Here is a 58,055-nt window from a genome sequence, read left to right as displayed (position 1 = left end):
AACCGATGTGGGATTTGCCTAAGGTGTGCTGGCCTTGCCACATACACCCCCCCTTGGGGACTCAGCGTCCTCGCTGAGGTTTGCCCCACCACCGGCCAGAGGGCACAGGGCCGGCTCTGATACCAATGCAGAAAAATTCTCATGTTCAAAACCGATCACATGACTCTTAATACTGGGCTTCAATCCCTGTTCAAATCTCTTGCACCTGTCCCTACCTGTAACTAACATCCTCCCAGCATAATAACTCAACCGAGTAAACTCCCTCTCATACTCAGCTACAGTCCTATGATCCTGTCTGAGCTGCAGAAACTCCTCTATTCTTGCATCCACATAGCTAGATGGAACATACTTTTTCTTAAACTCCCTCAGGAAGTCTGTCCAAGTCAGAACTGGTGGCTGCACTCTGCTCCTAGGAATTGTCTTCCACCACTCATATGCATCTTCCTGAAGTAAAGAGACTGCATAATCGTACTTCTGAGCATCATCACACTGGAGCTTTACGAAAACCCTATCAATCCTCTCTAGCCACTGCTCAGCTACCATCGGGTCAGTGGTGCCTGAAAACTCTGTGGCCCCATACTTAACCAACTTATCATACTGTCTAACTGGCTGCTGCTGTAAGTTACCCGCCATTTGTCTCAATAACGCAGCCATCTGCTGGGCTATAGGGTCAGCAGCTGGCGCAACAGGGACATCAGCATGCTCGGGAGCATTACCACGCTCTTCCTGTCTCGCTTCAGACTGCTCCTCAAGAGGATTAAAATTATCTCCTCGCTAACACCCTCCATACTATCGATCAAAAACAACACGCTCTTTGTATATTATCACAGAAAACCATGCATCGTATTAGAATATTGTATGATGTAGATATCCAACAATTAACAGGCATGTCATATTTGAGCAGATTACATTTCACACATTTATATTTAGTAAAAATATAATCCAATATGCAATTAAAACTGCTCTGATACCAAAATAAACATGTCACACCTTACCCTACTGTAAGACATGGCATGTCGCCCGTAATATAATTAATAAGCACTTAATTCTTATAAATGCTTACTAAGTATACTACAAGGGACTTAAACCTTTTTATTTCCTTCATTTTTTTTATATCTTGTAGCAATAATTTAGTTATTAAATGTATAACTTATTTTGGTTCGTTCACCTGTTAGAAAGAAATGTCTATAATTTACTAACTAGTAATCTCAATATAATTTCTTAAACATATTATTAAAAACATAAAATGGTTCCATAACCCATAAGTCCATGGATGATTTAATTACATATTGGAGTCCTGTTCAAATCTTAGATACATAATAGAAATTAATTACTTTAATAGACTATAAATTTTCAAATTCATACAATCATAATTTACATGAATCTGCTCAAATATACATAGATGATCTGTTAATGTTTAATACATCATACATATTCCAAAAGAAGTCAAATATACAATAGCTACATCAGTAGCATACTATCTACATCAAATAAAAATGATCCTCTCTTGGTTCTTTTTCCTTTTCTTTACCTGCGATAGTACAAAAGCAACTATCGCTAAGCATATGGCTTAGTGGTGTACTAATAAAAATAATAAGGAATGACAATTCATAAATCCACCATGGTAAAGAAAATAAGAACAAAATAAATCAATACCATTTAAATCATCAATTCATAATATGGTCTTTACAGCTTTTATAGAGTCAATTCTGAGGGCCATCAGTGTCTAATGTGCACATCTAGACCTGCTATCTACAACCTCAATCTGTGATATGATTTCAACAGAAGAGGGAGCAATCTACAACCTCAACATGGAGGGAGAATTTCATATCAATCATATATCATCTAGTGATGATATCCATCTTCAATCGATCGTAATATCAACTTCAACAAATGAAATGATATTCGGGGTAATAACCATATCTATATCAGCTGTAAGACTTTTAAACCATTCCATTTATGTACTAATATCAAAATCACAATGGACAACATTTCATTTCACAACCACTGCTAAAAACATTCAATCACGGCCACCCCTCATACTACAGATATCAATTGGCCAACATCCTCCTCTTTCACAGTATAAGAATCATAAAATTCATTTACAAATATCATTCAGTCGTATGCTTTCAAAATAATCTTTTTCCTCTTTAAAAACTTATGAATATAATTATAATTCATAAAGCAAATCCATTGAAAATATTTTGCAAAATCAATTTCATTTTGTTTAAATAAAAGTAGGAAAGGAATAATATACACTAACCGGAACTAGATGGCTCCCCTAGCCCTTTTCCTCTAGTAATCACCCTCTCCTCAACTCCCTTTCTCTCAGCAGCTGTAGCATGATATTAATACTCACATTAAGATCATACTACACAATGTACACACATGCACTTCTATAAGAATGTAAATTAAGCATTAGAATGTAGTCTCAAGCTTTTTCTTTCATTTTCACTATACTTGTCCAAGTGTTATATGATCTGAGTTTAAGCATGAAACACTTCATATCCAACACTTAACCACATCCTAGACACAGAATACTAACAATGAAAACAATAGAAGTGAATAGCATGCTAAATTCGTTCAAGGTTTATGACATGCAGAATTTCAGCATTTGAGTAGCTGGTATTGCGTTGACTATATCTTGAATTCCCCATATTCAATTGCCCTGAAATTTTGACAGCATGTTCCCAACATCTTAGGGTACTGTTCTGGAAAATTTCATAATTTTTAAAGCTCATTTTTATTTTTAAATGACATAATTATAAAATCTGAAGTTCAGTTTTTCTCATGCTGAGCAGCCTGCATTGATTTACTTATAACTCCATTTCCTTTTATCCACGACCTACCCAACGTCTCAGTCTATCTCCATATCAAATTTCATAAATTTTGGAGTTCATTTGCTTAGTCAAATAGGTCAATTACAGAAGCTGAATTTCAGGCAGCCCAACTGTAACATGTCCAACAATAATTTATATATGTTTAAGCGTTCTCACCTCACTTCCAGCACAAATTCATGCAATCCAACTCTTTTATTACTTACATAACATCATAATATAAGAATATCAGAATCCCTAGTTCATGGCATATCAAGAACAAACTCAAAATCATCCATCTTGGTGACTTATGCAACTTAGACTTTGAATTCATGCATAACTACTTTCAATCATCTTAAATCACCTTAAAATCACTTCTCATCACTTCATCTTCACCAAATCAGATTACATAAACAAGCACCTCACTTCAAAGTTCATGGAATTCAAAAAGTAATCCATAGAAATGAAGGAGGAAGTGAAAATAACTAACCTTTTCTTAAGAAATACTTGAAAATTCTTTGATTTTCACCTTCTTTTTGCTTGGTTTTGACTCAAAATCCTCCTCCTCTCTTCTTGAACGGTTTGGCCTGCAACAATGAGTGAAGTGTCGTGGTTCTTTCCTCTTCTTCAATAAAATTATATAATAAACTTTATTAAAAATTCCTTCCATGTCCTTTAAATGCAAATTGCACTATAATCCTCCCTTTTGTTTTCCCTTCATCCTTTGGCACTCTAATCTTTTTAATCATTTTACTTTAGTCCTATTAGGTATAAACCAAGTGTATTTAATATTCTAAACTCCACTTGGTAAAAATCGTACGGAAATTACCGTTTTTCAGGCTTTTCGGGTAAAATCGTGCTTTACCGAGAAGTCATTCATCTTTTAACTCATTTTTGATTTCCTTTAAGCTTTCACATTGATTTGCAAAGATCAATTAATGTTTAATTTAATTAATATTAATATCCTCAATATATAGTGTTTCCCATTATTCTAAGTTTTCCTTTTTTTTTTTTTTCGGATAACCGAATTCATCGAAAAAGCTAGAATAGAAAGAACTACAAAATTGAGGATATTACAACTCTTCCCTCCTTAAAGAAATTTCGTCTCGAAATTTTTACCTGTTATAGATCGCTGAATAATTGTGGATGTTGTCTTCTCATATCTTCTTCACGTTCCCAAGTAGCCTCTTCTCTGGAGTGGCTTCGCCATAACACCTTAACTAGGGGAATCTGTTTATTCCGAAGTTGCTTAATTTCCTTAGCTAGGATAGCCACTGGTTCTTCATCATATGTGACGTCTCGATTAACTTCAATTGATTCTAAAGGCAATATATGTGAAGGGTCCGATCTATATCGCCGAAGCATAGAAACATGGAAAACATTATGAATCTTATCGAGGTCTGGTGGTAAGGCTAACCTATATGCCAATGGACCAATCCTCTCAAGTATTTCATAAGGTCCTATGAAATGAGGACTTAATTTTCCCTTTCTACCAAATCTCATAACACGCTTCCAAGGGGAAACCTTAAGGAATACTTTATCACCCACATTATACTCTATATCTCTTCTCTTTAGATCCACATATGACTTTTGTCGATCTGTTGCTGCCTTCAATTTTTCTTTAATTACTTTGATCTTTTCTTCTGTTTGTTGAATAATTTCAGGACCTAGTAATTGCCTTTCACCAACTTCATCCCAACATAGAGGTGTCCTACATTTTCTACCATATAAAGCTTCATATGGAGGCATTCCGATACTGGTCTGGTAACTGTTATTATAAGCAAATTCTATCAAAGGCAAATAGTTATCCCAACAACCTTCAAACTCAAGAACACAAGCTCGAAGCATATCCTCCAATATTTGAATAATCCTCTCAGATTGACCATCTGTCTGAGGATGGAATGCAGTACTAAAATTCAATCTAGTGCCCAGGGCTTTCTGTAAGCTAGCCCAAAATCTAGATGTGAATCTTGGATCTCTATCAGAAACAATGGATACTGGCACTCCATGTAGTCTAACTATTTCACCAATATACATTTCTGCCAACTTCTCTAAACTATAGTCTGATCTTACATGTAGGAAATGAGCACTCTTCGTCAATCTATCCACAATAACCCAAACTGCATCATGTTTCTTCTGGGTAAGTGGAAGTCCCATTAGAAAATCCATAGTCACTCTTTCCCATTTCCATTCTGGAATCTGAAGTGGATGATGTAATCCTGCTGGCACTTGATGTTCTGCCTTGACTTGTTGACACGTTAGGCATTTAGCTACAAATTCAGCAATATCTTTCTTCATACCAGTCCACCAATAGTTCCTCTTCAAATCCCTATACATCTTGGTCCCGCCTGGATGCATAGCAAATGGAGAATCATGTGCTTCCTTCAAAATGAGATGTCTCAAATCTAAATCTGAAGGAACATATAACCGGTCCCGAAATAGTAATAACCTATCTCTACTGACAGAAAAATCTGGTCTTTTACCCTCTTGTGTCTCTGAAAGAATCTTTTGATATTCATCATCAGTCACTATTGCTGTTCGAATCTGATCAATCAATAAAGGCTTCACCTGAAGATTAGCTAACACCCAATTGTCAGAAATCTTCTCAATCTTAGCATTGATAGACCGTAGATCATGGACTAGAGATAACGTTGTAGTCCTCAGGCTAGCAATAGTCTTACGACTCAGTGCATTTGCTACCACATTAGCTTTCCCTGGCTGATAATCGATAATACAGTCATAATCTTTTATCAACTCAAGCCATCTTCTCTGTCGCAAATTCAACTCCCTTTGAGTACCCAGATACTTCAAACTTTTATGATCTGTGAAGATATAGCATTTCTCACCATAAAGATAATGTCTCCATATCTTCAATGCAAATACAATGGCTGCAAGTTCCAAATCATGTGTAGGATAATTCCTCTCATGTGGTTTAAGTTGGCGTGATGCGTAAGCAATAACATATCTATCCTGCATCAACACACAACCTAAGCCATTATGAGAAGCATCACTATAAACAGTAAACTCTTTACCTGGATTAGGTAAAGTCAAAACTGGCGCTTCAGTCAAGCACTTCTTTAGCTTATCAAAGCTCTCCTGACATTTATCTGTCCATTCAAATCTAACGTTCTTCCATAATAGTTTAGTTAAGGGCAGAGCAATGATAGAAAATCCCTTAACAAACTTGCGATAATAGCCAGCCAAACCCAAGAAACTACGAATCTCGGAAACATTCTTAGGTGGCTTCCAACTGGAAATAGCCTCAATCTTACCAGGATCCACTGCAATACCCTCTGCAGATACAATATGACCAAGAAAAGCAACTTGTGCTAACCAGAATTCACATTTAGAAAACTTAGCATAAAGTTGTTTTTCTCGAAGAGTTTGAAAAATAATTCTTAGGTGCTTATCATGCTCTTCTCTATCTTTGGAATATACCAGAATGTCATCAATAAAAACCACAACAAATTGGTCAAGGTAAGGTTTGAAAATCGTGTTCATCAAAGCCATGAATGCTGCTGGAGCATTAGTTAATCCGAATGGCATAACTAGAAACTCATAATGGCCATAGTTAGTCCTGAATGCCGTCTTAGGAATACTCTGCTCTTTAACTCTGAGTTGATAATACCCCGATCTCAAATCTATCTTAGAGAATACAGAAGCACCTTGAAGCTGATCAAAGAGATCATCAATCCTTGGCAAAGGATACTTATTCTTGACTGTGACCTTATTCAACTGACGGTAATCGATGCACAACCGTAAACCGCCGTCTTTCTTCTTTACAAATAGCACTGGAGCTCCCCATGGTGACACACTAGGACGAATAAACCCCTTATCAAGCAATTCCTGTAATTGTGCTTTCAATTCTTTTAATTCAGCAGGAGCCATCCTGTAAGGAGTAATGGAGATCGGTTGAGTCCCTGTCATAACCTCAATCTCAAATTCAACTTCCCTTTCTGGCGGCAATCTTGGTAACTCTTCTGGAAAAACATCTGGAAAGTCACACACAGTAGGAATGTCCTTAAGACTAGGAGTACCTACCCTTGTGTCCACAATGTGAGCTAGGTATGCCTCACACCCATGACGGATCAATTTCTGAGCTAAAGCTGCAGTTATCACAGATGAAGGAAGTATCTGTCTCTCACCCTGTATCACCACATCTATATATTCTAGCAGTTTAAATAGTATCTTCTTAAGGTCACAATCAACCACTGCTTGATATTTTTTTAACCAATCCATGCCCAAAATAACATCAAAATCTCCGAAAGGCATCTCAACTAAATCAGAAGGGAATACATGATCTTGGATTATGAGTGGGCAATCAGGATATAATTTGTTAACAATAACTTCATGTCCTAATGGACTCGATACAAGCACTTCATACCCCAATCTCAAACAAGGAACAGATGCATAGCAAGAAATCTCAGCACTAATATAAGAGTGAGATGATCCAGGATCAAACAATACATAAACATCATGATTAAATAAAGGAAATATACCAGTCACTACATCAGCTGAATCTGCATCCTGCCTCTGCCTCATAGCATAAACTCTAGCTGGTACACCTTAGGCAAATCCCACATCGGTTAAGGACGGGGTAAACGATCTATACATAAGAAGGGTAGTCTCTAACTTGGTTAGCGCGCTTTTGGGTGGGTTGTAAAGCCTGCCTGAGGGACAAATCCGTGAGGGTTGCAAAGCCTAAAGCGGACAATACTGACCAGGTCAGGGCTATGACAAGTATCTCTATACAGTTCCTACTATGTCTAATAAATCAGTACTTATTATTCATGAATGAATAATGTGAACGAAGAATCAAAGCATAGTCATCTCCATACAAAATAGCTTAGTAATTTCAAGTCAAATGATCACTTACACAATCATCACTTGAATATTTCATAGACACATGTAACTCTCCATATGGAATTCTCATGCATGTCAATTCAGTGAACTTGTTTAAATAACAAGCACCTACATATTAATTCTAGATATCACACATATCTCAGCTTATAAGAACAGCTGATTCCCTAAGGAAAGAACATAATATGTACCAGTCTTAACAGCTTTAATCATCATCCAATAATGAGAAGAACATTGACCAGAAATATTTAGAGACATTGATTTAGTGCAATATAAAACTCATAATTATAACCACATTATAATTTATTTTGCAAAGTAGTATTGTCTCATAGACTTTATCTTTTACTAAGATTCAATCAATATAATATAAAAGATAAATAAATGCCTCTTATTAATGATTATTTATTACATGAAATATCATATCCTAAATATAACCAGTCAAATTGGCTATAGCGCATATAACTAACAATCTCCCACTTGCACTAAAGCCAATTACCCATGTGTTTTATCCTATGACATCAATGTATCCATGAACTCTTAGTTCATTAGTTTCTCTATGACTGAAAACTATCCTTACTTAAGGATAGTTTTAACAGCAATCTAGTGACTTTCATTCGGATTAGATTGATATATAAGTAGGTATCCTCTTTTGGATTCCTCCATGCTAAACTGTTTTAGCATGTTATCAACATATATGGATTCAGATAATCCTAGCAACCTATCGAATCCATCCTTATAGATTTGAATACCAAGTATATAAGCCACTTCTCAAATGGAGAAGTTCTTGGATGACCAAATTTTTAGAGTGTAAAATGTAATTTCCTATTATTAATATGTTATTAACATACAAAATAAGAATTATCATTCTGCTTCCACTAATCTTCTTATACACACAAAGGTCATCCACTTTTTTTAATGTAATCAAACTATTTTATTATTGCATTAAAACGGGTGTTCCCATTCTGTAAAGGCTTGCTAAAGTTTACCAATGGACTTTTGCAGTCTGCATACTATATTAGGAAATTCTTTTGATTCAAGAATCATAATATGACAAATTTTATAATCATAATATGTGCAATTGCAAGTAAATGTCAAACATTTCTCCCTTATATTTGTTAGGTTTGAGTCTCCAACAAGAAGGTCCAACCTTTGTAGGAGTATGGCTCATCCTAACAGATTTATGTAGTGGTTCTTTAACTAATGTATTTTGACTGTTAATCTAATGTAATAATCTTTTGTTCTAGTTCCATATTTAATGTTTATTTGAGGTTCTTGAACTTTTCAAGTTCTACCAGGCTCTTATTGCTTCCTTTAAGGATAAATACCTTTTCTAAAAAGGTAGTATGTTCTCTCAACATGATGGTTGAAATAATATCCAATAATTTCTTTTGGATATCCCATAAACTTACATTTATCTGATTTAGCTCACAGCTTATCAGATCCCAAACGCTTCACATAAGCCTGTTGGCCCACATCTTATATGGAATCTTATCAATAGATTTGGATGGAACTCTATTTAGAAGGTATATCGCATTACCTCAAAAGGATAAAGATAATTCTACAAGACTCAGCATGGATCGTACCATATCTAATAAGGTACGATTCATATTTTCTAATAGATAATCTTGAAACGCTAAACTTAAGTATTTTCTGCCTCGATCAGATCGAAGTGTTTTAATACTTTAGTTTGTTTCTCAACTTCATTTCTAAATTCCTTGAACTTTTCAAATTCAGATTTGTGTTTTATTATATATACATACAACCATATCTAGTATAGTCATCACTAAATATAATGAAGCATTCACATCTGCCTATGGCCTGGGCAGTAATTGGTCCACATACATCTAAAAGTATTAAGTCCAATAATTCTTTTGACCTTTCACCTTTTCACGTACAGGGTGTTTTATTTGTTTTACCCATTAAATAGGATTCTCAAGTTTCATATTATTCATAATTAAAAAGGTTCAAAATAACTTTCTTTATGTAACTTAGTGATTCTTGTTTCTCTAATGTGAACAAGTCTATAATGCCAAAGATAAGATAAGTTTTATTATCTATTTTAGACTTCTTACTGTTTATGTTGATGAGGAGTCTAGCAATAGAAACATTATATAAATCATCTATATTGATTACAGTTCCATAAAAAATATCTTTATTATTAAAAAGAACGACTATTGTTCTCAATAATAAAATTTGAATCCATTATTCAAAACTTAACACGAAACTGAAATAATGTTTCTATTAAGTACTGAAATAAAATAACAACTATTTAATTCTAATACTAAGCCAAAATATATTCCTTCAGCTAATGCAGCAACCTTTGCTCCACAGGCTACACGTAGGTCCATCTTTCCTCAATTTTCTATTTTTCTTTAGTTCCTGCACGTTATTAATATGATAATCATATTAGGTATCTCATACCCAAGAACTAAAAATAGAAGGATTAATTTTAATCATAAACATACCTGAAGCTGAAGCTTCTGCAAGCTTCTTTGCATTCACAATTGCATGATATCCCCTACAGTTCCTCCTCCAGTGGCCATCTTTGCCACAACGGTGGCAGGTACACTTTTCTTTTGTCACACCTCCATTAGGCTCCAGTGCCTTCTTCTTATTCTACTTTTTCTTGGGCTTTTTAGTCTTAGAAGACTGAACTAGAAGTATATGAGTTATATCCTTCTAATGGGCTCCTTCAGCAGTGGTAAGCATACCAAGCAACTCAGGTAAGGAAGCATCCAGCTTATTCATGTTAAACTTCAAAATAAAATCTGAATATTTGGGTGGTAAGGACTATAAAACTAAATCAATACTCAGCTCATGGTCCATGGCAATGCCCAATTGGCCTAATTTTTCAATATAGCCAATCATCTTCAGAACTTGAACACGAACTAAAGAGCCTTCTGCCATCTTACAGCGGAACAATTCCTTAGAGGTCTCATACCTTTCAGACCTACCTTGGGAGTCAAACAGCTCCTTGAGATGCAAGATAATGGTGTGAGAATCTATATTCTCATGCTACTTTTGAAGTTCAGAACTCATGTTGGCTAACATCACAAATGTTGCCTGCTTATCGTCATAAGTATGACGAATTAAGTTATTCATTTCTTCTTCAGTAGTATCATCAGCGGGAATATCGGATTTGTTCTTGTTAAGGACATATAACCTCTTTTCTTGCTCGAGAACAATTCTTAGATTGCGATACCAGTTAATAAACTTTGGTCCGGTCAGTTTATTAACATCAAGTATGCTTCGTAGGCATAGGTTATTATAATTGATCTACAAATATAGAGATATCAATTATTAATTTCATACAATACTAAATTAGATAAGGTCTTTAATTTTAATTTAGGTCTTCCACTATTTTGTTCAAATTAATAGCCCTTTCTATTAATTTGGGAAATCCAACGTTTAGATCTCCTAGTAGGCAAAGATCCCAATTAACCCATTAACCTTGAGTTTGCTCAACAAGTTATATTGAATCAATTTAGGTAGATAACATTGCTTATCAATCACATCCTTATGTGACTCTTAGATCAGTTAGGTGACAACTCTTTGTTTAAGCATATAAAATAGGTTTCACTTAACCTTTGCCTTAATCTTATCTGATTATGAGTTTGCTCATCCAAATCAAATAAATTAGTTAAGTAAAACCATTGTTCAAGATATTTGATAGCATTAAACATGTTCAGTTACAACCAATCTTGAGTTTGCCCAACAAGTCAAATTGTAAGGAAGCTCTGGTTTTCATGCTATAACAATGGGTAGCAATCAATCGTATTCTTAATATGTACTTACAATTTTAATAAGGGATTTATTTTAAATTTTAATTGTAGGTTTCATGCTTTGGCATGATGGTCATATCATAAATCATATATACATAACATACACCCTTAGCATGCTATTCTAATTGGATGATTATGGACGTTTCTAAAACTAATTCCCTTTTTAGATGGTAAAAAAATCCTAGGTAGCAGCTCCTTAAATCTTCATAAGGTCCAGTAACAGCTCCTTGGCTCGGATTCTTTAATGCTCTATGTAATTTCTTTAATTCTCATTTTCTTCTTGGGTTACAAAATAATATCCTAGTTACATATTCTAACTATCTAACTAGTACACAATTAAATGAAATAAATAAGAAATTTTATAACCTAAAATAAAAGAGAATCAAGACACGTAGACCTATTTAAAATTACATAATAGCATTTAACCAAATATAATAAAGCCAGTCACATACGTATTTCTAATGTCCATAATCACCCATCATGCATAAGAATCATATTAAATGCATTTAAATATTATCCAATATTAATATATATTAATTATTGGCCTCAAGCGCTGAAAACAAAATTTTAACAATTAAAATTTCATTTTTTGATATTTTTCAAAATAAATTTATGAATAAAACAATTTTATTCATATATAAAATCTTATTAAAACTAATTTTAGAATCAAATTATTTTATAAATTAATTTTACTAATTCTAATCATATTAGAATTAATAAATAATTAAACCATATAATTTATTTCCTAATCTAATTAGGAATTAATTCATTAAATAGTTTTCTTACAAATTATACTCTTTTAATTTTCTTTTCTAACTAAATTAGAAAATATTATAGAATAGATTTTAATTTACTGAAAATTAATTTTAATGGCTCTTATAATTTAATTAATTCCAAATTAATTAAAAAAACAATTAAAATTAATTTCAGGACTTATTTGAAACAAAATAAAACAGTTTTTGGACCCAACGGAAAACATAAAAAACAATCGGGGACCAAAATGAAATTTCGCTTCATCTTCTCCTTTGGTCTCTACGGAAACCCTCGTCGCCATACATCAAGAACCGTTCGCAATGACGGTCCAGCGGTGGTCGAACAACCATGGACCGTCCATCTCTGGCCTTGAGCAGCGGTGTTCTCGCTGGAAACGGAGGTTTAAAATATATATTTTTTTATTTTGATCGGAAAACGCAGCACCGTTGCGGAATCACCGGGCTGTAGCCAGAGCGCTGGCAAGGAGGCGACGCGCGTCCAGGCGAGCCAGACGCAGAACTTACCCCCGCGGCTCACGGCGGTCGGCGATCAGTGGATTGCAATCTTAATGTTGTTCTTCGTTAGAATTTCCAAATCAAATTTTTTTATTTTATTAAAGAAAATTTAATTTGAAAAACAAATCTAGAAAATTTTAACTCAGATTTGATTTTGTCAAAATACCAATTTCAGCACTTCAATTGATTCGAAATTAATCCCAACAAACACCTTAAATACGATGACTATTATACTATTGTTGGGTTTCCACATCAATAATACGCAGCGGAATAAGATAATTATAGCAAAATAATTATATCAATAGATATCTATTTAAACGATCAAAACAATAAAATTGTTTAGAATAATACCTCTTTTGCATATTCTTCAAGACTTCGATCTACACGGCTAGGTTTTTACAAACCACAAGCCGTCCAAGAATCCAGCCTCTAGTAGTATTCACACGAATGGACAATCAAAAAAATACTAGAGCTATTTTAGGGGGTTTAGATATTAGAGTTTATGATGGTGCTAGCTATCGTATGCACTATGTTTAGTTATGTTGCTATGAACAACCACTACAAAGTTAGACTGTATCTTAAACCTTATATATGAAAATCCTAGTAATTGGATTATTTGTCTTAAACCTTAAATAATTATAATTATTTATTTAAACCTTTTAAATAAACAAATTATAACTTAAATATATATGTGCCTATTTTTTATTTAAAAAATTTAAATAAATAAATCATAATACATATAGTAATAGGATTTTTAATTTAATCAATTTTATTTATTTATTTAACTATTTAAATAAATAAATTATAATTATAATATTAGGTCTATTTAATCTAAAATTTATCTTAATAAATTTTAGACATAAATTAATTAAGTCAATACTTAATAATTTAAGTAAAATTGTAATTAAATATAAATTATAATTTGCCCTTAATGTTTCAAAACTAATTTGTAATCAAGTCATACTTGATTCGATTTTTTATTTTCACTTTCTCATATCAATTCTTATGTGTATGATCTTCTAGGTTTCAAATATATTGGCAACAAATATAAATTAAATTATTAATTAATATTTGAAGGTCAAGTACATTAAACTTCAGTCAATAAGTTTGCACATCTCTAGCAACTATCTTGCTAGAAAATCGCAGGTTTAAATATATATTTTTAATTCAAAATGAAAATAAAAAAGTATACTTAGCACTCTAAAATCCAACGAAATCTTTGGGTTGGAAAATGAATTTGTGAATAACTCTTCTATTTATACTTAGCCATCTAAAATTTAATGAAATCAATAATCTTATAAAATCCATCCAAATTAGAAATTTTTTAAATATCATTAAATTTGTATAAACTTTTAAAAAGTCATAAATGAATACCATAATGTTTTTATGGATTTTATAAGAGTCTGAATTGAATACTACAAAATTTTAATAGACTCTAACTCTGGATTGAATACCATTGAAATTTTAAAATCTTTTTAAAATCTAGTAGAGTCCTAATCTAATACATTGTGAGGCTTTGAAAAATGCAACAACAACTTCTGGTTTTGCCTCCTTTTAAAGAATTATGTCTTCGGTTTGTTTGAGTTAGTTGGATGGTTCGGGTTCTCAAATATTATGTGTCAGTTTATCGCGGTTTGCATTTTATCTAAAATTTGTTTGGATTTCAGCATGTGTATATTTGGTTTAGTTGTCGGTTGAGAGTTTTTATTGGTTCATTTCAGGTTATGTAGTTTGATTTAATCGGTTCAGCCAGCTAATCAATCCCAAAGTCAACCCAACTAAATGCTCAGCTCTAGTGGCTAATCTCATAATTATTTATTTTTGGTACTTTATGCTTTTTTTTTTTTTAAGATTTTGGAACATAAAATTGATTTGCATATTTAATTATTTATTAACTTGAGTGATTTCCTAAGGTTTGAAAAAGACTATTAATGAGTATTTTCATCTTTTCAATGGCATTTGAAGACAAGACTCACAGAAGGATCAAAGCAGTACATGGTTTTTAAAAAAAAAACTATTGTTAGAACCTGAGCGATGCGCGATCGAATTAATATTAAAAGATAAAATAATTTTTTATAACATCATTCAAAAATAGTAAAATTATATAATAAAATGATAAATTGTATCTCATTGAGATATACTGAAAAGTTCAATGCTAAAATATGCTTTCTTAAGTATCTTGCGAAGCCTTTCATAAAATATATAATAACAAAACCTATGCATAGTATGACCTATACAAAAAAAATGCTTGCACACTTAATGTATTCTTCAATAGAGATAATAATTTTGAGAATTTAACTAATTATATTGAAATAAGAAATTAAGTATATTTTTATTTTATGTTTATGATTTATTATAAATGATTGTTTATTTATTTGAAATATTAATGTATTACTTATTTAGTTTAGTGTGTCCTAAGTGTGTGAATGTTATACCTTTTTCAAAAATTATTGTTGTAACGTCCCATTTTTCTATTGAATCGAGTCGTTGCTTAGAGTCGATTCGGGCTGATCCAAAATCCGATTCGAGCCATTAGAGTCCAGAGTGAGGTAGAATGGGAGGTCATTGAAATAAGGAGAAGAAGTGGACTTACTTGAAGGAAACAAAAAGATCAAAGTATAAGGATTAGGACTTGCTTGCACTAAAGTATAAAGTTGAGGTATTGAGTTGTACCATTTTGACAATTGAGGTACCATTTGGTAATTTTCACATAAAAATCCTTGATATTTTAGAGATGTACCCGTGAGTTCCATTTATTTTCATTTCTTCATCCTTATCTTCATCTTCTTCCTCTACTTTCCTCTTCCACCTTCCTTTCTCCATCATTTTTAATGGTAGTGAAGATTTTAATGGGAGTTAAGCATTAATTCAACTTCTATTCTATCCAAGTAAGTAAACCTTCTTGAATTTCATAATTGAATCATTTGGTGATATTTTTAGATGATTCATAAGAATTCTTATGTATAGGAGAAGTGAGCTCAAAGGTAAAAGGAAGCTAAAGAGAAGAGTTCAAGCTTTTTGGAGTGAAGGTGTGCTATCTCTTTTAGTTTAATTAATTTCCTTGCATGAGAATTTGTGTGGTGTGTTGATAATGAGAAAATGTGTTGTTTCATGTTGAGTAAGATGACTGAAAATGGTGAAAAAGCATGAGATGAAATGAATAAATGAAGTAGATATTGAGTTCATGCTGAAACAAGTTTTGCTGGAAAAGTTACCAGTAACTTCACCTTGATTTTTACCCCATTTAATGATGGAATTAGGAAGTGTCATAGAAGAGTTATTTGTTTCTCTATGTGTTAGCTTTACATGGGTTTTTGAATCACCCAAATCGGAGTCGTAAATTGAGAGATATGACCAAAATAGTACAGACTGCGCAGGCTGGAAAACACGACGCGCGCTCGCGAATTTCATTTGCGGGCTCGCGAATTGTGCCTGTAAACTCTCTGACTCTCATGTGTGCTTTGCGCGCTCGCGACTTGTGTTTTTATGCTCTTTTGGACTTCATTTTCAATGCAATTGTCTTCCTTTGCTCAACTTGTATGCCTCCAATCATTTTAAAACAAAAAGACCACATGAGAACATGTATCAAAACAACATGCAAGCATGCAAATGATGTGAAATGAGGTAAACACAACTTGTAATTGTATTCTATGCAATTGTGAAATGATGTGAAATGGTGTATGAAGCTATGAATTCTATGCAATTGTATTCTTTTTCTCAACTTGTATGCCTTCAATCATTTTAAAGCAAAAAGACAATATGAACACATGTATAAACACAAAATGCAAGCATGCAAATGGTGTGAAACTAACATGACACAAGTTGCCCGCTTGGCGAGGCTATCAGCATACAGGTAAGCAGTAAATTTTATGAAATGATGAAGCAGTTAATTTTTATGACATAAGCATGTGAAAATAACATGACACAAGCATGCAAATTATGACACAGTTACTATGCATTTGTTTTATCTATTGACATACCATTAATATGCTCCATTGAGGTTAGGTAGAAACCGTGTAGATAAGGCTATGTCGCGACATAGGATAGCAGATCTGCACCCCATACAGTTTGGTACTCCGGCTACAGGCCGTTGAGTGGATATGATTATATATCGGCCATAGCAGCCAAGCATACAGTTTCATCCAGTTTCATACAGTTTTTCTTATCACTTCGGTTTCACTATAACCTTATGGAGCTATACAGTTATATTGACTACAAATTGCATAATCATACAGTATACTAAACAGCAAGAAAGATCATCAAGGTAAAATGAAAGTATCATGATATGTGTGCTTACATTCCATATGTGAGTACATGTTTATTTCTACATATGTATGTGCTTATATGTTTCTTTATTCGTTGCGATATTCACTGAGTTTTAAGCAAAGTTGCAGAATTCATACAGCATAAAGAACATCAGGTAAGATCATGAAAGTATAATGTTATATATGCTTACAAGTTTATTTATTTAATTCTTAAGGAGCCATACAATTATGAGATGTTATTAATCATAACTTATATGATGTGACTAAAAGTGCATAAGTCATACAGCATAATGAATAGCAAGTAAGACAATGAAAATATACTGTTATGTATTCTTACATGTTTATTGATTTCATTCATACAACATAATGAACAGCAGGTAAGATCATGATAGTATCATGATAGGTGTGATTAAAAGTTCATGTAAAGGAGTTATGAGATAATTTGAACTAAATTATTTATGTTGTGCATTAGAAGTTTATTCTTCACTATAAAGATACATTTATGTTGAAATTTAATGATTCTAAGATTATCAATGATTTTATGAAATGTGTGTTGGATTTAATTTTCTATTGTGGGCTTAATATGTAAAATTAAATATGTACAGCAGTCCAATTGTAAAGTCAATTTCAAATGTGGTCTTGATTGTGAATAATTGACTATTGAGGTATCAACTAATTATAGATATTAAGTGTAGAGACCATTATATAATTCCTATTTCGTTAAAGGACCGAAATAGGAATTGTACTAACCCTACAGGTATATAAAGGTCGTGGTCCCCAGAGGAGTTGAATACGATTCAGTTTTACGTTCCTTTCGTACTGCTTCCGCAAAATCGATTCTTCAATTCTCTGGAAGGCTGCAAACCTAATTCTATACATCAAGATCGACGAACAACGATGTCAGGTACGCAACCTTTTCTTATTCAATCTATTTTGTTGAATCTAGTGGTTTGCACGATCTAGGTTATTATTGAATTATTTGAGATTAATTCATAACAAGTGGTATCAGAGCCTTGTGCATAATTGCTAGATTTTAGATTGATTTTCGTATGTTTTTATTTGTTTACCCTACTATTTACGAATTGAGGGTTTTGTTTAATAAAAAAAAAAAAAATTTTGTTCTCACTGTTCTTCGGATTCTCCAAGAACAGGTAAGAGGTTTTGAACTAACGCCATTGACGATTAATTGTTCGTTTGGTATTTTTTTTTTTTTCTTTGCTGGCTGGATCTTGTTAAAAAAAAAAAAAAAAAAAAAAAAAAAAAAAAAAAAACCTCCATTGTTGGCGGCGGAAAGGGGCTGGAACCTGTTATTTTCCGTCCCTTATCGTTTTGTTTTTTAGGTTAGGGATGGAAAATAACAGTTAGGTCCCTGGAAAATTTCATATTAGATCCCTAATTTTATGTTTTTTTCGTATTAGTCCCTTAATTTTCTGTAATTTCATATTGGTCCCTTAATTTTCTGTAACTTCAGATTAGGTCCTTTAATTTTCTGTAACTTCAGATTAGGTCCCTAAATTTTCTATAACTTCAGATTAGGTCCCTAAATTTTCTGTAACTTCAGATTAGGCCCTAAATTTTCTGTAATTTCAGATTAGACCCTAAATTTTCTGTAACTCCAGATTAGGCTTTAATTTTCTGTTTTCTTTCGATTAGACCCTGAACTTTATTTATTCAAATATATTTAGTCCTATTTTATAATTTAGTCTCAAATTTAGTGACTTAAAGACTAGATTATAATTTTTTTTGGACTAAATAATTTTAGATTATTAAATATTTAGACAATCAATTCATTTAATTGCAATTGTTTTGTTTTAATTACAATTAAATGATTTAATTTGTCGACTTGAGATTAAATTTTGGAGTGATTAAGTCCCTATTGTGTTTGATATTTGTTAAAATAAATTGATTTGATCAATAAGTCACCAAAGTGACCTCTATTGCTTGAATTGATTTATTTTAGAATATTAGACAGGTGTATTAGAATTCGTTGCGGATAGTTAATCGGCCCAAAGGAAGGTTGCTATCTGGCTGAGTTTTGAATACATGTTTGGCAATAAATATGTGATAATTGTTTGATTATTTTCCATGACAATGATATATCGGCCCAAAGGAAGATTTATTATTTGTCAGGACTATGTTATCAATATTTGATTGTTGCATTGAGATACTAATTACAAGTTAATGTTTTACATCCAAAGATGAGAATATTAATGTTGTGTCTGTATCTTATTTCCATTTTTTTAATCTCTACTTATGTGAATTGTTTCATTTGTGGATTGTGAGCTTATACTTATCTATTTGTTTATTTTCTCTGATGTCAGCTAACATGTCATTTAATCCTGATTGTGTCCCTAAACTTGAGGGATCAAATTTTGAGTCTTGGAAATCAGACATTATGATCTTTCTGGGCTGTATGGATTTGGATCTTGCATTCAGGATGGACGAACCTGCTCCTCTTACTGATACGAGCACTGATGTTCAAAGGGTTCAGTATGAGAAGTGGGAGCGTTCTAATCGCTTAAGTCTGATGATCATGCAGAAAGGAGTCCCAGAACATGTTCGAGACTCTGTCTCAGCTGAAAAGAACAATGCTCAAAACTATCTTGCCGAGCTGGAGAGGGCTTATGTCAAGAATGACAAAGCCGAAGTGGGAACACTTTTAGGAAAATTAACCTCCATGAAGTTTGCTGGCAATGGTGGTGTTCGGGAGCATATTCTTAGCATGTCTCAGATTGCAAAGAGACTGAAGGCGCTGGGTATGGCTTTACCAGATGACCTTTTAGTCCATATGGTTATGAATTCTCTTCCTTCTCAGTATGGACAAATTAGGACTTCCTATAATTGTCAGCCGAATAAATGGACTCTTAACGAGCTCATTTCTCATTGTGTTGATGAGGAGGAAAAGATGAATTCTAACAAAAGAGAGAGTGCTCATTTTGTTTCTTCAGCTGGGAAGGGCAAGAACAAGAAAAGAAAGAGGCCTTTTGCAAAGACTGTTGAAAAGGCTATTGAGAAACCTGCTGCTGCTACTGCTGTAGATCCAGTACAAAAGAAGCCTTATGTGCCAAAATGCTTCTTTTGTGGAAAGACGGATCACTTGAGAAAGGACTGTCCTAAATTTGCTATTTGGCTTGCAAAGAGGGGGCTGCCTCAACTACAGAAAGCCAACTGACGGTGAAAGATACGTCTATGTAGGAAATGGCGATCTGGTTGAAGTAGAGGCAATTGGACATTTTAGATTATGTTTAAGTACTGGCTATTTTTTGGATCTTATAGATACTTTTGTTATTCCCTCTTTTAGAAGGAATTTGATTTCTGTTTCCTTTTTGGACAAATCTGGTTTTCATTGTTCTTTTGGAGACAGTATATTCACTTTATCTATGAATTCAAAAGTTTTGGGTACTGGTTGCTTGAATGAATGTGATAATCTATATATGTTAGACATTGATACTAGTTATCATGAATCCCTGCATGTTACTACAAGAGGTACCAAAAGAAAGTTGAATATTGATAACTCAGCTGTACTTTGGCATAGACGTTTGGGTCATTTATCCAAATCGAGAATTGAGCGTCTTGTTTCTGATGGTATCTTAGATACACTTGATTACACAGGTTTGGATTCTTGTATTGAGTGTATTAAAGGAAAACAGACTAAACAAAAGAGACTAGGTGCCATTCGGTCATCCAATGTTTTAGAACTGATTCATACAGATATTTGCGGTCCATTCCATATTGCAACTAGAAATGGCCAAAGATATTTTATATCATTCATTGATGACTATTCTCGTTATGGTTACTTATATCTCATTCATGAAAAATCTGAGTCTTTGGACGTGTTTAAATCTTATAAAGCCGAAGTTGAAAATCAACTAGGAAAGAAGATTAAATCTGTTCGATCTGACCGTGGTGGTGAATATTATGGTAAATATGACGGTTCAGGCGAACAACGTCCAGGACCTTTTGCGCTTTTCCTACAGGAATGTGGAATTGTCCCTCAATATACAATGCCTGGTACTCCCAGCATGAATGGTGTATCTGAGAGACGTAATAGGACTCTTATGGATATGGTAAGGAGTATGATTAGTCATTCTACTTTACCAGAGTCTCTGTGGGGTGAAGCGTTAAAGACAGCAGCTTATCTTCTCAATAGGATTCCATCTAAAGCAGTTGCTAAAACACCTTATGAACTTTGGACTGGACGTAAGCCTAGTCTAAAGCATCTTCATGTTTGGGGATGTCCAGCTGAAGCAAGGCCTTACAAGCCGAATGAAACAAAACTGGACTCCAAAACTATCAGCAGCTACTTTGTTGGATATTCTGAGCGGTCTAGGGGTTACAAGTTTTATAATCCTACTTCCAGAACTTTTTTTGAAACGAGAATTGCAACATTTTTTGAGGATGTTGATTTTGGAGGGAGAAATAAAGAAAGAAACATTGTCTTTGAAGAGGAACCAAGTAAGGATGATTCGGTTCTCATTCCTTTTGTTGTTTCTGATAGCGTACAGACTCCAGTTGCTCCTGTCACTATTCAAGATCCAATTCAAGACAATGCTATTCTTCCTCAAGAACAAATTCAACAACCTCAAGAATTAGAGTCTGTTCAAATGCCTTTGAGGAGATCTACTAGGGAGAGAAGAAGTGCTATTCCAGATGATTATATAGTGTTTCTTCAGGAACATGAGGATACTGTAGACATGATAGATGATGATCCAGTTAGTTTCTATCATGCCATGCAGAGTTCTGACTCTCATAAGTGGATTGAGGCAATGAACGAAGAGTATAAGTCTATGCAAGACAATCAAGTTTGGGATCTTGTTCAATTACCTGAAGGAAAGAAACCCATTGGTTGCAAATGGATATTTAAAACCAAAAGGGATTCTCAAGGTAATGTGGAGAGATATAAAGCACGTCTTGTAGCAAAAGGCTTTACTCAAAAGGAAGGGATTGACTATAAAGAAACCTTCTCTCCAGTTTCTTCGAAGGATTCTTTTAGGACAATCATGGCCTTAGTTGCAAATCTTGATCTTGAGCTTCATCAAATGGATGTTAAGACTGCGTTTCTCAATGGCGACATTGATGAAACAATATATATGGTGCAACCAGAAAGTTTTATAATTGGAGATCCAAAACATCTGGTATGCAAATTAAAGAAATCCATTTATGGACTCAAGCAAGCTTCTCGTCAATGGTACTTTAAATTCAACCAAGTAATTGTCTCGTTTGGCTTTGAGGCAAATACTGTTGAAAATTGTGTGTACCATAAGTTCAGTGGGAGTAGGTTTATCTTTTTGGTCTTATATGTGGATGACATACTTCTTGCTACTAATTGTAAAGTCTTGTTGCATGAAACCAAAGTTTTTCTTTCAAAGCATTTTGAGATGAAAGATTTAGGTGAAGCTTCTTTTGTTTTAGGGATTCAGATACATCGAGACCGTTCTCGAGGTATTCTTGGATTATCACAAAAGAGCTATATTGATAAAGTGCTCAAGAGATTTGGTATGCAGAATTCTAGACCATTGGATACCCCTATTGCAAAAGGTGATAAATTTAGTAATCAACAATGTCCAAAGAGTGAACTTGAAATTCAGGAAATGCAAAAGGTTCCTTATGCATCAGCTGTAGGAAGTCTTATGTATGTTCAAGTTTGTACTCGTCCAGACATTTCTTTTATAGTTGGCATGTTAGGTAGATATCTCAGCAATCCAGGAATGGATCATTGGAAAGCAGCCAAAAGAGTCATGAGATATCTTCAGAGGACTAAGGGACATATGCTCACATATAGGAGATCAGATCAGCTTGAGATCATTGGGTATACTGATTCTGATTTCGCTGGATGCCAAGATAGTAGAAAATCCACATCTGGCTACGTTTTTCTATTGGCTGGCGGTGCTATTTCTTGGAAGAGTGTGAAACAAACTCTAGTGGCAACCTCCACCATGGAAGCTGAATTTGTAGCATCTTATGAGGCATCCAATCAAGCTATTTGGCTGAGAAACCTTGTCACTGGGCTGCGTGTAGTAGGTGGAATAGAAAGACCACTGAAGTTGTATTGTGACAGCAAGTCAGCCGTTTTATTCTCCAACAACAACAGGAGCTCTTCTCGATCAAAACACATTGAGATTAAGTTCTTGGCTGTGAAGGAGAGGGTACAGAGTGGACAGATATCCTTAGAGCATATTGGAACAAACTCTATGATTGCGGATCCGCTTACAAAGGCAGTGATACCGAAAGTTTTCCATGAGCACACCGCTCATATGGGTATCGTTTTGTTTGAGACTGTTTAGTTTTAGTGGGAGTTTGCTCTTTATGCATACATTATGTTTTTGAATGCTCTATTTTATTTTGGATATGTTTTATTATGAAATTTTGTTGAGTACTCATTTTGGTTGATGGTTACACTCTGTATTATTATTATTGTTTTGCTTGATCTCACTTTTGTTGGTGACCAGTTGGAAACAGACATGATGATCACATTACATGTAGTTTTCATGCTACACTTCTATAATGAATCTGTGTCATTTAGGGGTATTGGTAATGTAGTTGATGATGAACTTAGTCATGAGATCTATGACGAATGTTTCTTCAGCTCTTTATCAATATAACTAATGGACGAGATTGTTTTTGGATACCTTGTATGACTGCGTTTGTTGAGCTCATTTTGGTGTATGTATTTTATTTAACATATGTTCGCCCAAGTGGGAGATTGTTGGATTTAATTTTCTATTGTGGGCTTAATATGTAAAATTAAATATGTACAGCAGTCCAATTGTAAAGTCAATTTCAAATGTGGTCTTGATTGTGAATAATTGACTATTGAGGTATCAACTAATTATAGATATTAAGTGTAGAGACCATTATATAATTCCTATTTCGTTAAAGGACCGAAATAGGAATTGTACTAACCCTACAGGTATATAAAGGTCGTGGTCCCCAGAGGAGTTGAATACGATTCAGTTTTACGTTCCTTTCGTACTGCTTCCGCAAAATCGATTCTTCAATTCTCTGGAAGGCTGCAAACCTAATTCTATACATCAAGATCGACGAACAACGATGTCAGGTACGCAACCTTTTCTTATTCAATCTATTTTGTTGAATCTAGTGGTTTGCACGATCTAGGTTATTATTGAATTATTTGAGATTAATTCATAACAATGTGTAGTTTAAGTTAGTTGTCATCACATTTTGTTAAGTATGTGAATTATGAGCACCACTGAGTTTTATACTCAGCGCGTCGATTTTTATCACGCGTAGGTTGAAGATCGTGATTGCTACTTGAAGACTTGAAGAGTACTATCAAAGCAGAAGTGATTAATTTGGTCATAGTAGATTGAGAGTTGTATAATTAAGAATTATGGCATGTATTAAGATTTATGGCATGTATAATTATTACATTTGTTAGAGCTTATGTGATTGGAAATATAATTGAAGCATGTAATTATTGGGGTGTAAGTATTTGGAGGAAATGATTGAATATGAAATATTTTACTATAGTTGGTATGATTAGGTCATGAAAACTTGATATAGATCATGAATGCAATTAATTGCTGGATATTAAATGCTATTGAGGATTTATACAATTATGAAAAGATATATAAAGTGTTATTGTGTTATGATGATTATTTGGAGATGTTGGAAATTTAGAGTTTAATTGGGAGTGTTTTTGTATTCATATTTAGCATACAGAATGATATCCGCATGACAGGACATAGGTTCAACCAGATTGTAGCGTCTCGGCTTGGTTCATTCGGGTTAACGGGTGGACCGGGAAGGGATGTTACAATTGTATTCTTATATTTTCGTATCTCATGTCCCGTATGTGTGCAACCTAGCTCCTGGTATATGAGACTATTTCATACACTAAGCTAATCAACCAGGGTTTTTTTCTTATTACCAATAAAAAAAAGTGTTTTTTTTATTTGTTTTTGTGTCAATGAAATAAGAAATTAAGTATTTTTTATATTTGTAATTTATTATACATGATTGTTTATTTATTTGAAATATTAATATATTACTTATTTAGTGTAATGTATCCTAAGTATATAGATATCCTACTTTTTAAAAACTATCATATTCGTACATTTCCGTTTCTCATATCCCGTGTTGGTACAACCTAGCTTCTATATATGAGACTACTCTATATAACAAGCTAATCAATTAAGATTTTTTTTATTAACAATAAAAGATGAAGTTTTTTTTTTTAATTTGTTGTTGTCTTGTTGAAATAATAAATTAAGTATTTTATATGTTTATGATTTATTATAAATAATTATTTATTTATTTGAAATATCAATGTATTATGAATAACAATTAGTCTTTTTGATTTTTTTTATTTATTTGAAATATTAATCTATTACTTATCTAATGTACAGTGTCTTAAGCATATAAATGTCCTACTTTTTAAAATTATCAGATTCGTACGTTCCCATATCTCGTGTCTCGTGTTCGCGCAACCTAGCTTTTGATATATGAGACTACTCCATACATCAAGCTAATCAATCAAGTTTTGTTTATTACCAATAAAAATGAATTGTTTGTTTTTAATTTATTTTTATGTCATTGAAATAAGAAATTAAGTTTTTTTTTTATATATTCATTATAAATGATTGTTTATTTATTTGAAATATTAATGTATTACTTATTTAGTGTAGTGTATCCTAAGTGTGTACATGTCCTACTTTTAAAAAGTTATCGTAGCCGTACATTCTCGTGTCTCGTGTCCCGTGTTCGTGCAACCTAGTTCCTGGTATACGAGACTACTCCATACACCAAGCTAATCAACATGATTTTATTATTACCAATAAAGATTAAGTGTTTTATTTTTAAAATTTATTTTTATGTCATTGACATGAGAAATTAAGTATATATAGTTGAGAGAGAGAAAACGTTAGAATATATTTGAGTGGAAAATGTTATGAAATAACTCGAAAATTCAATTTCAAAGATTTTCAATTTAAAAATTTAATTGTGAATTTTAACCAATGAAATTTAGCAAAGAAAATATTTTATAATTGTTAAATCGGATCCATAAACCAGTTTGAAATCCTTAAACTCAACAAAAATCTTTAAATCAAATGAAAACCAAATTAAATCATTAATTTGGATCAAATCAGCTCAAATCGAACCGGATCAGCCTAGAGAACCCTAGAAACATCTTTTTTCCTCTTTTTCTTTTCTTTCTCTTCTTTTTTTCATTCCAGTTCTACTCAACCCTTCTCTCTCTCTCTCTCTCTCTCTCTCTCTCTCTCTCTCTCTCTCTCTTTATTTTCCAATCACCCGAGACAAGTTCGGCGAACTTCCTTCATGCCGCCACCACTTCTCGACTTCTTCCTCATCTCTATTTTTGTTTTCGATGAATGCAGTAAGTAGAGAAGATGTGATCTTGTCTCCAATCGGACAGCTCTGCCTTCAATGCTCTCCTTCATCTCTTCGGCGATTTCACATCGTTTTTGGCAGTTCGAGTCTTGAGGATTAGTACCAATCGATTTCTTTCCTCCCTGCGAGCATTTATCCTCTGAAAATTGTGAGGTTCGTGGCCGATTTGTAAAACCACCATGAACGGCGGCTTTAAGCTTCTGTTGAGCTCATTCCGGCCAGTCGGAGGGATGATCTTGCCCAACCAACACCAAAAATAGACTCCTTGATGAAATTTAAGCCAGATGGTGTGAAGAGTGCATGATTCCGAGTAGCCGCAACTTTCCGACCACCATGGACGGCGGCGCTGGTGGGCGGCCGGCGAGTCTAGGGCTAGACCTCGGGAGGCAAAAATTTGGGATTTATGCACTGAACCTGAATCCAAAATCCAATTTTTAATCGATCGTCTGAGTTTGTCTACCGCTCTTGCTAGTCAAATCCAAATGAAGGCTTGCTCATTATTTTATCATAGTGAGTAATAATAAATGGTGCATACCATTACCTGCATACATCCATCATCCACCTTATACTATCTAAATATATTTAGTACTCAGCTCTTATCTTATTATATTAATATAATATTGTTGAAATATAATTATTATTATCGTTATCTACCATATAAGTATAATATTACAATCATTCAAATGTTATATAATCATATACCTATGGTTACACTCATGTGCTGCATATTAATTATTGATATGATTTATTATATTGAATGAATTATTTGGATTAGTTGTGGTGGGATAATACTATGCTTTGTTTGCATGTGGAATTGAAATAAAATGGGTTGAGACACAAAACGATAGGGTGACCTCCTGATGGTAATGGAAAGGAAAAAGAGAATGGAAAAACAATGTGAGGACTGGTCAAGTGAGGAATAGACCAGTTGGCCTCATGGGGGATCAGTTCCTCAGCTCATATTTGAGGGATGAGTTCCTCGTTCCGTAATGGGAGATGGACTCCTCTTGCCCCTATAAAAGGATGGGCTCCTTTATTGTGAAACATGTTTAACAAATTTCTTATGAAATGAAAAATAATGACACCACTGACTAATCTCCGTTGGATGCGGTTACTTGAAGATGATATTATTTATGGATGTTGATGTTGTGACATGTGCTTGATTGGATGAGTGTTCATCATAATAAATGTGGAAAGCATCCCGTATGATTGTTTGAATTATGCATTATTTACTAGTATTCACTGAGTTTGTGAGACTCACCCCTTCCTTAAATCTTTCCCTGGAGATAGACACTATGCTGGTTCAAATAAGCTCTACTTCCTTCTCTGCAGAGTTATAGTAGTAATTACCAGTTTTGATAATATAAATATATAGTATTATGTATAAAAATGTATCCACGTCTACTTATTGAGATCTGCAGTTAGGGAGTCATGTATTACAATTTATCATATAAGAATTATTAGTATATTGCTCAATAAACTTGTGGAAATTTTCTAATTGATTCTCTAAGAGCACAAACGGATCAGTTTGGCCATATTATGAATGACATTAAAGGTATAAAAGAAAAGTTATAGACTTGAGCTATGAATTAATTGAAATGTTGAAGCGAGGCTAGAGATATAATTTGACAGTTAACGTCGAAATATGAGCTTATTATTCCTAGAGTCAGTTTTTGAAAGAAATGAGTTTTCGTAAATTAGGTTTACTACGGGCCTCGGGGCCTTAAGTTTACCTGGGTTGTAATGCTGGTCCGGCTAACACGATTTGGGTCATGACAAAGTTGGTATCAGAGCATAAGATCATTGTTGTATAAGTAAGCACGAAACATAGGGAATCTCATCTCGTCCTTCTCAGTCTCCTTTGCTTCTACTTCAGTATCTCTCTTGTTGTTATGGTTAGATTGGATAGAGTAAAGGTTATTGTAACCATTAGAGATTAGATATGGATCAAGAATTTCTTTATGTTGGGATTAGCCGTAACCAATACGGGACACGAGATATAGGAACGTACGGATACGATAACTTTTAAAAAGTATGATATCCATATGCTTATGACACACTACACTAAATAAGTAATATATTAATATTTCAAATAAATAAACAATCATTTATAATGAATTATAAACATGAAATAACAAAAAGTTAATTTCCTATTTCAACACAAAAATAAATTAAAAAAACACTTCATTTTATATTGGTAATAAAAAAACCTAGGTTGATTAGCTTAGTGTATTGAGTTGTCTCATATACCAGGAGCTAGGTTACACGAACACGGGACACGAGATACAAGAACGTACGGATACCATAATTTTTAAAAAATAGGATATCTATATGCTTAGGACATACTATACTAAATAAGTAATACATTAATATTTTTAAATAAATAAACAATCATTTATAATAAATTATAAATATAAAGTAAAAAAAACTTAATTTTTTATTTCAATGACACAAAAACAAATTAAAAAAAAACACTTCATTTTTATTGGTAATAAAAAAATCTTGGTTAATTAGCTTGGTGTATGGAGTAGTCTCATATACGAGAAGCTAGATTGTACGTACACGGAACACGGGATATATGAACTTACGGATACGACAATTTTTAAAAAGTAGGATATCCATATGCTTAGGACATAATACACTAAATAAGTAATACATTAATATTTCAAATAAATAAATAATCTTTTATAATAAATTATAAACATAAAATAAAATAAATTTCTTATTTCAATGAGACAAAAATAAATTAAAAAAAACACTTCATTTTTATTGGTAATAAAAAAATCTGGGTTGATTAGCTTGGTGTATGGAGTGGTCTTATATACCAGAAGCTAGTTTGCACGAACCCAGTACACGAAACATGGGAACTTACAGGTACAACAACTTTTAAAAAGAAGGACATCTACACACTTATGATACACTACTCTAAATAAATAATACATTAATATTTCAAATAAATAAACAATCATTTATAATAAATAATATACATAAAATAAAAAAAAACTTAATTTCTTATTTCAATGACACAAAACAAATTAAAAAAAACACTTCATTTTTTATTGGTAATAAAAAAATTTTGGTTGATTAGTTTAGTGTATAGAGTAATTTCATATAACAGAAGCTAAGTTGCTGTCACAACTCACAACCGTGGAACGGACTGACACTAGGGCGTAAGTAAACTTTAGGCTTCCGAGCCCGTGGTAAGCCAAATTCACATGAATCTAGTCCTTTAAACTAGTTTTGGAGACAAAAGCCAATAACTTGACATTATTAATTCACACTGTCAATTTATATCTCTGGTCTAGCTTTCACATTTCGAATAATTCATAGCTCGGGCTATAAATTTTTATTATACCATTAATGTCATCCATAATATGGACAAACTGGTCCACGAGTTTGGTTTAGCAATAATAAAATATTTTCGCTAAATTTCATTGGTCATAATTTCAATTAAATTTTCAAATGAAAAATTTCTGAAATTGAATTTTGTTATTTGAGTTGTACAGAAACAGAACACGAGATACAGGAATGTATGGGATATGACAATTTTTAAAAAAGGTAGGACATTCACATATTTAGAATATAATACAATAAATAAGTAATATATTAATATTTCAAATAAATAAACAATCATTTGTAATAAATCATAACAAATAAAATAAAAAAATACTTAATTTCTTCTTTTAATGACACAAAAAAAATTTTCATTTTTTATTGATAATAAAAAAACCTAGGTTGATTAGCTTGGTATATGTAGGCTCATATATTAGGAGCTAGGTTGCACGAACACGGGACACGAAATACGACAATTTATCATTTTATTATATAATTTTGCTATTTTTAAATGATAATATAAAAGATTATTTCATCTTCTAATATTGTTTTGCGCATCACGCAAGTGTTAACACTGATTTTTAATAAATTAATGAAACTTGCTGGTCTCTACTGTTCCTCTTCACACGTGACAATTTTAGAGGATTAAACTTGACTTCCATATAATGCAATCTGCTCTTCTTTTAATGGATTGAATTTTGTAAAATCTTCATCCAATATGTTGATTTTTACCAACAAAAGGACCGTTTAAAGCAAACTAAATTAAAATCTTACCAGTATGTTGATTTTTAAGTAAAATTTACTAAAGGTCAATATACATATAAATAAGAATACTGTGATCAATAGGATCTATAAATACATAAATATAATTCATGTCTTTATCAATCAAATTTTATAAACAATTTTTCTGATGTGGAAGATCAGACAAAGCTGTATTTAATGGTTTATAATTTATTACTAATCTGGGAACACCACGTTCTATTTTAGCATTTTTATTTACATAAAAGGCTGCACAAGACCATGGACTTCTAGATTTAGCAATTAATTTTTTATTAAGCAAATCTTGGATTTCATGTTTACAATGCTCTATCAATTCAGGATTCATCTGAATTGGTCGGGCTTTTATTTTAATAGTTCTTTCATCAAAGTTATGTTCATATGGTAAATCAACTACATGCTGTTTACGATTCCAAAATGCATTGGGATGATCAGCACAAACTTTATTTTCCATATATTCTTGTAAATTTTTGATTTTATTTTGTATAATTTCAGTTGCTAATTGCTTTTTCATTCTGTTTAAACATACATTATTTTTGATATCTTTTAAATCTTCTTCTTTAGATTTTATCAAAGAATTAATTTCTAATATTTTAATCGAATGGGCTTTTAATAAATTTAATTGCTTCTTTTTAGGTTTTTCTGTGAATTCTAACCTGGCTTTACTATTTCTTATTTTGAATTTAATACAATCTTCTTTAACTGAATTTTCATCAAAGTTATGTTCATATGGTAAATCAACTACATGCTGTTTACGATTCCAAAATGCATTGGGATGATCAGCACAAAGTTTATTTTCCATATATTCTTGTAAATTTTTGATTTTATTTTGTATAATTTCAGTTGCTAATTGCTTTTTCATTCTGTTTAAACATACATTATTTTTGATATCTTTTAAATCTTCTTCTTTAGATTTTATCAAAGAATTAATTTCTAATATTTTAATCGAATGGGCTTTTAATAAATTTAATTGCTTCTTTTTAGGTTTTTCTGTGAATTCTAACCTGGCTTTACTATTTCTTATTTTGAATTTAATACAATCTTCTTTAACTGAATATGGTGTTATCAGGTTTATAAAAGGAGTTCCTAATATTACCATATAATTTATTTGCGGTGATAGTAAGAATACTGTATTTATTTCTAAATCTTGATTTACTATCATTGCATCGGTTTTACCAATAATTTCTAATTTAGATTTATTTACTGTACTTAACTTTTCATTAGTTTTTGACCAATATCGTTTAGGTATTATATCTGATTTTATGCAATTTAAATCTGCACCTGTATCAAACAATGCAATAGCCTCTATAAGAAAATCATTTATTTTAATGTTTATTTTTACTAAATATTTTCTTGATGTTATTTCCTGTAATAAATTTAGGAAATTACTGTCTATGTCTTCATCCAATTGGTTTATTTCCTCTTTTATATCATTTTCTGGTTCTTCAGAAGAGGAACTAGAGACAAGTTGGGATTCTAATAATTTTATGAGTTTATCGTGGTGTTGAAATTGTCGTTTTAATTCACTTACTTCATGCTTTAGAATCTTAACTTCTTTTTGTAACTCTTTATTGGAGATTTCTACTTCTATTTTCTTATTTTTATGTTTATTTAGTATAGTGGTTAAATCATAAGTATTATGTTGAAGTTTAGGAGCTATATCTTCTTTTACTTTTGGTTCTTCTTCAAAACTTTTTATGAGTTTTTTAAGAAATTTGGCTTTAGTCTCTTGATCTTCTAAATTGCTTACTACTTCTAGTAAAGTACTTTGATCTTTAGTTAACATATTTAAAGATTTTTCAGATGAACTAGTTGTTGAATCTAATTCATCAATTTGGTTGTCACTTTCTATAATTTCAGACTCTGAAGTGTCAGAATCAAGATATAGTTCGTAAATTTTATCTAATACTTTATCATCTAAATTTAATGCATTCAATTTTTTATTGAATCGACAAAATTTAGAAGTATGACCTTTCTTACCACAATTATAACAAGTTAAATCTTTAAAAGAAGTTTTACTTAAAGATTTATATGGTTGTTTCCTTTTTGGTTTCTTAGTGGGTTTAGATTTTTCTTTATGATAAAATTTATCTTTACTCGGTGTAGACCTATATTGCTTTCTATATTCTTTATTTTTATAATATTTGTTAGTTTTAGGTTTAGGTGTTCTAGAACACTGTCCATCGCACCTTGGAGAAGATGTTATACTATAATCAAACTGTTTACAAAACGAACCTAGTTCTTTCTTAGTTTTATGCATTTCATATTTTAATGTTCTTTGAAGCTTTAAATCTTGACAGATTTGTAAACCTTCTTTTTGAACTATACTGATTAATTGTCCATAAGTTAATTTACTATAAGGTATAGGTTGACCATATTGTTGTTTAATGTAATTTCTAACTTTTTCACCTAAAAAATAAGGTAAGCCAGCCAAGAACTTTTCTTTCCAAAAGCCTTGATTGGAATCTTCCCTTAACATTAATCGAGTAAGAAAAGTAGTTTTATATTCTTGAAAATCACTCAATCTTTTACATTTAAGATTACTTAATAATTCTGCGTTTTTATCTTTTAAATGAGACGGATCTCCTATAAAATGTAAAGAAATAGTGAGAATTAAAGATGATACAGCATCCTGAATTACTTCACCATTCTCATCATATATAGGTTCACCTTCATCATTTACTTGAATTGAATTTAATATCTCTAAATGTTGGTGGTCAGTTAGGTGATAATCCCACCAACCTTTTAATTGTCCTGTAAAACCTGCTATAATAATTTCTGCGATAGCTCTATCTGAAATAATGGATTGAGTTTTATATGCATTAGCAGCCATGGTCATTTGCTGCAAAATACTCAATATATTATATTCAGAAAGTCCATCTATATTCCATTCATATATAGTTGTGGCATTATATTTAAATTGAGATATAGTATTAGGTTTATCAATTATACCTAGGTCTGGTGCCCTATTTACTATTTCTCTATGGATTATTGGATTTATTTCAAATCTTTTAATGTCTTCTGAGTCAGGTTCACTAGCTTCAGAATTAGTGTTCTCGTCCAAAAGATTTATATTTGATGCTTGAGGAGTGTCAAGAGCTACTTGTTGAGTAGTTTCAGATCTCACCTCAAGTTTGTTTAATTGATCTTTTAGTTTATTTACAAATTCGTTTTTACTAGACTGTGAAATTTAATAAGGTTTAAAGATGTGAGTTTTAATTTTCTCTTTTCCCTTTATATTTTCACTTACAATGGGTTTATTTTCTAATAAATTCTCAATTCTTTTTAACTGTGTATTTAAGCAAATTAGACTAGCATTACTAAAATTATTTTGTTCAATTACTTTTTTATTTGCATCATTTTCTTGAGCAATTTTATATGGAGCACATGTAATCTCATTAGCTTGATATTTTAATTTACTAATGGTTTTAGGAGGAAAATCACTTTTTATTGTTTATTCATTTACTATCCATTATGGTCTTTTATCTCGAATAGTTATTGGATTGATACTTTTATTAGGTTCTTTTCTTTTCTTTTTATCTTTCCTTCGACCCATTGTTCTGTAAGAATTCGCGGGTTAGAAAGTCCGGAATATTATTTTTAGTACCAGGAATAAATTCAATATCAAAATCAAAAACACTTAATAATGCTTGCCATCTTGCAAAAATTTGTTTAGAGGCAAGATTTTTAACATCTTTTTGTAAAACATCTTTAGCAGATTTACAATCAATTCGTAATAAAAATTTTTGATTTAAAAGATCACTTTGAAATTTATTAATACAAATTACTATACTTAAAATTTCTTTTTTAATAGTAGAATAATTCGTTTGAGCAGGAGTCCAATGACCCGAAGTGTATTGGATAATTCGCTCTTTATCAGATAATCTCTGTTTTAAAATACCACCATATCTTAGATCAGAAGCATCTGTTTCAACTATTTTAAATGCTGTCGGATTAGGAATATATAAATAAGGTATTTCTTTTACTAAGGTTTTTATTTGTTTAATTAATTGAGTATGCTTATCCGTCCAAGGACTAGCATTTTTTTTAATCTATCATGTAATGGTTTTATTAAACAATTTAAATTAGGATAAAAATCAATTACATAGTTTAAACAACCAAGGAATCTTTGTAGTTGGAGTTTATTAGTAATTTCACCTGGAAATTTTTCTCCGAAAACAAGAGTTCTTTCTATAGGTTGTAATTTATATTTAGTACCAAAAGCTGAATTCATGGCTTTATAATGAATTTTATAAATTAAAGCGATAGGAATTGATCCCTGTTTCATTTTATAATTATGTGTTTTAATTTCTAAAACTATACTTTCTAAAATATTTAGATCATTTAATGAAACTGTCATATCTGGGTATACTTCAAAGGAAATAGGCCCTTCACTAAGACTAGTTTCAACAGATCCTAACAAAGAATCTTGAAAATTTAAAAATCTAGCATCCCTTACTACTGCAAGAATATACTAGTGTTTAATCCTTCTCTGGTTAAAAGTTTTATTCCTACTTGTATTAAGCCTATATGAATATATTTATATTTTTTACTTTTATGGTGTTGTAATGTTTTAGAAGACAAAAGAGTTATCCTTTCAAAAGGTTTACTTAATTGAAAATCTCGTTCTTCAGTTTTAATTACATAATCGGTTTTAAATAAATTAAATTTTGAAACTTTATAAATCTGTTCTTTATCAACTTTAGGTATTTCCCATTCATTAATGGCTTTATTAAAATCTTGTAAAATCAATTCATTTCTATTTATGACCCTTTTAATTTCTGAAGAATCTGAGTCTTCCGATTTAACACTACTATTAGATCTACATAATAAAGGATCCATTTTAGAATCTCAACAGGTCGCGGCCACTGCCTGGTTATACCCTAACTCAGCCTTCAACACATGGCTATCAAACGGGTTCAGTAGGCATACCCAAAACCATCTATGAGCAGTCCAAATAGATTCTTTATTAATATAGATAATAGAAATTGTTAAAATGTAAGGCTCTGATACCAACAAAAAGGACCTTACATTAAATAATGGATTGAATAACTCTCTCAATCTCCAGAAGTTATTAAAGCATTACAGTCTATGGCATCCTCTTCAGCGGAGGATACAGGTATGTCTTCTAAATCTAAAGCGATCATATCCGCTCATGATACGGCTATTCCGTCTCAAACGGTAGGCGGTAAAGAATTATCAAACCCGTTGATGGCTGTGGATTTGCCAAAAATCCAATCTAATAATATTTATAAATGGTTTTCTAAACCTATGTATGATTTTGAAATAGAAATTGAGGATGGGTATAATCATATCAATCCTTGGCAAATAGTAAAATCTTTTTATCCTGAGAATTGGTATTTTATGCCAACTGATTTTTCCAAACCTCAGGAATATTATAGTAATATTTTAGTTGATACAGGATCAGTAAAAATTAAGCATACTTTTGATAAAAATATTAAAAATATAATCTCTTACTCTTCTATACAAATAAAACGCGTCATCCATCCTAAGGAATGGCCCGTATCTTCTCTTTGTACTCCAGTAAAGTTTAAACATTTGTATAACCATTGTACTACTTATAATTATTTTGATTATAAAGAAGCGTGGGAAAAAGTTTTTAATATTCAAAATCCCACTTATACACATTCTTGGTTGATTTATTTTGACCAAACAACTTTTACTAAAATTGGTAAAGTTCCTAACTGGTTTAAACGATGGTGGCAATTTAAAGGCATTTCTGAGGATATTATGCCTCATGAAATCCATTATTTATTTCAATTTTTTAAAACCCATTATAAACCTACACCTAAAGAAGTACATATACCATCCCTGATGTATTATTGTATGACCTTCTTCACACCCTGGGTTTACCAATGGTATTTTGATTCTCAGTATATTCCGGGAACCCAAATTCCCATGTTAGTCAAACGCCATAAAATTAAATGGTGGGGAGCTTTCAAGAATACCACCACTGAACTTAAAATTGGTCAATGGATTCGCAATAAATTATCCAACCCCATTAAACCTGCTTTAACCTATGCTAGCACATTGGCTATACCAGAAAATCCACAATTTGGGATCCAAAAGGCCCAATGTCAAGCTCGGTTAGCAGCAGCTAAAACTCCTGAGGAGTATAAACTCATTTGTCAAGAAATGTTCGAACAGTTATCAACTGACTCGAACCCCATGGTAAAACCATCCTCCAGTAAAGCACTTGGTGTATCTTCTTCCAGTAAATCTTCCAAAACCAGTTGCAAAGGTAAACAAAAGATAAATTGGGCGTCAGTATCATCGTCGTCAGATTCCAATTCATCCACGGATAATGATGATGATGGAGAAAGCATTAAATCCGCCATTAAACTTAAAAGCAAAGCAAGTCAAAAGGCTAAAGCTAAAGCAAAATTAAAGCACAAGGAAAAGAAGAAAAAACAAGTAAAAGAGAGAGTGAAAAAGAAAAAGCAGGACAGCTCATCGTCCTCTTCTTCATCCTCTTCCTCGGATACTTTGTAAAGAGCATCTTCAACAGTAAAAGGCACAGGTACAGTGACCGACAATTCACTGTTCATCCATAGTAAAAGCATAATGGCAGACACCGTACTGTACATCAATAGTAAAGATTCCATATTTTGTTATTTAAAGAGAGCCTCTCCTCTTTGTGAAGGCATAAGCTTAGATTAGAGATAAAACCCTTACACTGATACTCTCCCTTCCTCCTTCAACTGTCATTGTAAGGATTCAAGGTTCGAAGTTCATTGTAAGATAAAACCTAGTTTGAGCTTATCATTTAAATTTTGTATATTTAAATTTTGTAATTAAATAAAAATTTGTTATAAACTGCTACTTCTTAAAGCCCGTGTTGACGGCACCTTTCTTCTTCTCCCTCCACACTCTGACTTGATTCTGGGGATCCCAGGTTAAGGTTGCAGGAACCCTAAACCTTGTGATAAATATATTAATAAAATTGGTTGAGTTAATTGATAAATATTAAACCAATAAATTAAATTGATTATAAGTATGCTCTGTGGATGCAGCTTTATCTGATCTTCCACATCAGAAAAATTGTTTATAAAATTTGATTGATAAAGACATGAATTATATTTATGTATTTATAGATCCTATTGATCACAGTATTCTTATTTGTATGTATATTGACCTTTAGTAAATTTTACTTAAAAATCAACATACTGGTAAGATTTTAATTTAGTTTGCTTTAAACGGTCCTTTTGTTGGTAAAATTCAATCCATTAAAACGACAAAATTGCTTATAATTATTTTGTAAAATCTTGTAAAATCAATTCACCAGCTTCAGAATTAGTGTTCTCGTCCAAAAGATTTATATTTGATGCTTGAGGAGTGTCAGGAGCTACTTGTTGAGTAGTTTCAGATCTCACCTCAAGTTTGTTTAATTGATCTTTTAGTTTATTTACAAATTCGTTTTTACTAGACTGTGAAATTTGATAAGGTTTAAAGATGTGAGTTTTAATTTTCTCTTTTCCCTTTATATTTTCACTTACAATGGGTTTATCTTCTAATAAATTCTCAATTCTTTTTAACTGTGTATTTAAGCAAATTAGACTAGCATTACTAAAATTATTTTGTTCAATTACTTTTTTATTTGCATCATTTTCTTGAGCAATTTTATATGAAGCACATGTAATCTCATTAGCTTGATATTTTAATTTACTAATGGTTTTAGGAGGAAAATCACTTTTTATTGTTTGTTCATTTACTATCCATTCAGGTCTTTTATCTTGAATAGTTATTGGATTGATACTTTTATTAGATTTATTGTTTTTAATTAATTTATACCAATCAAAGAATTTAATTTCAGTTTGATTACTTAATTTATATTCTAAATATTCATATTTCAATTCTTCAAAAGTATATGTTTTTAATATCTTTTTCATTTTGATTAAATTTTTTGTTTTAGATATTTTTTTTATTAAACTCTTCTCAATAGCATCTTTACTAAGCACATTTAATTCTCTGTGTATATCACTAACATTTTCAGTTATAGCTGAAGCTGTTGGTGATTCGGGTGATGAATTTACCAAATTAGATTGTTGATCTAAGTAATTATCAACAGGATTATAAACTGCCTGTGGAATAGAACTACTATAATCAACCCCTTTCATTTTGAGTGATGGATTTAAATTTGGAATATCCGAAGTAGAATACCTTGGTTTTACTAATGTTTGAATAATTGGTTTAGGCTCAGCTTCTTTATACTTAGCATAAATAACAGAATGTATAGACGAAGTAGGTTTATCATTTTCATATATATAATAACTAAAAATATTAATCACATTGTAGTCTAAATAATTAATTTGACCACACTTAAGGAACTAATAATTATCCCAATTATACTTCATTAATAAACTTGGGGACCAAATTGACAAATGCAAGTAGCGTCTATTATAATGGCACTGACTGCAATAAAATGGGAATATTAAGGGCAATTACGTAACTTTCATATTTGTATAACCAAACAGGATAATTCAAGAAGGTTCTTTTTCAAAGAGCTCTCGCCGAGCAGCGAACCCTAATCCTCTCTCTTTTTTCCCCTCCCTCTCTTTCTCTGTAACGAAACCCAAAAATGTCTCACTTTGGCAGGTCTGGTCCTCCAGATATCACCGACACATACTCTCTTCTCGTTCTCAACATAACCTTTCGTTAGTATCCCTCCGTCGTTCGTTCTGCTCTTCATTTTTTATATTGGTCTTTTTGGTTATGTATTATTTTTTTTTTTTATGGTTTATCAGGTACGACTGCTGATGATCTGTTCCCGCTTTTCGACAAGTATGGGAAGGTTGTTGACATCTTTATCCCCAGAGATCGAAGGTGTTTGAGAACTATTTCTTTCTGTTTACTTATTTTTATTTTGAATGTTTGATTTTTATTTGATTATAGTTGTTGGTTGAAGAAAGTAATTGAAATTCTTAATTGCATTGAATGAAGGTAATGTGTAATGTTGTATGTATTAATGGGTAGGTGTCGATTTGGGTTTCTTAGATAACAAACGCGCAAGAGTAGTTGGTTAAGAAACCTGGTGCAATGTATTTACCATATGGGTTTGCCTTTATAAAGATTACCGGCCTGCGGGGCTGCGCTTATATGTGTTATTTTAAGTTTCTGTATAACTTTGTTTGTTTATTGTGTGAGCTAAATTTCTATCCTTTGCCTTTTATTCTGGCTGATTTAGAATAATAGAGGTTATATTATAAAATATAAATATCCATCAATACAATGCAAATATAAGATTAATCCAATATCAAAAACTCTATATGTAAATATCCAATGAATAAAAGAATTGATAAAGATATTAATGTTACTTCTAGTAACATGAGTGAATTGTAAAGCTCAGAGTTTTCTCCAGTGATGTTACATATCTTTAGAAATTCAAAAATTTTGAAAATTAGAGAACAATCGGTTGAGCGAATTGGAAATTTTAAGAATCTACTTTAATACATAGTTTATTGATGATTGATATTATTCACTGATGATAATTTCTTAAGTCTTTACTTTTGGACTTCATATTTATTCAGTCCTATCAACTTGCTACATCATGTGGCACTTGTGTGTCTTTTGCCATGTGCGTCGTGGATATGTGTTTTGCTTTTGAATGGTTCTGATGGATTTGAGTGTGTGGTGTTTATTTTGTGGATTGGGCTTTGGCATGCTGGCAGGGACTAGTTTTTACATTTGAATATATTATAGAATCCCAGAGTAGTTTTCATTCATGCGTGAATTTGCTAGTTGGTAGACAAAAAGAAGTAACATGAAGGATGTTAAAATTCTTGTGTTTCTTCCTTAGCTATGAAAATAAGAGTACGCTAAATTTGTTAAAATAAGTATCTTTATTCTGATTATTTGAGCCTTTTAAGTGGTGATAATTTCGAAGACATTCTTTTTGAAGTAAAAAGTAGTTAAATTGTCATTCTTGGTGTTATAGTAACTAATTGCCAATGGCATTTTCTGTTTTTCTTTTGGCCCTATTACTAATATCATTACTGATTTTGGTTGGTGATTATGACTGTTTTAATAATTTTTTATTGTGTAGGACTGGTGACTCGCGAGGATTTGCATTTGTGCGGTATAAGTATGCAGATGAGGCACAGAAGGCAGTTGATAGGCTAGATGGTATACCATCTGTTTTTGTTTCTCTCCACCTTTCTATGAGCGTAGGTCCGTATATGCATATTCTGATTCCCTGGTATCTGTCTCCTTTTTTTTTTCCTCAGGAAGAGTTGTTGATGGGCGTGAAATAACAGTTCAATTTGCAAAATATGGTCCCAATGCTGAGAGAATGTAAGCTTCATGTTATTGCTTATAACGTTTCATTATAATTCTGATTTCCATTGTAGAAGCTACTTTCTTTTGCCGTAGAATACTATCTTGTTATCCTGTTTGTCTAACTTAAATGCATGGTGGTGTTTGATTTTAGTCTTCATTTACTGAATTAGTTGTTATTTTTATGCTAGTCATAAAGGAAGGATTATTGAACCTGTTCCAAGGTCTAGAAACAAGTCCCGAAGTCGAAGTCCTCGAAGAAGGTAACTATTCTTCTGTCTTGTTTTTTTCGATTTTCTTTCTAAAGGATGAGGTGGGTTTTGGATTTGTTGGCTTTATGAGTAATATGACAAGACGCCAAGAATTCAGCCTTTGTCTACTGTTTTATTTTTGGCATAATGGCGATTCTAACTTGATCACATGGATCACATACTGTTCTTCAAGTTTTAAAGAATGTTGATGCTGAGTTTGTTTCTGCTCCAAGGAATAATGTTTCTGTTGGCAAGTTGACTTAGAAAATATAGTTCCAAGGCATCAATTGTGCTTGAACAACTGTTACCTTGTGAGATTTTTTGTGCTTTATGCACATGTTTTTGCTATGATGCATGGGACCTCCTAGTCATGGGCGTTTCCACATTTCATAAATGTTTCCCAGTATAAAATACTTTCTTTCCGTGTAAAATTATATTTTAAATGTCTTTACCCATATTGTTCCTTTGTTTCCGTTTCCATGCAACATAGTGTTTTTGTGAGCAAATTTGCTCTCTTTACTTGTGCATGTCTTAAATTTAATTTACTTTTTTTGTTTGCCTTTTCAACTGTTTACTAGGATCTTATCCATTATAGTTCTGCAGTAATTAGATACTGCAGTTAATTTTATTTGGGGTCTGGTTGATGTATTGTGCTAAATTGGAGGCTAGAGTGTGGCTTTTGTTTGTGATAAAGCTTATATCTGTAGTAATGTGCCGGATGTTAATCTTCAGGTACCGAGATGACTATAAAGACAGGGACTATAGGAGGAGAAGTCGCAGCAGAAGCTTGGACAGATATGAGCGGGACAAGGGTCGTGGTAAGGATAGAGACCATCGTCGACGGAGCAGGAGTCGCAGTGCCAGTCCTGATTACTCTAGAGGTCGAGGCAGAGGCCGTTATGATGATGAACGGCGGAGTAGCAGTAGATCGGCTGATAGGTTTGCAAATTTGTATGTTTGATATAAGTGGTTTATTTTTAACTCTTCCATTTATTAATTTTTGCTGTCATCGTCAATATTTTAGTGCGTCCCCTAGACGAAGCCCAAGTCCTCGAAGGAGTTCTTCCCCACGCAAGAATTCTCCTTCAAAGGGTGAAAGCCCTGATAGGCGCAGCCGTGATGGTCGTTCTCCAACTCCACGAAGTGCCTCCCCACGGGGCTGGCCTGCTGCTTCTCGTAGTCCATCCCGTCGAAATTCAGATGTTGATGTGAGTTATTTGACCAATTTTTTATTGCTTATAGCATCCATAGGTTGATTACTTATCTGTTCTGAATTTTTTTTGTAGGAATGAACGAGCAGCTGTAAGGGAAAGATGTGGAGACATGAGACTGTTGCAATTATTATAGCCATGTTACTAATCTTGAGGACTTACGAGCATCATAAGTGTTCTGGTTAGAGTTTTATGTGCTAGCTTTGTTGGGGTTGGATTTATTTTGGTGCCTAAATACTTACATGTTGAACCTTATGCATCCCACACTTGACTGGGTCAGTTTGGTATGTATGGAGCTTTTAGTTTGTAGGTTTCCTGTTCTACTAGCCGTAAAAGATTTTGAGTTGTCGGTTATGTGATGTGTTCTCTTTCTCTCTCTCTCTCTCTCTCTTTCTCTTATACCCTTTATTTTTTCTTGTTTGGATTTTAATTTTGAAATTTGAGGTCCTTTCTTCGAACTGTATGCTTAGTTTTGTTATGTGTTCATTTCATTGGAGTCTTGATGTACAATAATTAATTTATTGGGTTTTATAGTTTGTTCCGGAAAGATTCCTATGGGGGCAGATGTCCAGAGTGTTGATGTTGTGGCTATTGTGGCTGTTGATGCTGTTTGTAAAATGTAGATGGATGATCGTGGTTGTTGATTACTCAAAATTATCTGATGATTGGTAAGATGTGAAGTTAGTCTTTGGATTTTAAAACACTTCCATGTCATTCAGGCATCTGATGTTGACCTGATTTTTTTTCTGGTATTTGTTTTACTTTGGAAATATGGTCTTGAATTGGGGTTGTAGTTGCTGTGATGGTTTAAAAGTTGCACACAAGATGAACGTGTTTTACCTATAGCTGATGCAGCACATGAAGTGGACCTGTTACTCAGCAGTTCTCTTGCTGATACTAAATATCAAACATAATATGCTGCTCTGAATTTCACAGCTGAAGTAACTGGTCATGGTAACATGTTTCTGTTTGATTATTTGTTTGGGGAATTCATTAGAATATACCATTTTTAACCCCAACTTGTGAAGTTTGACTGATGTTGCTTAATGTAGTGAGTAGCATACGAGTCCGTGATTGTAGCTGTGAAGTGGTAGCTGATACCTGTTCTTTTGTGTGATATTCTTGGGTTCGTGAGTAACTTGTGCAAGTACTAATGAATAACCACCTGTAGCGGGCTGTTGCTGCCCTTCTTGATGGGACCGGGTCGTTATTGATACTATCCATTTTGATGTTGACGATGGCTGCCTAGCTGTGTTGCTGGCTTGGGGTCAATTCCAAAGATGCTTTGACTTGTAAGATTGCCTCTTGCCATGTGCGGTTAACATGATTTCAGTTTTGCTGCATAAGTTGTCCTTAAGTTTTTGCCTTACAAGTTCTTTATCATGTCTGTATGAAACATTTGTGCTTCACTTACCTTTGATTTACTTCAGCATAAACTTGTTTCTACTGCATGCTTTATGTTGCTAATTCTGTGCTTTCTGAGTGGCACTTGAATGATAAGATGCAAAATGCCTTTTGAATTATCATTTTGTGCATTGAACTAAGCAAAAGAATTTTGGGAAAGTATTGATTGCATGATGATTAATGGTTGGTGTTGTCTATGTGTTCTTTGGAGTTCTGATGTCCAGTTTTGTCATTTCAATTTGCCATTTTAAGAAAATTTGTGCGTTTTGAGTGTATACCTTTTGTTCTCGTTCTCACATCTTGTGAAAGCTGCTATCCTAGTTTTCCTTTTCTAATAAATAATAAGTTGTGGGGTGTTGGAAGGTGATTGAGAAAATATCAGTCAACTGACAATTATTGGCAATGCCACAGCTTTTGTATAGAAAAGTTTGTCACCTGCAGAAGGAAGGATTGCATTAGTGTATGCCTTTCATCGTTGGTGTGTTGCATTTTGACATCATATTTTTTTGGAATATTGAAACAATGTCAAAATAACATTTGGACATTATATAATATCAAAGTGTAATGACATGAAGTGTATGGCTGATTTTCCTTGGCAGTTGGGAAATTTATAAGCTTATCATTTATAAGAAACTCATTTCATTTTTGTCGTGTTTTAATATGCATAAGATGTTCAACCTACATTGGATTTTTCTTTTAATTTTATTTTGGAGAGAGTAAGAAGGTGAAAGAAGAAACGAGAGAGCACCCAGTGAGGGCTGGGGGTTCTTAATTCTACCTGTTTTGACTGTAAGTTAGGTTTATATTAAATCATCTTTCATTGTTTTTAATGAACATGTTCAAAATAGTGATTTCTTTTTCTTTCCTTTCCTTCCTTTTCTAGCAGCAGTTACAAGAGCAAAATAACCAACAAATAAGAGCATGCATCAATTAAAAGTAAAAAATGCTGGAATAGAATTGTGTACTCTCATAGCTCTAAATCAATTTGAAAGTCTGAATTTGTTATTCTTTTGGATTCAAAAGTTTCTTCTTTCACTTGCTGAAATTTTGAATATAAGTGAAGCAGGTCAATGCTTATTAAGGTTTTCCAACTGGTGGAAATAGTAAGAGAACCATTTGGAAGTATCTTTGATTTTCTGTCCAAAAGTTCACTTTTGTGTTTATTTTTTATTATTTTTTAAGTAATGTACGATACGGTTTGGTGATGTTGTACTGCATTGGTGCCACACTATGTAATAAATTATATATTTTTTATTGTTGGAACATTTTTTACAAATTAAATAAAAAATAAAAGAAAAAAAATAATTATCAAACAAAGTAATATAACTAATATGGTTGATTTGAATGTTCAAAAAGTTCGAAGTGGGAAAATTTAATTAACTTCAATTGAAAGTCAGGTATTAAACGGGTAATGGATAGGTAGTTTGTCCTTTTAATCAACAATAAAATAGTACTGTTAAGAAATATAAGAAATAGACACTTTACTGTGCATAACTGTTAAGATAAATAACTGTGCATGTTAAAATTTCGACTAGACACTTTACTGGATTGTTTCATGAATTGTGATGTTGAGAAATGTGAATTATATATCAATCATCCCTACCTATAGTGCCATACCATGGTGATCCTATGGACGAAGTAAGACCATTGGAAATGAGAATAGCATATTGAATGGCATTTGGACTAAGAATGTGAGAGGAGATCCGGCGTAATGCTCTCTGCTGTATGCGGGCCTAGGCCCTAGTGAGCTAGGATGCGGGCATTATGTTCTATTAAGAAGGACTGGGGCATTATGTTCTATTAAGAGGGACTGATGTCTCTATAGAGAAGGAGCTTTATGGACACTATAGGACTAAGGGCCTATAGTGCGCGTCTCTCTTGAAGTGGGGGTTTCGGTATAAGCAGGACTATGTTGTTCGGGATGCCTGAAGGCATTGAGCCCATATACGGTTGTGCGAGATACTTAGATATGCATTGCACGATGAGTCCTACATTCGGAAAGAATGCAAAGACCCTTCGAATATGCATGGCTAGCTTAGGTTATGAGTTAATTCTAGGCGCCACATGCGTGCCAGGCTCCGAGATTCTGGCACCATGACATTTGGGTATAATGATCTTCAAGATATATACTCAATATGGTACTATGGTACTTCAGGACATTTTGATTATTGCATAAAGATATACTACTTTATAACCAATGAGTTTTTCATTATTTTTGGAGGTCAAAATTAGTTCTTTATTTTATTAAATGATTTCATAACTATCGGTTTCATTAATGGATGACATTTATCCATATAAATTCGTTTCAATCCTTTGGATTATATGTATTGACATGATATTTGTTTAGCCATATTTTGAAGGCAATTATACCACTAGATTTTCTTAATCCGTATAGAAATCTTTAATATATTTTTATGTTTTAATTCTTCAAGGACTATCTTTATTAAGTAATCCATATAGAGCTCTATATAATTTCTTGAGAATTTAAATTTTGTATTTCAAGTAATATGATTATGTCTATATGTCCCAATAAGACTTATATTCAAGATTTTCACTATTCTTTACAATATTAAGTGTTGTAGCATTTGTAAAAATACAGTTAATATTTATTTTCCATTGATTCCATCTTTTCTTTGATATTTATTCCATCTCATTATTTTCCTAGAAACGCATCTGAGTTATTTCTGAAAATTATTTATCAGTCATGTCTAAAATCTCTTTTGGAGAATATAACATATTTACTTCTTTTCATTTTCAATGATTGTCCTTGGACCTGATCAATCTACCATACTTTAGGCGTGCAATAGATTTATTAACATATGCAGTTTAGTTTTATCTCTCAAGGTCTTCGATTCTAGTAGAAGTTTAGCAAGCAAGTGATTTACAATAGTTTGCAAAATAACTATCTTTTAAAGTTCTAGTTCATACATTCCTATAAGGGGATCAAAATTTGATAGTAATAGTTATATTTTAAGTAATTAGCATTTTTAGCTGCTTATTCTTTTTTCTGTAATGTTGGGATTCATAACAATTAATAAATTTGGCGATAGACAATTCTCTTTATTTAAAATTTTAGGTGTTGAAATGAAACTTCATACCCTACATATCTATAACTTCCTTTCAAGATCCATAATCAAAAAGAGGAAAAATTTATAAATTAACAAAAAGAGTAAAATTAACTTAAAATCAACAATCGATATGTTATAATATTTTTTGTTTTCAATAATACTACTACAGGAACATATTCAAAAGTACAAAATATTATTCACATTTTATGAATAAAATAAGTGGATATTGAATTGTTAAATATCTAGTGGAAGAAAATTATTGCTTTAATGCAATTTTGATTGATTCCTTGATTTTTTTTTTCTTATTGTATCTTCAGGACACATGATATCCACGTACAAAGATTTGACATGTTTTATAGGATTTGACATGATAAAACAAAAATAGCATATTAATTTGATTTTAGAATTATATTTTGAATAACCACCAATCAAATATAAAATTTAATATGGAACTTATATTTATAATTCAAATATAAATATATATGAGGCAAAATTATATATAGAATTACTTTTCAAGCGTAAGCAACCTTATATATATAACTGTTAACTTTGGTTGTCATAAACTATGAGTTATCCTCTCTTTATCCGATTTCATTGAGAAAGTATCATAGAAGTTGATCAAGAAAGCAATACCACAAAATCAAAGAAGTATTGGAATAAATTCATCTAATTTAACTAGAGTTTCGTGCTGATAACATATTATAAAAATATAGAAATATAACTAATATAAAGAATTTAGAAAAAATAGAGAGAAATTAATTTCTTGTATTAGCATCTTAGCTATCTAATCCAAAGAATTAAGAAACTATTTATAGGATATAAAATATGATCCAAAAGATATAACTCTTCATTTTAAAAGATATAACTTTACAAACTAAATGATATAATCATTCATCTTAAAGGAAATTACCCTTTATTCAAAAGAATATAACTTTTGAAGAGATAAATAATTTCTTTGATAAATTTAATGGATACCCATTATATTATATGGTTTTACAACACTCGTCGATATTTTTATTTCTTTTTTTAAAATTCTAAGAAACTAAATTTACATTTGAACATTTCTCGTCTACCCATAATTATAATAATAATTTTTAATTAGATTAACTGCATATAAAAAAACCTCTCATTTGAGTTCCTTATGAACAAAAAAAACAAAGAATACTGTGCTTTTTTAAAAAAAATTTTCGCCCCTCTCAATACTTAATTATAATGAAGCGCCCGTGATGGAAGCTAGCCTACTCAATAAGCAAAGAACGATTCTATAGTTCTAGTCTCTTCTAGATTTCAATTTCATTGACTATATATATATATATATATATATATGTATACACACGCAACTGGTGCATGAAGAAGATGTATACCTGTTCTTCATAATCTTCAAGAATTTGGATTTTTAATTTATATTAAGCTTCATTGAATGTTGAAGATGATTTAGCACTGAAATATAATAATAAGCATATATAAGGTGATACGCAAGACCTACCAGAAGGTACTAGAAGCTCAGTACATTGATGCAGTCATATACCAATCGATATAACAGCTAATTGTCATTTACCAAAACGATGGTAATTTGATATTAGTTTGCCTTTATTTTTTCGATAAAAAAATATAATTACTCTGGATGTATTAAATATGTCCATTCAATCTGCTTAATGTTTAAACTATTTATATATCAAGTCAAGGTAAATCCAACTCATATTTTAAAATTTTAAAATACAAAAAAATGGGAAAAAAAATAATATTTCATTTGCAAAATTATTTAATTTTTCACTTGGCTAAAGCCTTATTTTCAATATATGGCAATATCACATCGCATTTCAAGAACGTATGAAAATAGTGCAGTAGTATAACAGTTACAGCGCAATTAGGGTCACACATAAAAAAATAAATAAAATATCTCGAAGAGAAAGAAATTCTGACTACCTAACCCAAAATTTAAAAAAAAATATTAAAAATAAATTTGAAGTGCAAAAATATGTAAAAAACGTGGCAATTCAGAATTGACAATTGTGCATTTGTGCTTTGATTTTTAATCCCTGTAAATTAAGCAGAATTGAAGACATTCACCAAGCCAATGTAATAACATATCTTGTGTTCCAAGTTATATATTTTTTTCAATTTCTATCTTCATCATCCAAATTTATTTAATTTAATGTTAATTGACCTTCACCATTGCTTCTAGATTTTAATGATACTAGCCAATGAATTCAAGACAAAGATGGGCACAAAGTCTATAGAAATGGGAGAAATAATCATGTTTAATTAGTGAGGACTAGTCAAATAATCTCAAATCGTTACAAGTAAATCTCTCTATAAAAATGGCCAAATAGACAAACATAGAAGTAAAAAAAATTCCACCTTTCAAACAAAAATGTCAAGAATAGGCATTAGTGTTCTAGCCATTTTAGCCATTGCTTCACTTCTACACACTACCACAGCAAAAACAATTGTCGTTGGGGATGGGTTAGGATGGGTAGTGCCTCCTGGTGGTAATCTTGCTTATGCTGCTTGGGCTGCCATTAGCACCTTCACTGTTGGTGATGTTCTCTGTATGTATATACTCTTCTTCTTGACCTGCAAAAATAATGTTAAAATGCATTTTTTTTTTTTTTTTTGTTACATGAAAAATTTTTTAGAAGTGCAATGTTAGACCTTGAATACTTGAAATTTAGAAATTACTTGGGTATTTGAGCATTTGGTAATAGGCACTTGAAATTTTGATTCTTTTTCTTTTTCCTTTTTCAGTGTTCAATTTCACAACAGGATCACAAGATGTAGCCAGAGTGACAAAGGAAGCATATCTAACCTGCAACTCAACAAACCCTATCTCTCTCAAAACAACTGGTCCAGCAAATTTTACATTAGACACTACTGGTGAATACTTTTTTATAAGTACAATAGAAAAACACTGCCCACTAGGCCAAAGGCTAGCCATTTCCGTAACCCCCCCTGGATCAAATCTTGCACCTCATTATCCTCATCATCCACCCACAGCACCTTCACCACTTTCACCTAGAGCCCCAGTTACCTATACTGTCGGAGATGGCTTGGGGTGGCTTGTTCCTCCTGGTGGTCCACTGGCTTACTTGGCTTGGGCCTATAACAAGACTTTCCTGGTTGAAGACACTCTAGGTAAACTCAGTTTCTTTGGGATTGAAAATTACTTGATCAAATTGAAGTTTAAACTCTTGATATAGTTCAATTAATTGTGTTGCAGTTTTCAACTTCGTGAATGGACTTGAAGATGTAGCCTTAGTAAGCAAAGAAGCCTATGAGACTTGCAACACAAATGGCACCATCCAAGTTTGGTCTGCAAGCCCTGCAAGGATCTTGCTCAATACAAGTGGTGATTATTTCTTTACTTCCACTTATCCAAACCGCTGTGCCTTGGGTCAAAAACTAGCCATTAAGGTACTTACCAGCCGCGGCATTTTGCCTCCTAGCATAGCCCATCCGCCATCAAGTAGCAGCACAAGTAATCCTGTCACTGTGTCTCCCTCTCCTGGCCCAGTTAGCTCAGCCCCTTCTAAAGCTACTGCTGGATTTTTCATTTCCCTTTTGTCTATTGCCATGGTTTTGTTTTAGAACATGTACTATACGTACACTATAGCTTATTTATATTCCATTGGTATTTTTGTTTGGTTGACCATGTCTATTGGTCTATGATTATATGTCTTCCATTATTGTATGAGATGTTATTGATGATTCTTTTTGTGAGATCCTCTGTTTGGTATTATTTTCAGTCTTATAATCTTTCACTCAACCATGGGAATGAGCTTAATTTTATCAGCTCCAATGAGTTTGGATTGGACCATTATTTTTCTTTTTACGTTTAGGTTAAGAAAAACTTATTTTCTTGAAGTCAATTTCACAAACGCCTTGTGGGCAATAACCTTGCTACTAGCAAAACCGCACTGTCGACACTTCTGCAATTCAATAAAAAACCAACAAGAGATTGAAATGCAGAAAAAGGATTGAAGGTGTTGGTTACAGTCTCCAGACGCAACTTGCCCGCGATTTCATCGGCAATGAATCACCACGTTTCTCCCACAATAACTTCACCTCCAAAAGAAAATCCCGATGGCTCTATTAATCCATAATACAGACTATAAATCAGATATGACTGGTTCGTTATGAGCTAGCTTTTTGCCTCCATTAGTGAAACCATCCTTCTTCAAATTATTAATGTTGACACTCCATATAACTTGGATCAAACTCCATACTTTTCAATGTCCCATTTCAGAGAAGGCCTTGGTGCTGATTACCAACTCTTTACAGAATCCATTGAGGCTCGTAATAGCCCTATTACATTTGATGATCTTCCCTATACTGCCACTAAATGAAGAAACATCAGCTTCACATAGACAAGCTGTCCTTGGAGCACTCTATTCCGCCAACAGATCATTTGGCTAATGCAAGTTCTGCTTCCGGTGGATACATGAACATGGTCGCGGTGGATTAATTTGCATAATGGCTAAAAGGCTCCCAAATTTTATGGAAAGGAAACTGAAAAAAAAAAAAAAAAAAAAAAAAAATCTAACAGTAGCCTCAACTTTTAACTTTATTTCTGAAATTATATCTATTTTCGGTAATTTTCAATATTAAATATATCTTTATTAAGTGTTAATTTTTTTGACACAAATTGTTAAAATTATAATTTTCATATTTTTATTAATCCAATAAATGCTAATAATTATAATTTTATAAATTAAAATATATAGCAGATATAATTTTTTAAATTAAAAATTTTAATAAGTTAACATAAAAGTTAAGAGTTGCATTAAATTTTTTTATAAAATTTAAATGTGGAATTTACTTATTTGTCGTAATGTAAAAATTGAAAAGTGAAATGCTGACTAATTATTCATATAACATATAAATTAATAAAACATTATACATATAAAAAGAGACTTGTTATTTTTCTATTCCCACCATAAATGGAAGCTTCCCATTTTCAACATGAAATAATTATTTATATGTTAATTATAATGCGTACAGATATATATATATATATATATATATATATATATATATATATATATATATATATATATTAAATTCTGAATGTGCTTCTTCTTTTTTTTATTTTTAATTACTTTTATAAATAGGTGCTTGGCCTTTTTGATAGCTTATGCACATGGTGTGAAATTGTGAACATTTCCACGAACCAAACCACACCTCATCAAACAAATTATAAATAATAATTATATAATTAAGCAAGTTGACCAAAAACTAGAAAAGAAAGGTTGATCTCCCCTTAATATTCCTTTTAGATGGTGAAACATTAAATATTAAAACTTCAATTATGGTTAATAGAAAATTATGGTTAGGTGATTGCATTGACACAAGTCAATCCTCTACTTTGTAATTTTTAAATTTACATTTTTTTTTTTTTTTTTTGAAATCCAACCTATTTAACCAATGAATTGGTCAACTAACAAGTTTATGGATTGAATTAATCAATTTGATCCATCTAAATTTAGGGAAAAATAATAAAAAAAAAGTTTATAAATAATAATATAAAGAATGTAAAAATAATAATTTAAATTTTAAACTGAGTAGAATAAAAAATGACAGAGCTAAAATTGAAGGCCAAGAGCGAGAAAAATTAGACGGGATAAAATTAAGAAAATACACTAATTCATGGGTAAATTAAAAAAAAAAAAAAAAAAAGGTTAGAGGGCGGTGGCCCTCGTCCCCAATCCCCTCCTTCAGCATCTAAGTTGAACTAATTAGTTTAATCAATCTAATTGATTAATCTTATTTAGTATAATTGAATACATATTTAACCAAAATACCAAAAGAAGGACGTTTATGTCCTAATCAAAATTCATCTAATTCATGAACTAAACTCCATCAAACCCATTATTGGTAAAGTAGAATACCAAAACAAACACTTGTGGAGTAGCTTAGAATTAGTTTGGTTTAGGCTTCCAAACCCACATTAGCACCATTAACGATTATAACACATTTAAAAATTTTGAATGAATCAATTATTATCCGACAAATAAAAAAAAAAAAAAGTACATTATTGTATATTATTCCATGAACCCAAGTAGAGAAGCCTTTGTTAATGCTTGCAACTACCGTTATGTAAGGAGAAAGAAAGAAAGGTCAATGCCAACTAGAAGGGATGCCAAGCCAACTATACATTGTGGACTTTTTGAGTGTCAAACTATGATTATGGTCCACAAAAGCACAAATTAAGAATGTTTTATATAAGTAAGTCCTATTTTTATAGTATTAAGTAATATAATATTTGAACTAACTTTAAAAGTTAAAAGTAGCGTTTTATAAAAAATTAATCTATGTAACATTTAACTTTTAACGTTTTATAAAAAATTACTCAAACAGCAAACAGCTGAACACTACTAAAATAATTAATAACTATCAAAATAACTAATTTTATCTAACAGACTCTTAGTCTTTACATTTATTATACATGTTATTGATTTGTATTTGATTTCTTGTTTGTTATTAAACTTAATTAATAAATAATTAACCGCTTCCTTCCTTAACAATCCCTCTTAAGCAAATATTGACTCTAAATTTCTTAAAATGATAATAAATGTACGAGGCATACGAATTTTGACTATATACAAATTTCTTATAGTTCATATTCTTCTAGACTAAATTGTTTTTCTTTTTTAGAAGGTATATTGAAAAAATTTTATACAATAAAAATGAAGTTATGATCCTAGTTGTTTATATGTTTAATTTTTCCTATTCTCTACCCACTTATTTCATTGAAGATATAATTTAACCAAGAAAAAAAAAAAAAGAAAAAGCAAGTTAAAGACATTGAGGCATGCCTAATTAATTTTTTTCCAATTCATTAACTAAATTCCATCAAAGCCCATCATTGATAAATATAGTACTATGATGAATTGAAGATTAATTCATCAATTTTAATAATGTCATAAAAAATAATAAATATTCTTTTTTGTTTGATCTACATTTTTTTTTCTTCTAATTTGGATCCTTGACACTAATAAGTGATTGGATCAGCAAAAATGAATTATATTTTTAAGCGAATTTTATTTATAAAATAAAAAAGACTTTATTTAAAGTATCACAGTGTGAAAAGAAAAAAAATTCCTAACATATAGATCATGTAAAGTAGCTCAAAATTAGTTTGGTTTAGGCTTCCAAACTCTCATATAAGAGGTCATATATAAATTTGCTTTTTAGAAAAAAAATATGTATATATATTCTATGTTCACATGCTTCTCTTTACACCTTTACGGCATGAACCTTCTCTAGCAGCGATTCTTCCAAGATGGTCCATGCCATCGCACTTTAATATTTAATATTTCTTTTTATTGGTTTTGTTTACTCTTAATTACAATTTGCAAATAAAAATCATTGACTAGTCAACGCCTAAAGTCATTAAGTTTGGTGAGTTCTTAGTCCTCACGCGGCAAATTATCAAAAATTTCTGGAAGTCCCATTTCGCGGCCGCCCTTGAAAATAATATTTAGACCAGGCTTAATCAAATTCTATAAATCAAACACGTGTCCTCCATCCAACGGCTTAAAATACTTCATTTGTTGAATGTACTGTTGACCCTTTTCTATAAATTGGAAAGCAAAGGGCACAAACCCAAAGTCATTTCCTACAGAGTGAAAACAGAGCGACTTACATTTCATAACAGAACAAAAACAGAGCAGGGGCGACCTGACCATTAGGAACACATTTCAATGGCAAGAAGATTGAACATGGCATTTCTTGCATTAATTTCTATAGCTGCTTTAATTCATAGCTCCGCTGCACAAACAACTCATGTGGTGGGTGGTTCTCTAGGGTGGGTAATTCCTCCTGGTGGAGCTTCAGCTTACTCTTCCTGGGCTGCGAACCAAACCTTCGCTGTTGGTGACATTCTTGGTAAGAACATCAGTACTTAGTAATACTTTCTTGTAAAGTTATGATATTTAAAAACGAATCACAGCGACAAAATTCTGAATTTTTATTTCTTTTTTTTTAATTTTTGTAGTGTTCAATTTCTTGAACAACCAACATGATGTTGTTAAAGTAACAAAGGCGGATTATGATGCTTGCTCAACCAGTAATCCTATTTCGTCGGTATCAACCAGTCCTGCAAGAATCACCATCAATGAAACAGGAGGGCATTATTTCTTCTGTAATTTTAACGGTCATTGCAGTGCTGGTCAAAAGTTGATGATCAATGTTAGTGCTGCAACTACTACTGCTCCAACTCCTCAACCTTCTTCTTCTCCGGCACCTCAGCCTAGCTCTACCTCTACACCAGTTTCTGCCCCATCACCATCACCAGTTTCTAGACAAACATCATCACCATCACCATCACCATCACCAGTTTCTACACAAACCTCATCACCATCACCATCACCATCACCAGTTTCTACGCCACCATCACCGTCACCAGTTTCTAACCCATCACCGGCACCGTCCTCGGTTGAGACTTTCACGGTTGGAGACACCCAAGGCTGGGCTGTGGTTGCTAACGCTGCTACATTTTACCAAAGCTGGGCTTCTAATAAGACATTCAACGCCGGAGACGTTTTAGGTAAGAACTAATCCTATTTTTATATATTTATTTATTTATTTGTTTTATTTCATTGTATTTATTTGTATATTCTTTTGCAGTGTTTAACTACCCAAATGGAGCTCACGATGTAGCAGAGGTTACAAAGGAAAATTATGATTCATGCAATACTGCAAATCCAATCTCTCTTTCCAGCACTCCGCCAACAAGAATCACCCTCACCGCCGGAGAACATTTCTATATCTGTACCGTTCCCAGCCACTGCACAGCTGGACAAAAGCTAGCAGTTAATGTTAGTGCTAGCAGCACTGCCCCTCCTTCACCTGGCACCTCCACCACTTCTCCTTCTCCATCAGGTTCTACTGCCCCTCCTCCACCGAACAGTTCTGCTAGATCCCTCAGCGTTGCCGGTCTCTCTGCTACCTTCTTCTCTATCATTGTAGCATTTTTGTATTAGTTTTGATGGAGAATTTTGATTAATTCTTGTATTAGTGTGAGAGTAATTCATTTTTATGTGGTTATATTTTTCATACACGGAAGATTGAGTTCTTATTTTTTCATTTAATAAAGCTGTTTTTCACATTTCAGCTTAGTCATTTGGTACCACTGTATGCAAATAATATACACTTGTTTTTTTTTATGCGCACTTTGGCAATTCTTAATGCAATGGAAATAATTTTATATAATTAATTAATAATTTCAGATCTATTAATAAAAAATTATATTTACGATTGAGAGGTTCAGCATTCCAATTACCAATAGAAACAAAATTTAAAATTTTGACCTCTTATATCAATTAACATAGAAATACAATATTAAATAAATGAATCAGTATTTATTTATTCTTTTTATTTATCAAGCCATTCATTCCAATAGTCGTTTAATTATACTTAATTACATTAATACAACCTTTATTTTTTAATTTAATTATATTTAATTTTTATTATACCACTTAATTCTTCTGTTAAATTTACTGTTAATGTGTTTAAGTATTTAAGTATGACTTTGAGATTAAATAGCATAATAGTGATCAAATTGAGAGGTGGGATTAAAGTAGTAATTCACTCTTTTTTTTCTTATTCATTGAGAGCTCCAATAGATCGAGAGTCATTTATTTGGCTCATTAAATTGTTAAAAATTCTTATCGTAATTTATTTTTTACGCTTTATTAGATGAATAATAACATTTCATTAGCAATTAAAAAACATAATTTAAAAAAATAAATTGTGCAATAGTGACAAAATTGAAGGATTATATTACTGAATTAATGAGACATTAAATACTATTCACTCATTTTAAAATTGCATAATGAGTCACCATTGGTGATATGAATTTGTCAAAACTGTATACCTATATGACTATATCGCTATCAGCAAATTGTCTGATTTTCAATGGCTGGATTACACGAATTCAATATTTTAGATAGATACGGCGACAGACAAATCCAATTAGAAAATTAAATTAAATTAAATTTTATCTTCTTCAATGTTCAGATCTTTCTTGAATTAGTTTATTATGTTCCTTATAGTTAAATTGGTTGGCGGATTAATTAATAGGTAATAGCTAACACGTGTCAAGATTTTATGAAGTCACCTATGATGGCTTAATTAGGTCACCAAAAATATAGGTTTGCATTTTTGTTAGGTGATATCACTCTACTTGATTTTTTTTTTTTCTATTTTAACGATTGGGGATTAGTGTTTAGTGTTTTTTTTATGAGAAAGTTAATTTGATTTAATTTATATATATAGTCGAGGAAAAACTTAATATATCTGAGCACTAATCCTAATTAACAGATTCCCTCTTACACCCAAACTTACCCTGAAAATATTAAGTAAAAAAAACCTAATCAAGACCTCTTCAATGAAAAGATACAATAAACCATATAAACGAGTCATACATTCCAAACAAAATTCTATATAAAATTACACCAATATTGTACTAGACTAAACTAAACCTAAATAATTTACATCTATAGCAAAGTTAAAATTGAAATACAAGCATTTCTTGAGATGAGAAATGGTAGTCAGCCAGCATAAAATTTTGAAAAAATTTGTAAAGAAACCCGTTGAAAGCCCTAACAAGTATCATTAAATCCAAGCCAAGAATTGATTTGCTATCTCAACCCCCTCTTTACCGAACAATCTGCAAACTGATTGCATGCTCTATTAATGTGTCTAAACTCCATTTGATTCATTTGCAACATTACGGAATCAAATTTGTTGAATCTTTCCACCAACGCGAAAGAGTCAATGGTTCACGGCATAACAACTCATTCATCAAATTTCTCCAAATTTCTACAAATGCATGTCATAGGAGTAGTTATACCTTAATGCCGACAATTCCATCAAATGGAAACTTATATCATCCAATTATTTTATTAAAATAACAAATAATGATAAAATTTAAACAAATGTGATTTAATTAATCTATTCACTTTTTTTTAAAAATACGAGGAGTGAAATCTATTATCGGATTAATATTCTTTTCATCGTAAGAATTTTTATAAATTTAAAGGAAAAATATAATTCAGTCCCTGTATTTTTTTAGTTCATCTAAAATTATCTTATATTCACTTTTATCACACAAGAGAGTCATTCAGTCCAATTTATTCAGATTTGCCCGTTAAATCGATATAAATTTACCATAATAAGTCAATGGATAGCTAAAATATTGTTCATCATCTTCTTTGTTCAACGCTCCAACTCCAATTTCACTACCATAACCACCAAGCTTTCACCTTCAAGCCCACATCTTCTCTCTCGCCACCTTCTTTCTTTCTAGTTCACAAGCAGCGGCACTATTCCTTTTTAAGTTTCTCCTCTTTT

General features: G+C 32.0%; 4 protein-coding genes and 1 long non-coding RNA gene across 8 annotated transcripts in view; 3 read left to right on the top strand and 2 right to left on the bottom strand.

Annotated features, from left to right (window-relative positions):
* The window catches only part of LOC149494114 (uncharacterized), a 1,464-nt gene extending 831 nt beyond the window's left edge, over nucleotides 1–633 (bottom strand). Inside the window, exon 1 of the mRNA XM_089724955.1 lies at nucleotides 124–633. Within this exon, the coding sequence (XP_089581081.1) occupies nucleotides 124–633 (510 nt within the window). The remainder of the gene's footprint in view (nucleotides 1–123) is intronic.
* Nucleotides 634–1,360: 727 nt separating this feature from the next.
* LOC149494113 (uncharacterized) lies at nucleotides 1,361–3,651 on the bottom strand. The gene is made up of 3 exons (XR_016322263.1): nucleotides 3,307–3,651; nucleotides 2,264–2,335; nucleotides 1,361–1,531 (listed from the first exon to the last, which is right to left on the bottom strand). It is a non-coding gene; the product is annotated as an uncharacterized LOC149494113 (long non-coding RNA).
* A 35,330-nt stretch (nucleotides 3,652–38,981) lies between these two features.
* SC35 (serine/arginine-rich splicing factor-like protein, putative) lies at nucleotides 38,982–44,895 on the top strand. 4 transcript variants are annotated; one of them, XR_016322124.1, is made up of 12 exons: nucleotides 38,982–39,148; nucleotides 39,239–39,317; nucleotides 40,537–40,616; nucleotides 40,718–40,784; nucleotides 40,958–41,029; nucleotides 41,750–41,956; nucleotides 42,042–42,225; nucleotides 42,304–42,409; nucleotides 42,763–42,896; nucleotides 43,023–43,182; nucleotides 43,281–44,421; nucleotides 44,519–44,895. XR_016322124.1 is itself a non-coding variant. In XM_012225836.4 (8 exons), exons 1-8 carry the CDS (start codon nucleotides 39,073–39,075, stop codon nucleotides 42,307–42,309), a joined length of 771 nt encoding a protein of 256 aa, XP_012081226.1. In that variant the 5' UTR covers nucleotides 38,982–39,072; the 3' UTR covers nucleotides 42,310–42,582. The 4 variants fall into 4 exon arrangements, 1 of the variants encoding a protein (XP_012081226.1); XR_001047234.4 differs by having other exon boundaries at nucleotides 43,281–44,895; XR_016322125.1 differs by having other exon boundaries at nucleotides 43,257–44,895.
* A 3,842-nt stretch (nucleotides 44,896–48,737) lies between these two features.
* On the top strand, nucleotides 48,738–50,420 carry LOC110010292 (early nodulin-like protein 14). Its single transcript, XM_020682152.3, has 3 exons — nucleotides 48,738–49,252; nucleotides 49,449–49,835; nucleotides 49,921–50,420. The coding sequence occupies exons 1-3, from the start codon at nucleotides 49,075–49,077 to the stop codon at nucleotides 50,286–50,288; spliced, it is 933 nt and encodes a 310-aa protein (XP_020537811.1). The 5' UTR covers nucleotides 48,738–49,074; the 3' UTR covers nucleotides 50,289–50,420.
* A 3,882-nt stretch (nucleotides 50,421–54,302) lies between these two features.
* Nucleotides 54,303–55,819, top strand: LOC105641339 (blue copper protein). Its single transcript, XM_020682151.2, has 3 exons — nucleotides 54,303–54,587; nucleotides 54,697–55,248; nucleotides 55,329–55,819. Exons 1-3 carry the CDS (start codon nucleotides 54,404–54,406, stop codon nucleotides 55,682–55,684), a joined length of 1,092 nt encoding a protein of 363 aa, XP_020537810.1. The 5' UTR covers nucleotides 54,303–54,403; the 3' UTR covers nucleotides 55,685–55,819.
* Nucleotides 55,820–58,055: the final 2,236 nt, after the last annotated feature.

Source organism: Jatropha curcas, chromosome 8 (genome assembly GCF_041381405.1).
Source record: "Jatropha curcas cultivar XTBG-Jc1 chromosome 8, XTBG_Jcur_1.0, whole genome shotgun sequence".
In the NCBI taxonomy this organism is placed as follows: Eukaryota; Viridiplantae; Streptophyta; class Magnoliopsida; order Malpighiales; family Euphorbiaceae; genus Jatropha; species Jatropha curcas.
This window is presented reverse-complemented; position numbering and strand designations above follow the sequence as displayed.

Coding starts and splice junctions, on each gene's coding strand:
- SC35 (XM_012225836.4), top strand. CDS start 39,073: ATGTCTCACTTTGGCAGGTCTGGTCCTCCAGATATCACCGACACATAC. Junction 39,149..39,238: donor CGTTCTCAACATAACCTTTC/GTTAGTATCCCT, acceptor ATGGTTTATCAG/GTACGACTGCTGATGATCTG. Junction 41,030..41,749: donor AGTCGAAGTCCTCGAAGAAG/GTAACTATTCTT, acceptor GTTAATCTTCAG/GTACCGAGATGACTATAAAG.
- LOC110010292 (XM_020682152.3), top strand. CDS start 49,075: ATGTCAAGAATAGGCATTAGTGTTCTAGCCATTTTAGCCATTGCTTCA. Junction 49,253..49,448: donor CACTGTTGGTGATGTTCTCT/GTATGTATATAC, acceptor TTCCTTTTTCAG/TGTTCAATTTCACAACAGGA. Junction 49,836..49,920: donor CCTGGTTGAAGACACTCTAG/GTAAACTCAGTT, acceptor ATTGTGTTGCAG/TTTTCAACTTCGTGAATGGA.
- LOC105641339 (XM_020682151.2), top strand. CDS start 54,404: ATGGCAAGAAGATTGAACATGGCATTTCTTGCATTAATTTCTATAGCT. Junction 54,588..54,696: donor CGCTGTTGGTGACATTCTTG/GTAAGAACATCA, acceptor TAATTTTTGTAG/TGTTCAATTTCTTGAACAAC. Junction 55,249..55,328: donor CAACGCCGGAGACGTTTTAG/GTAAGAACTAAT, acceptor ATTCTTTTGCAG/TGTTTAACTACCCAAATGGA.